The sequence below is a fragment of the Chenopodium album genome, chromosome 16 (assembly GCF_948465745.1).
Source record: "Chenopodium album chromosome 16, dcCheAlbu1.1, whole genome shotgun sequence".
In the NCBI taxonomy this organism is placed as follows: domain Eukaryota; kingdom Viridiplantae; phylum Streptophyta; class Magnoliopsida; order Caryophyllales; family Amaranthaceae; genus Chenopodium; species Chenopodium album.
In genome coordinates, this window is record NC_137849.1 from 2,832,714 (window position 1) to 2,904,090 (window position 71,377).

The following is a 71,377-nucleotide window of genomic DNA, read 5'->3' on the forward strand; positions in this document are numbered from 1 at the left end:
TAATTTTTTTTGTTTTATGTCTTTTTATTTTCTTTGTAATTGGCTTTGCCTCTTTCGAAAAATAAAAATAAAAAATAAAAACATATACTCCCTTCGTGTTTTTTTAAGTGACGCACTTTGACCGACACGTACTTTTAGGAGATTTTATTGACTTTAATAAAATAAGATGTTAGTGGGGTAGGTTGGAGGAGTGAGAAATGATAAAGTAAAAGAATGTGAGAGGAAGTGGGGACCATGAAAGGAGTAAGAAATGGTAAAGTAAGAGATAGTGGGGTGAAGATATATTATTAAAATGTAAGGAATTTCTAAAAGAGGAAGTGTGTCACTTAAAAAAAAAACGGTCGTTTAAGGAAAGTGCGTCACTTAAAAAAAAAACACGGAGGGGGTAATAATTTGTGTAAAATGTTTTATTATGCATTTGTACAAATCATAAAATTTAAATTCTAATCTAATTGCTACGTTTACATGTAGACAAATTTAACAACATTTTATACGACTATAATTTGCGAAGTGGATACTCCTTTTTTTTTTTTAACGTCAGTTTGACTGGCATATTTGTTAAGATGTAACTTTGATCATTAATATCTTTAATTGTTTATTAATAAAAATTGTAACAAATTTATATTATGAAAGTAGACATTATGATGATTCTAATGATAAATTATATAGTAACATTTATTCATTTTATAATAGCAAAAAAATAAAAATAAAAAGGTCAAACATGATAGATGAATAGTGCAAAAGTCAAATTGATACATTTAAAAAGAAAATTAATGGAGGGAGTATGTGAATAATATGGAGGAGGTAGTTTTGATTGTTATCAGTCGTTTAAGACTAGAGTAAACGAGTCTTTGGCTGTTTTTTTTCCCTGCACTTTATTTCTCTCGATCTAATTTGTTTGTAATTTTTTTTTTTTCCTGAACTTATATACCTCTTCCACTCTATTTTACCTACAAACACAAATGGTTTTTGCATCAAAAAACAAACACAAAGGGTTTTAACACTTGTCAATGCGCAATTTGAACTATTAACAATTGGTTATGTTTAAATAAAAATTACTCCCTTCGTTTTGTAATTACTGCAATGCTTTTATTTTACGTCCGTTTTATAATACTTGCAACTAAGCTAGTGTGTGGCTCGGGCGATGTCTGAAATTGCTAATTTGTTCTTGTTTAATTTGATAGTAATGTATGGTTGTTTTTTCTTAATATATTGATATTCATCTTGAAAATTTAATTTTTGGAATAGAAATATTAATAGAGGGTATCATATTTTTAATAGAAGTTTCAATAGAGAAGGTATCATATTGACTATTTTGAATAGAAATTTCAATAGAGGGGGTACCTTACTCAAAATATATTCAATAGAGGGTATCATAGTTTCAATAGAAATTTCTTAATCTTCTGATAAACAAGTTGAAAATGATTTTTCTCTAAAAAAAAAAAAAAAAAAAAAAAAAAGGACAAAATTAATAAGATATCATATGTAAACATATCTCAAACTACATACTCGTATTAGAAAATTAAAAATTTAGACAAAATTAATAAGATATCATATGACTATATTTGAAGAATAAGAATGTAAAATGTTAATTAGATTCCATTTAATAGGAGATTAGGAGCCTATCTAGGGATACTTGTGAGACGAGATAACTCGCAGGCTACTCGAGCTCGAGACAGTCAAAACTCGACTTGTGTAAGTTTGACTCGAATTGTTGACGAGTCAAGCCGAGTAGTTCATTACTCGACTCAAAAGTTCATGAGAAACTCAAATTAAAAATTAAAATTTTTTATTTAAAAACTTTTTTTTACAATAATATTTAATAAATACTTCGTATACATTATTTATGCACTCATATCACCATATGTATATTTCTCAAAATACATAATTAAAAGAGAAAGAAGAGATGTCACTTTAAATTAGAGTTCTAAAAATGCGAATCAAATTACAAGCTACTCAAGATCGACTTGATTAAATTTGGTCAAACCCCAACTCAGTCAAAGCTCAATTAAACTCGATTCGATCATGTTAACGAGTGGAGTTGAGCTACCCAAACTTGATTTGCATCATACTCCTAAGCCTATCCATATTTCAAATAGAACTAAGAGTACGTTTTGATTTTGTTTTTGTATGGGAGTATTAATGATAGTTTTAGTAATATGATAATTGTAGTTTCTGTAATTTAATATAATCATTCTTACAGCTTAATTGTAGTAATTGTACACGTAAGCTTTATGATGTTATTACATTGTTCTTTATTTGATGTAATTTGATCTTGTAGTCTGTTTTGTTTTTTAAGTGTCCCATTAGGAGTTTTGGAACATTTTATTAGACTTACTTTGACCAATGTTTACGATTATAATAATAAAAAAAAATATAGTCTTGTGGATATTTATTAGAAATTATCTTAATGAATACGTAAATTATTAATATTCAATTGTTATAATTTATACAGTTATTGATAATAGAAGATATTATTGGTCAAAGTTTTACACCAGATGTACGCTATGTCACTTTGAGGCACTTAAAAAAAATTAGTGGAGTACAATTTTATGTTCGATGTGATATAAACTTATTTGATGTATCTAATTTGTTACTCAATTTGTTTTTTTTTAAGTGTTCCATTATGGTTTTTACACTATTCATTATACTTACTTTGTGCCAATGTTTTCTAAATTACTTCCTCCGTATTTTATTATTTGTTCCATTTTTTTTTTTTTTTTTTTTGAAATTCTTAACATACTATTATCCTTCCACTAGCTTAGTGATCTACTCACATCTTATTTTAATATTTTTCTCATTTCTCCTCCTCACTTTTAATAATTATTGTTTTTTTAATTTTTTTTATTCTTCAACCAATGTCATTTCCGTTATAAAAATAATATTTGTACTGTTTCTCTTAAAATTATATATCCAAAGAAATAAATTAAGTAATAAAATATGGAGGGAGTAAGATGTAAAGTGAATTAAACATGAATCTTGCTAACGAACGCGCTGGAGGCGTTGAATAACCCTTTAAGATACTCCCTTCATCCCCCTAATACAAAGGTTGTTTTGGTTTTTACGCGAAAATTAAGAAAGTTGTAAATTCTTTAAAATCAATGATTAAAAATACATATGTATATGTGGGGTTAGAGAGAGATAAAGAGAAAGAAAAAGTAATTGAGAATAATTGAAGAGATTTAGAGAGAAAGTGTTGGAATTTTTTTTTTTTTTTTTTTTTTTTTTTTTTTTTTTTGAGGGGGAAATTGATATTAAAAGTACAAAAAAGTAAAGGAAAAAAGATGGCAACTCATTAAAAAAAAAGGTAATAATGTAAAAAAAATACAACCTTTAAATAGAAATAGGGATTGTATTTTGGTTTACTCAAACAGAAAATGAGGTTTTGTGGACGAAAAGAATAGTATTTCCTAAAATAATACTCCGTATTAATTTGAAAATGCATGCCAAAATTACGTATCGTTTAGTATGGAGTATAATTAATATTTATTTAAAGTTAATAATTCTATTTTTAATTATTTTATCCTACGTCACGGTTAGCTTTTGCCATTAAACAGCCAATTTCTAAGAAAGTTCAAGGAATTAAAAACTAAAAAATCACGCACTTGAGATTGAACGCCACATCATCGCATAGGTCAGCAAAATAGAAAAATCCTCGGACTTCTCTGACCATTAGATTGACCTTTAAGCGACTGGCTACAAAACGAATCTCAATCATATTTGGTTGCCACATCTATTTATTTAATTCATTTTCCTAACCTTATATAAAGCCATATGACATATCATGAATCTACACAATAAGATCTAAACTTTTAAAAAAACATTTAAAAAAAAAAAAAAAAACAGTAAAGAGAAAATGGGAAGTGAAATGGAAGAGAAAGCAGTGATAAAGGTCGTTGCTCTTTGTGGCTCTCTTCGTAAAGCTTCTACCAATCGAGGCATCATCCGTGCAGGTATGTTTTTAATCGCGCTAATATATTACTTGTTCGTTTCTTTTTATTCTTTCTATTTAAAATCTTGGACTAAAATTGAATATGATCGATATTATTGATTGTGTGATTGTTTTACAGCAATGAAGATGTGCTCAGAGTCAGTAATACAAGGAATGGAAATGGAAGAAATAGACATATCAAAATTGCCAATGTTGAATGTTGACCTTGAGGTGAATGGCACTTACCCACCATTGGTTGAAGAGTTTAGACGCAAGATTCGTGAAGCTGATGCTGTCTTTTTTGCTACTCCTGATTATAATTACTCTGTCACACGTAAGTATTATCTCAGAGATAAACTTGAATTTTCCCTTATTTTTTTCACTTTTTTATTTAAATTGATGTTTAAAGTGTTTTTAGCTTAGTTTATGCTTTGCAAATGTTAAACTAGATTAATTACATGGTGGATAGTAAATCGATCCTAAATCATCACTTTGTATTAACTAATTAACTATACCGATAAATTGAACTTAGATTGTGTATTAATATCAATTAACTAGACTGCAAGTGATTTGTTGACGGTTAGAATAGTCAATAACTAACCCAATATGAGATCACCTAAATTGACTAACCAAATAGAAAATTTTCAAGATTCGAGCCACTCAACTTAGACATGACCCAACACTCCCAACCCAGCCCAATCATCTCACCTAATTTGAACTTGTAGTACTCCGTACTACATAGTAAATTGTTTTGTTAAGAACCAAGTATGACCTGACTTATCTTTGATCCAAACAAAATTACTCAACAATCAAATATGAAGTCGTATTAACCAAACCAAACCAAACTCGATCCAAATAACTCATTTAATGCATTAACATGACCAAGTTTATTTTGCCTTTTTTCATATTTATGTCCATTGATGAATGTATTTATGCATTATACCCTCACTAAACTAATACGAGTACAAATTTATATGTTCAACTTTTTTTTTTTTTTTTTCCCTACCAGCAATCATAAAAAATGCACTAGATTGGGCATCAAGACCACCAAATGCATGGGCAGACAAGCCAGCAGCAGTAGCCAGTGTGCAAGCCAGCAGCAGAAGTGGGCAATACCATCTTCGCCAAATCGGGGTTTTCCTTGACATTCATTTCATCAACAAGCCTGAATTCTTTGTGAATTCTGTTTTACCTCCTAAAAAATTTGATGTTAATGGTGACTTGATTGATGAAGATCTCAGGCAAAGGTTGCTGGAAATGCTCCTTGCATTGAAGGCATTTACACTCCGCCTTATCAAAGGCAAATCTCAATAGCGTTTTACAAGGTTTTAAATGGGTCGTTCTGATCAAGTTTAGTTCAATCCGGCTTGGGTTAGACTTTAGAGATTGTTCAAGGATAAACAAGTCTACTTTCAATTACCTTATTTTGGTTAATGTATTACTCCCTCCGTTCCTAAATGTTTTTTACGTTTCCATTTAGGGTGTTCCTTTTTATTCTTTACATTTAGTATCTTTCCTATTTTGGTCATAAATTTTGGACAAAATTACCCTTGTTTTACAATTTTTTTACTCAAAAGTCCTTACTTTTCCATATGCTATTGTACTTTTTGTACTATTTTAATAGTTTTTCAACACTTATTATTACTTTCTCTCTCCTCTCTCCTCTAATTTCTTCACCCCACATGCTCAGCATTGTATTTTTCAATAAAATTGTACTTTCAATCATTGAAATATTTCAATATACCTCAACTTTACACAATTTCTTAATAACCGTGCATAATTCCAAACGTAAAAAAATTAGGGAATGGAGGGAGTAGTATCTATCACACTAGTTTGCTTTAAACTCGAGATTTATATAATGTTGAATACAATGTAATAACGTGACAATTGCATCATCTAGTAAGAGTCAATTTTGACGATCAAGTAATTTCATGTTAAATTTAGTGGACTGCTAAACAACGCCCACATTTTTATGTAAACTTCCAACATTACCCTTTTCTTCCTCTCTCTCCTAACACAACCACCACCGCCTGTCACCACCATTGCACCGTCGCCACCACCGCCAACATGACGGACAGTGATAGCGGCAGGCCGTGTACTCCGCCGGATCCACTTCGCGAGGTAATTTATTTTCGCCGGAACTCAAACCGCCCAAAAAAAACGGTCCACCGTGGTCAAACCGGGCGGTTAAACCGTGGTAAAACCGTGCAATCCGGGCGGTCCAACCACGGTCAAACCGTGTAGTCCAGGCGGTTTGACCGGTTTGGTTTTTTTTATTGATATTGTTTTTATTATTATTATTTAATTGTTATTATTATTATTATTATTATTATTTCATTGTTATTATTATTATTATTATTATTATTATTATTATTATTATTATTATTATTGTTCTTGTTGTTATTATTATTACTATAACTATGATTATGATTATTATTGTTGTTATGATTATGATTATCATTATTTTGATTATTATTTTAAAAATATTTTGTTGGGATGTTTAATAGGCATCACTGCCGGATTATGGTGGCGATGGCATCGATTACAGTTCATATTTTATAACGTCAATGATCTTCCCGACTTTTGAAGAAGCATTTGAATGGGCACAAAACATTCCCATACGTTATGGCTTTTTCCTTACAAAGTCTTTGTATAAGAAACAACGAGATGGTCGACCGGTCAAGTATCTTAAGTGCGATCGTGGCCATAGAAACACAGCCGAAGATAGAGATATGGAGAATGTTGTACGAAAAAACACGAAAAGAAAGGGTGTTAAGTGTCCATTTCGTATCAAGGTCACATGTATGGTGGACGATCAAGGGTGGAAAATCATTCCTTCATCAGGTTTGCATGGCTTGCATAACCACCCAATGATGGTATATCGAGAGGGTCATCGGCAAGTGACTGGTCTAAGTCCGACTGCGAAGCAATTGGTTAATCAAATGAGTTGAGCATGTGCTAAACCTAGTCACATAATGACGGCAGTGAAAGATGCGTTTCCCACTGAGAACCCTAACATGAGACACATCTACAATTTCAGAATTCGTGTTAGGGTTGATGCTAGTGAAGGGAGAGATGTCGTCAACCAGTTCCTTCACTTGGCCAATGAGCGCAAATACGTTAGTTGGGTAGCTGCTGACCCCGATACACGTGTTGTCACCCACGCCTTTATGGCACATCCAGAGATGGTGAATATGTTACGAACATATCCACATGTCATAGGGATGGATTCCACTTACAATAAGACAAACAGATACAACATGCTGTTTTTCGAGATTATTGGGATCACACCGACAAATCAAGACTTTTTGATCGCGTATGCTTTAATGAAGACAGAGTCCTATGAGAGTTACAAGTGGGTCTTGGAGAAATTGAAGTTGTATATAGGTTTTGAAGTGACTCCTATGGTGATACTAACTGATCGAGAGTTGGGACTTATGAAGGCGGTGAAAGAGATATTCACAAACACAGCTCACTTGCCATGTAGGTGGCACATCAACAAAGATGTGTTGGCCAAGGTATACCATTTGTGTAAGAAAGACATGGTGACTGCCGAGAAATTTAGGAATGGGAGGTGGTCAAAAATCATGAATGCGACAACTGAGGATGAATATGAATTTGAGTTGCAACAAATGAAGGATACTTGGGGAAGGTCAAGGCATACCATTGTGGATTATGTGAAAAAAACTTGGCTTGTGCACAAGAACAAGTTTATTCCGGCTTGGACTAATAAGGTGCTGCACTTTGGCTACGTGAACACGTGTAGAGTGGAGAGTCAACATTATGTGCTTAAACAGTGGCTCGGAAGCTCCAAAGGGTCAATGGATTCTATCTTCAACCGTGTACACCGCGCCACTGAGGGTTTGCTTATTCAAATTCGTCATCATTTGGAGGACTCCAAACGACGAATTGGAGTGGAGTACAAGGGAATGCCCTTGCACAATCTTAGTGGCTATGTTTCCTTCCATGCTCTCAAAATTCTTAGTCAGGAGGTGAACAGGATGAGAGAGTTATCTGATGATGTGTACGAGCATTGTGGTTGTGAGATGTTGATAACACACGAACTCCCATGCGCTTGTACTATACACACCTCGATTCAGGGTGGTACGGGGTTGTATTTGGATCAGGTCCATCCTTTTTGGAAAACCCTAGTCATTGGAGACGGTGTTGACATTCCTATCTTTGAGGATGAGTTGGAACAGGACACAACGCAGTTTAGATCCCTGGTTGATGAGGTACTACTTCGTGATGCCAGTTTTGTGCGAAGTGTGAACCGAGTGTTGTTTGCGGAGCTTTACCCTAAAGATGTAGATTATGAAGAGCCCGAGATAAATGAGACAACCAGGGGTCGACCACAAGGCCAACAGTGGTCCTCAGCTACCAGGCGTGATCCAAGTGGCTTCGAGCATATTCCGGGCGGTCGTAGTCGTGGTCGTGGGCGAGGTCGCAGCCGAAGTAGGGGTCGTGCTACTTCTACATCTAGCTCCGGACGTGGTCGATCACAATCATCAGTAAACATGGAAACGCCTTCTGGTATATGCTTTATTATTATTATTATTATTGTTGTTGTTGTTATTGTTGTTGTTACTTGCTATTGTTATTATTATTATTATTATTATTATTATTATTATTATTATTATTATTATTATTATTATTATTATTGTTGTTGTTGTTGTTGTTGTTGTTGTTAATATGTTTACATTTAATTAATTCTTTTGGGATTTAATTAGTGCGGACGTTGTCGGGTTTTTATAATGCTAAAATACTTTCCTGGTGATTATTGCAGGTAGTCAGATGAACATCGATGATTTTTTATACGTCGATCATTTTCCAAAATTCATGTTGCCGTTTTTGGAAGGTTGGCTTGACCCGATAGGTGACGGAAATTGCGGATTTCGATGTGTTGCAGATTTCTTTTTGGGTGACCAGGAGCAGTGGATGTTGGCCAGGACTATGGTTGCAAACGAGGTTGCTGCGCATTCTAACCTTTACTCTCAAATTTATGCTGATCAACTGGAGAACGAGGTTCGTCGTATCAGATGGACTGGTGGGAGATGCACAAGTGAACATTGGATGGTAGTGTTTCAGGACTTGTTTCCGATCGCTAACCTATTCAACACTGCCATTATGCTTTTCGGTGCTGGCGTAGATGGAATAGGTGTGTATCCATGCATCACTGTGCTACCATGGAGTGCCCCGTCCACTGCCACGGGCCCATATAGGGAGTTTGTACTCCTCACAGTGGCAAACTATCACTATGTTCGATTGGACATGTCACCTAATTTTCCAGTCCCTCCTGTAGCAGGTTTTTGGTACGACGTGCACGATTTTAGTGTGCAAGACTGGGATCAACGATATGTAGGTCGGATAGCAACATGGCATACTTTAGCTACAAATTAGTGATAGAACTTTGCAATGTTTAGTTGTAGAACTTTGCATAGTTGTAGAATTAAGCAATGTATTATGCAAATTTAAATTCAAATAATAAATTTAAAAATTTTTACAACATAACCTAAAACAATGAAGTTAGTTTCTAAATAAGAAAATGAAATCAACTACATCCTCATCATTGCGTCCCACGCCGCAATAAGCTCCTGGGCCTCAACCACTATCTGGGTAATCTCACCGCCGCTATCAGCAATGAATCGTCGTATAACATGCATGGAGTGACCCATCCACTGTAAAAAATACAAAAAATAATCAGTACCAATATTAAGTTGCACAGTAATCTATGGAAAACAAGTAACAACTACTTACGTAATCAGTGTTCGTCCTCCCTGGAATTGGTGGGGGGGGGGGGCAAGTACCGCGGTATCACTGATAAGCCGAGGATGGGAGTACGTGTAAAACCAGGCCAAGTAGTCAGGTGTGCATGTGGGTTGTCCATCCAATAGAGGTGGATGGAACGACAGGCCGAAACAGCAGCTCCCAGGACCAAACTTATCCCATAACCCCTGACCTCGAAAAGTAACGCCATACGACCGGACATTAGCAGGTCTGTACGCGTTGTCAGGCCTAAAACCGGGCCGCGGTATCCCCTGCACATGACCAAGTTGCCGTAAAACCCTGTCTGGGTTATACGGCTTGACGATGTCCCGAAACTGTATACATCCCATGTACGTGGTTCTCGGGACGTCCTGTGCGGGGGTAAGTGTATAGGGCCGCCAGTTAACCTGCACACGCAATCATAAGAAGAATGTTACATTAGTTGTGAAGACGTTAAATAATAATATAATATACGCAAGCTAAGTTCACATACTACCTCAGCATCAGTCATCTGATCAAGTCGGATACGGAAAGATATAAGTCGCTGGTGATCCCTCGACTCTGAGCGTGGATCCCACATCGAGGCCCGTGCCTCACCTGGCTGTACCACTAAAGCTCCCTGACAAGGCCGAAAACATGGGAAGTACTCGTATATCCACTCCTGCAGAAGCGTGAGACGACCTCCGATAGCCTTACACTCAATACAGGAGGCGATACCCAACTGCCGATACAGGAAAGCAAGTGTAGCTGACCCCCAAGAATATCGGTGAAGATCGTCATAAGACTTCTTCACCTCTAAAATGCAGGAGGGAAGAAGGCGGTGACCACTCTTGTCAACGAACAAGGTGCTACCAAGTAGTGTGACAAAGAAACCCATGAACTCAACGTCTGGGACCCGATCCAACAACTTGCACCGTTCATAGATGCTAGTCACCGCTACAGCATCGTTCTCCCAAATAGCTTTCGGCTTCACCAAAAACTCATCCCTACTCAGCCCCAACAACTCCTGAAAGTCAACCTGGAGAGATGCACTGTCGCTAACCATGTCAACCAAGTCACCCTCAACGGGGATCCCCAGAATATAAGCGACGTCGTGTAGCATGATCGTCATCTCACCAAAGGGGAGATGAAAAGTGTTCATATCCGGCTGCCACCGTTCAACGAAAGCAAAGATCAGAGGCCAATCAATGTGGAAATGCATGATAGACAGCAAGTGTTGTAGTCCAGTGACACTAAGGCGTGCACGTAAATCCGCACTCAGCTCTGTCTCCCATTCCTGCAACGACCTACACCACTGAATCCTACTATGGCACCTCAACGGATCACGATCATCCCCGACCCAAACACGAGAAGCAACGTGAGCTGCATAGCTAGGGATAAGACTGCCATCAGCTGGACCACCTGGCATCGCCTCGTGAACAAGCCAAGACGTATCTGAGTCTCGAGAACCACGAGACCTACGAGTACGGCCGGTGCTCGAAGTCGTAGTCGTAGAACCCACAAACCTCCCTCCTCTACCTTTCCTCACGAAAATCCCAGACGACGACTCCCCGTGCTCGAATCCTCCTCGCCCACTCTTGGAAGTCGTGGCATCCTCCGTGTCATGATGATCAGAATCATAATCATCCATGACCTGATCTAGCTCGTGCTGAGCATCCGAAGGCCAACCCAGGACATCATCCGCCGTGCGAGAAGCCGCCCTCTCCCTCCTAACAGAAGCATCAACACCACGAGATCGAGTATGTCGAGGACCCGATCCTTCGACACGTGTGAACTCGATATTTAGCCTTCTAACGGTTTGTGGCTATTATTTAATAAAAAAATGTAATACAAATAATTAATACTCAATTCTATAAATCTAATTAATATTCACTAATAATAAAAAATTACATTATTTTATTTTCCTAAACATAAATCTAATTTATAATCACTTAAAATAAACAATTACATTATTTTATTTTCCTAAACATAAATCTAATTAATATTCACTACCAATAAACAATTACATTATTTTATTTTCCTAAACATAAATCTAATTAATATTCACTAATAATAAACAATTACGTAATTTTATTTCCTACACATAAATCTAATTAATATTCACTTAAAATAAACAATTATATTAATTAATTTCTTAAACATATTTCTAATTAACATTCACTTAAAATAAACAATTACATAATTTTATTTCCTAAACATATTTCTAATTAATATGCACTTAAAATAAACAAATATATAATTTTATTAATATGCAAAATAAATATATAATTAAATTAATTTTTTTTAATTACGTAAACCGCCCAAGTAAGACGGTTTAACCACGGTCAAACCGCCCAGGCAATACGGTTTTACCGTAGACAAACCGCCCAGAAAATACGGTTTGACCGTGGTCAAACCGCCCAAACTATACGATTGAACCATGGTCAAACCGTATATCCTGGGCGTTTTGACCATGGTCAAATCGTCTAACTTGGGCGGTTGTACCACGGTTGAATCGCACAGACAGGGCGATTTGAGTACTTTTCCGGCGAAAAAAAATATACCCGCTCCGCCTGGGCTGCGTCCTCCTCCCTCGCACGTGCTGCGTTCCTCGACCGTGGCATTTTCGGCAGTTATGGGCGGTGGTGGTGGTGATATTGAAGTGGTGGACCTTGTGGTGGTGGTTGCAATGTGCGGTGGTGGTGGTGATTTAAAGTGGTGAATGTTGTTTTGCGGCGGTAGCGGCGGCAATGGTGGTGTTGGTTGGTGGTGGTGGTGATTTTAAGTTTTCTTGAGAGGTTTTAAGTGAGGAGAGAGAAAGAGGTGATGTTAGAGAGTGAAAGAGAGAAAGAGTTTAGGATTTTGAGTATGGGTAAGAACGTAATTTCATTCCTAATTTGTGGGCGATTTTGATAAGAATGTGGGCGTTATTTAACAACTCCCTAAATTTATTGTTGTAATTGTTGAATTTGTAAGAATAATTATCTTACTTATTTTACATGTTTTAATCAAATGTCACTTTTATTTTTAAACAATCTATTTATCTTAAATAACGAGTACTAATAAAGTTATAGTCGGGTTTCAAAAAAAAATAAAAATAAATAAAGAAAATAAAGTTATAGTCCAAGGATTAAAAAGAAAAAGTGAAAATAAAGTATATCCATGTACTTTATGAACTAAGGTAAAATACAGTCCTTAAACTTTGGTATTTGTAGCATTTTAGTCTCTCGACTTTTAAATGAGGCAAAATGGTCTCTCAACCACCCAAACCTCACCATTTCTGGCAGAGGAAAAGCTTAGTCAGCAAAGTTTAGGGACTTCCAAGCCAACTAAGCGAAGTTTAGGGACCATTTAATATGACGTGTCATTTATTTTTATTTTTTTTTTCAAGCAAAAGTTTAAGGACTTGTTAGATCACAAGTCAATCAAATATATATATATATATATATATATATATATATATATATATATATATATATATATATATATATATATATATATATATATATATATATATATATATATATATATATATATATATATATATATATATATATATATATATATATATATATATATATATATATATAGGGAGTTTTTTCCTGAGTTTTTAGAGAGCCACGTAGGATTTAATTTTTTCAGCGCGCCATGTAGGATAATAAATTACTTTCTCTCTATTTTAACGGAATAGTATATATATCATATATAAAAAAAAGACTTTTTTCAGTGAGCCAATCAAATACGAGATTATTAATTTCTTTTAGAATTAAATAATTTAAATGACACGTAAGCAAAATTGCCAAATGAGATTTCCAGTTTAAATTAATTATATATAAAATATTATCTTTTGATATCAGGAATTTTATCTAAATATATAACAAATTTTAGCACATAAATATATATATAAAAAAATTATTTTAAAAAATTTAAACAAACCGTGCAACGTAAGGGCTTCATCTAGTTAATTAAATTAAATATAAACTAAATTAAAGTTTACGGATTTATAAAGTGAGTTTTTTTTTTTACCTATTAAATATTTATAAAGTAAATTTGATAATCATGATATATTTGTTATTTTTTATCATTTCTTTTCTTCTTACCCTTTTTTCATAATCAAATTTTTTACAATATATTTCAATTCAACTAAACTCATTAACCACACATCCTCAAATCCTAAGTCCTTGCCCCTTATATATTTCACACACTAAAAAAAAATTAAATAAAAAAAATATGACGTGTTTTCAAAGTGAGTGAGTAAGACAAAACCCAAACTTTGTAATATAAAACTAAATAAAAATATGAAAAAGATTGAAACTAGAATAAAAAATAATACCACCCCACTTTATTTCTTTCAAATTGACAAATTATTTTCATTTGTTTATTTTCTAAAAGGATTTCAATTTTTTTGGGTTTTTGTATGTCAATTTTGAAGGTTTTTTTTTCCCTATGTGTTTATGTTCTAAATGATTTTCAATTCTTTTGGGTATTTTGTGAGACAATTTTTAGGGTTTTTTTTTTTTTTTTTTTTAATTTTTATCTTGTGTTAATTTCTAGGAGAAAATAATAATTGCCTTAGATTATTAACCAAGTGTATCGTGTTTAGCTGAATGAGTAAGAATTAAAAATCAACAAACAAATTTCGTATTATTACTAGATTTTAGCGAGATTTCTTAACATATTTTAGTAAGAGAAAGTAAATTGTGACCAAGAATTTCACACTTAAAAAAGATTTCACATATATATTTTTATAAAGTTAATAATTTTTACTAAAATTAATTTGGTCTTGTTGAAATCAAATTAGATTAATTGAACTAAATTACATTTATTGGTTAAAACTTATGATCACTGTTATATGGGAGTGTCATGTGTCCCTATAGATCCCTAAACTTTGGTCTAATAATTACATTAGCCACCTCACTTTATAGATCCCTAAACTTTTATTTCTAACTTAATTAATTCCAACTCATCAACTGAAAGTCCCTAAACTTTGCTTTTAAAATCATTAAGTTTATTGCCACGTGTACACTATTGTCCCTAAACTATGCTTAGTTAGCTAATTTGTACCTGAAAAGTGAGTCATTGGTGGATGAGGGACCATTTTGCCTCATTTAAAAGTTGAGGGACTAAAATGATACAAATACCAAAGTTCAGGGATTGTATTTAAACTTAACTCTGTACTTTATGGCTTGGTTTAGCAGGAAAAGTTGAATTCATACCTCTGCATTCGACATCGAATTATTGTTTTGTAACACTACTCGTGTCAATAACTACGTATTACCCCCATTTCAAAACAATTAATACGGTCAAACTTGACACATTTGTCAATACATTAATTTGAATCTTATAAAACTTATAATCATATATCAACAAAAGAAAAGTTGTGGTTTGTCAAAGTAAAAATTCAAAATAAAAGTATAAGTGCTTTAATTCTTTAAGGTGGAGGAGGTACTTTTCAGTTCTCACACTATTATGGGTCTGTTCTTTTCAGCTTATTTTCAGTTCAATTCATTTCAGTTCAGCTCCAATCAGTTCAGTTCATTTCAGTTTAGTTCAGTTTAGTTCCTAATTTCCTTCTCTCATAAAATATTCAGTTCAGCTCAGCTCCAATCAGTTCAGTTCAATAAATAAAAACAGGGCCTATATCTCTATGGTGAAGTGTCAATTTGGATCACTAGAATGGGCTAGTTAGGTTTAGTCAGGTTCAGACTAAAATCGAGTTTGATACATGCTAAATCACTAATCTGTACAACAATATAACTTATATAAGTATGAATTGGTTCACTTTCGAATAAGGACGATTGGATCAATTATTGGTAATTGGTATGGAGTACCAACTCGTTTTATACTTCCTCCGTTTCTTTTTAGTTGACACGTTTCTTTAATCACGTTTGCCAATGCACAAATTCAACCATTTATATCTTTAATTTCCCATAAGCAAAAATTATAAAAAGTTGATATTTAGAAAGTATATATCGTGACGATTCTAATAATATCCCACATCACTACATTTTTTATTATAAAATGACAAAATACGGTCAAAGGGAAGTGTGTGAATAGTGCTAAAGTCAAAACATATCAACTAATAAAAAACAGAGATAATATATATTATGGAATACTTCCGTTACTGTTTAGTTGTAACAAAGAAATATGAGTTTTTCTATATTATAACCCTCTAACTTTACGTTTTCTTAGATGTGCCCCCTTTTTGAGAAATTCACACTATAATCCCAAAATACATTTAGTTTCTATATGGTAACCTTGTCGTTATCCTGCCGTTAACAAATTCCGCTATTGGGGCCCACTTTCCACTTAATAATACGGAGTATTTTTTATCGATTTGCGTGTTGAAAATTGTTCTGTTAAAGATGTCGGGGGCTATTTTGTCCCTTAAGGATCCAAATTGGGCTCAAATTTTGGGGAAAAAAAACACGTAAACTCTTTTAGCGTATTAAAAAATGTCTTGATTTACATGCTTAAGTATTTAATACGCAAAATGGGACATTTACGTTATATATCTGCCAAATCTTTACTAAATTTGGACCCTAAAAGCCTAAAATAACCCCCAAAACCTTAAACGGAACAATTTCCAGGACACAAATCGATAAAAAAAATATTATTAAGTGGAGAGTAGGCCCCACTAATAGAATTTGTTAACGTCGGGATACCAGCAAACTTATAAACTAAATGTATTTTGGGGTTATAATGTGGATTTATCAAAAGGGGCACATGGTAGAATACGAAAATGTATAGGGTTACAATGTAGAGAAACCCAAGAAATATTTTAAACAAATTGTCTTACAAATAATACCCCTTGTTATTACCCCCTCCGTTCCATAATATAGTTCTTGTTTGTGTTTTTTCACGATATTTAAGAAATAGGAGGAAAAAGTGAATGAATTACATTAATTAAAGTAAAAAGTACAATTCTTGACAAAAGTTAAAAGAGAGAAAGTGAAAAAAGTACAAAGCATGTGCAAAATTCAAGGATAATTTAGGAAGTATATTGAATAAAGTTAAAAAAGTAAGGGTATAAAAGTCTTTATATGCTATCCAAAAATAAAAACACAAACAAACAATTTTTTGAATATCTAAAATAGAAAAACAGAAAATATATTATGGGACGGAGAGAGTACTGAGAAGTAACGGATGTAGTATATATATAGTATAGTGTATATCAGATGTCCAGATTACGTAGGGTGTCGGTCCGAGTGCGGAGTGCGGAGTGCGGAGTGCGGAGTGCCTCGCTATTCTCTCCATTCTACAGAGAAAACCAACCCCACCTTCAAAATTTTGATAATCTCATAAAAATGGAGGCGGCGGCAGCAGCAGTGAAACCAGTAATAAATGTCGCCGCCATTTGTGGGTCCCTTCGCAAAGCTTCCTACAACAGAGGTCTCCTCCAAGCAGGTACTTTTTCTTTTTCTTTCCTCAATCAATTTCTTAAACCCAGAAGTTCTAATGCTGTTAAATTATTTTCAATTTTGAATGAATTCAGCAATGAAGATAATAAGTTCAGAATCAATACAAAAAATGAAAATTAATCACATCGATATTTCGCCATTGCCGATGATTAACACTGATCTCGAGGTTGACGGTACTTATCCACCCGTTGTTGAAGCATTTCGCCAGAAAATTCTGGAAGCTGATTGTGTTCTCTTCGCTTCTCCTGAGTATAATTACTCTGTCGCTCGTATGATATCTTTTCTCTTACTCTCTCTTTTATTTTTATTTTTATTTTTATTTTTGCTATTTTTGCAATTTTACCATTTTTTTTTTGCTTTGTGTTATAGTATTAATTGGTACTTGATTATCCTATTGTATATATATATATTAAGTAATTGAGTGTTTGGCAAATTTTCAGTTTTTTTTTTTTTTTTTTGAACGAAAGCAGGGAATTATGATCAATTAATTTCGGTTTATTAATTTGTAAGAATATGTGCTAAAATGGTTGAGTTGGGCAATATTTTGTTTTTAATTTTTTTCCTAAATTGCAAGTGTGAGACATTTTTACTTTAATTGCATTGTTTTCAAAATAAAAGAAAAAATTATGCTACTGTTAGAGAAATTTGTGTTGCAGCAAATTTTTTAGATGGTAATGTCAACGACCATGGTTAAAAGTCTTAAAAGGTTGTACTGGAATGCAAGATCTAGGATCGAATCGTGTCTATGCTACTGCCTGAAGCAAAAATGATTGCTATTTAATTTGATTTTTTTTTTTTTTTTTTTTTTTTGTATATTTTATGGTCTCATGTAGTGTTGCTTTGGAATTTCTTTAGTTGATTGATAATCAATTAATGTAATTTATTATGCTTTCTTATTAGTTATTAATAATACTCGTAGTATACTACCCATACAAGTGCATAATGTTGCCTGGTCTTTTAAGGATATTTTTTTCCCCAATTGGTTTAGGAATATCAGCATAATTTTAATCAGCTGGTGGCAAGGTCTATTGTGATTCATACTTTCTCCCAATGATTTTGGATTATATATGTCACTTTCACTTTGCTGTTTTAATTTCCCAAATCCTTTATTTAGTCCAGTTTACCAATTCAAGCGACAACAACTAATGGGTTAAGATAATAGACCAATGATTACAAATCTACATTTTGATTATTCTTGATAGTGGTCAAGTTTGTTAGGTTGTCCATTCAATAGTGCAAGAAGTTTGGGGATTATTGGTGATGACATAAGGTTTTGAATATATTATTAAGTGAAGTACAGAGTTAAAGTTTGGATGGAGATATTTGAGTTAGAATTCAACATTCCACTACTGATTTTTTTTAGCAAAATGCATTGCATGTTAACTTGTTGGCGGCTTATGCTTTGACAACACAGTAATCTTAAATTTAGGGTTTTTAAATGTTTGTTCTACAATAAACTATATTCCTTTATTTCCTTATGAACTCTAGTTCTCTTGCTTTTCTTGGTCAGCAAGTACTTTATTTTAAGATTTCATCTTCCTAGTCGTACTACACTAGAATACTTAATGTGACTTGGGAAAGAAAAAAATGAGAAGTTGGAGGCATCAATTAATTATGCTTCGTCATTTGGTGTTCCCTAAAAAAGATACTGTATATAATAGAGGATGGAAGAAGTACCTGAACTTATGTAGGTGTCACCATGATAAAGAGCTTATTTGCGTCCTGTATATGATCCAATTGTCTGCTATGCTCCGCTCTGCAAAGTGCAAATATAAACACCTTTATATCTGCAGCTGGGAAATGGCTTAAGATCCAGTTAGAGGTCTTATACAACCTAGAAGGCTAGAATACATTTTGAATAATCTTTAAGACTAAGCATTAGTGTCTCTCATCCTTCTCTATATGAGTAACTGCTGGACTTGTATAAAAATGTAAATTCACGGAGAACTCTTTAATCTTCACATCTTGGTCAAGTACCATCATGAGGTTAAGTACTACATTTTTTATACTTCTGTTGCTAGAGCTTATGGCCTGTTGCCTTTAGTCTCTAGTGCTCTATGCCTCTATCGACTTGTTAGGGGTGTAAAATTACCTTCATTGTACGAACAATAATTCTTCTTAGCTCCCAATTGCAATACAAATTCTAACTTTAAGTAATGCATGGAGTTGATTCACCTATGCTCTCTATTGTATCAGTGTTTGCTCATTTCATATATTGCATATTGGTTTTATCCACTTGCATATATAGTGTTCGAACCTATATTATGCCAAATAACTTTCCATCAAGGCTGATCCTTTTCCGTATTGTCTATTTAACCGGTACAGAAGCAAGTCCAAATGTGACCTTGTTTATTTCTTCAAAATTCAAATGGTATTGGTATCTCACCAGTCAATCTGTACTATTCAAATTTCTAGTGTTTTTGCCCTTTTGACAGAGTTTTGTTGTTGAAACTTTGCTAGTGTAATTTGGCATATAATTAACTTTCATGCCAGTTCATTCATGGTTGAAAAAATTTATATGTTTGGAGCTTTTAAGGAATAAATTGATACTTCTTTTGTCCCATAATAGATGCCCAACTGATGCCTTAAAACTTCCCAAAACAAAGTCTTAACTTTTTGTTTATAGTGGCATCTTGCTCTAAGTTCCATCCTTGACTAAAATATTCCTTCCAGGTGAGATTCTAGTTTTGTCATTATGTAGTGGTTTACACTTTCCAATCTGCGTAATTATGTCAACGACCTGCATCTTTTATCCATCCCGGAATCCCATCCATGAATATTTTTCGAAGTTCAAACTTTCAAGGGACGAAGGGAAGGGATTAAATCATCTAATCCCTCCATCTTGCTGAATTTCTCCTTGCTCTACTATGAATTACTTGGAATTGGTCATAAATCTTTGAAACCTTGTTTTGGCAGGCTCTGTCCTAATGTTGCTGCAATTTTCTCTTGGTTGATGCTTTATTTTTTTCCTTACCTTTTTTTGTTGTCAGCTCCATTGAAGAATGCAATAGATTGGGCATCTAGGCCACCAAATGTTTGGGCGGATAAGGCTGCTGCAATCATAAGTACCGGAGGAGGCTTTGGTGGGGGCCGAGCCCAGTATCATCTACGGCAAATTGGAGTTTATCTTGATCTTCATTTCATCAACAAGCCAGAATTTTTCTTGAATGCATTCCAACCTCCTGCTAAGTTTGACAGTGAGGGTAACTTAATTGATGCAGATGCCGAAAAAAGGATAAAGGAAGTTCTTTTAGCATTGCAAGCATTCACATTACGGCTCAAAGGCAAATGCTGAACATCAATTGTACTATATCTATTCATGTAACGTACTTGTATTGAACAAGTGTGAGTTAATCATTGCCCTCCGGAGATCTCTCCCTATGTAAGCTAGTGCCATTCGGGATTGAACAAGTGTGAGTTAATCATTGCCCTCCGGATATCTCTCCCTATGTACTCTCGGACTTATTGTCCTTAATTTAATTCATTAGCTTGGTTTCCTTCAAAAAATGTACTTGTATAGTTGTATACGACTGAATTCATTTGAAAGGTATTGTGATGAGCTGATGATAATTTGAGAATGATGCTAATTATTTGATGCACTTTGAGTGCCTACGCCTATCTAGTTTGTTGTTTTTTTTTTTAAGATTAGATAATAATCATAATACTTTGTATTAATAATTGTTTAATAATTGTTTTCTACTCCCAGAAGCATAATTAGTTTTTACTCCCAAAAGCATGTATAGTTTTTGAATGTATAGGTTAATCTTTGTAAACATACAAACAATTTTAGAATATGTAGAGGTAAGCTAGCTTAGATTACAAAAGTATCTTACATTTTTTTTTTGGGGTTCATAATGATAATAAGATTAACACAAACCCTGTTTTTTTTTTTTTTGTAAAAGTGTTACACTTTTCTTTTGTGGTTACTTAGGGCTAGTTCTGTTCAGCTTAATTTCAGTTTAGTTCAATTCAGTTCCCAATTTTCTTCTCTCATAAATAATTCATTTTAGTTCAATTCAGTTCCTATTAGTTCAGTTCAATTGTTTTAAGTAAATTGGACAGGCCTTTAGTGTAACAATTAAAAATAAAAATGACCATATTTGATTTTTTTTTTCTATGCGTAAATGATCGCATTTGATAAGTGTAACATTTTTTTTTTTTTGACATTAGACTATATAAATACTTCGTACCTAGGGGTGTCAATCGGTTTTGCGGTTTGGTTTATCGGTTTTCGGTTTACAACGGATCGGTTTTTAACGGGTTGGAATTATTATCGGGTTAGTTCGGATCGGTTTTAAATAATTTCGGGTCGGTTCGGTTAGGTTTGTTTTTATTACAATTTCTTTTCGGGTCGGATTCTAATCGGGTTGGGTTATAACTGGTTCGGGTCATAATCGGTTCGGGTTAAAGTCGGTCGGTTTAAAAACGGTGTTTGTCTGTTTAAAGCGGGTTATGGGTCAAAACATATCGGGTCCTAATCGGGTCGGGTTGCAATCGGTTCAGGTCATAATTGGCTCGAGTTGAACTTAGTCGGTTTGACAACTGGTTTTGCCAGTTTTGAACGGGTTACGTTAACGTATATATCCTAGTATATCCTCAACATTCTATAATTAGTTATTCCAATAGCTTTAATTAAGTCCCTTTTCTGTATAAAGATTTTCAGGATCAAATAATAATAACAAATCTAGAGTTAGCTTTTAGATTTTTTTAATACAATATAGTGTTCGGCTTTAAGTTACAGGTTGTAAACGATTTGGGTTTGTCGGGTTTTAGTCGGGTTTAATCGGTTTCGGTTTACAATGGGTCGGGTTGCTATCGGGTTCGGAAGTACTCGGTTCGGATTGTTCTCGGTTTCGGGTTGTATCAGTTCGGCTTGATAATGGGTACGGTTCATTAACGGTTCTCAAACATTCGGATCGGTTCAGTTTCAGGTTTTAAAAAAACGGGTCGGGTCGGTTTATGGTTTTAAAATAACAGGTTCATAGCGGTTCGGTTCCTTTTCGGAACAGTTCGAAACGGTTTGGATTCACCAATTCGGGTTGGTTTTTGACAGCTCTATTCGTACCCCATTGGATTTGTAAAACGGATAAGTTATTAATGATCAGAATACTTCCAAAACAGGAAGGTAAAGAGTTGACTTGATTAATTGCCCCTCTACCGAACCCCCTCAATTGATCAAAGAAAAATACACTTCTTCCAACACAATCTTCCAAAATTAAATTTGAAAAAAAAAATATAGAAGTAATAAATACTGTATAAAATAATAGACTTGTTCGTTGTCTGAAAAAGAGAGAAACTTGCAAAAAAAAAAAAAAAAAAAAAAAGCGAAACTTGCACTCTTTAAACTAGAATCATCATAATCATAAATCATAGAACTGCAACTTCTTTATAAAAATCAAAACTTTTCCACAATTTTCTCCATCTTTCTCATAATACCCGGATCCGAATAACCCACATTCGGATCTCTTTCTCTCTCTCATTTGCCGTTGTACATCCAGGTCAGTGATTACATGTAACGCACTTTCTTCCATTTTTTTAATTACTTCACTTGTACGTTTTCATGCACTTAATTAGATCATTTGATCTTATCTTTTTATTGTTTCATAGTACAGTTACTACTGCTTATTCTTGTTTATCTGTCATTAATTTTGTTTTTATTTCTTACATAACATTTTTCAACTCCAATCCCTTCCATTGATTATTTCTTTAATTTAATTTCATCCAATTTGTTGTTTTTTTAGACTTTTAATTCTTATATGGGGTTCAGTCAAATTTTGAATTTTTGATTGAATTGGTCTATTTATTTTGTTTGGTTTTGAATTGTAATATACCCATAATTTGAATTTTGTTTCATAATGCGTTTTGGTGATGTATTTTCGATGCAGATGGATTATTGTAGCTTGAATTGAAGTGGGTATAGTTTAAAAATTATTTTAGTGTTGTGTAATATCAAGTTTATTGTTAATTTCGCGGTCGAATTGTTTTAGTGTTGTGTAATAGCCTGGAGTGGGATCATTGAGGAATGTGCTGGATGTTTTTGTTCAATTTGGGTTAAATTGGTTGAATAAGGTGAATGATGAAGTGTTTTGTTTGAATTTTGAGTGTTTGAGGTTGTTGGAATTAGGACTTTGTGTGTTAACTGATTATGATTGAGAGGAAGAACATGGGACGAGCTTCGCCGTTATTGTTGATTCTTTTGGCTCTTGGATTTTTCTTTGCAACATATAATTTAATTACTATGGTGATCCATAATAGAAGATTAAGTTCGTGGGTTCGGAATGAACTAGGAAATGATATGTTAATTGACCCTATAACTGGAATTCCTGAGCATTTGAAGAGACCTAAAGGAGGTAGAGAACCCTTTCATGTAGCTTTGACTGCAACGGATGCGCCTTATAGTAAATGGCAATGTCGAATTATGTACTACTGGTATAAGAAGCAGAAGGAGTTGCCTGGATCTGATTTCGGAGGATTTACTAGAATTCTGCATTCTGGAAGATCTGATGACTTGATGGATGAGATCCCAACTTTCGTCGTTGATCCTCTTCCTGCTGGTTTGGATCGGGTTAGTGTTTGTTTTGTACTTTCTTTTTGCTTTTGTTCTCTTGTTACTAACTTTTGTAGTATACTCTGTATCATTTATGTCTTGGTTAGTTGGTTCTGTAATTCTTTTCTTCCTTTCTTCAAGCAAATTTGCTTCTTTTGCACATCTTTTGGTTACTTGTAAGCTTTTTTCCAAAATGATGCTGTTAATATTTTGGTAAAGATTATACAGTTTCACTGTCAGAGAACATGATAGGATATTTTTAAATTTTGGAGGAGAGAATGTCACAGCATTAAATGAAGACCACAAATGAATTAACTGTAAGTGTTAGAATTTTTGAACTAAAATTTTTTCCCTCCCTTTTTGTGAAAGGATTCAGAGATTTCCAACTTTTGTTTTCAGGAACTTTGTACACTAGGAGAGTCTTATTCTGCTGATGAGGCTTTTGTAATCAATTTGTAATAGGTTGCTATTATGTATTGTATGTTGATTCATTTTTTGTCTGCTTTGGTGTGAATTTAGTGCAGGACTTGAGGTGTTTAATTTTTTTTCTGTATTGTGAATGTTCTCTATACTTTTTTTTTTTTTTGGCCATGATATAGTGTGGGAAATTAAATGTTCCTAGAGTAATCTCATCAATTAGTCATATATACTCCTATGTCTGCATTATCTTGTCACTGGCCAACAGATGTATTTATTTTAATTAATCAAGCCGTTATTAAGATTTTTTTTTACCTAATACAGAACCTTGAATCGCATATAGTATGAGCTTGATTGCTTGAAGGGAAGCAGAAGAGGATATGTGACCGGCAATTATCTACAATTGTGTTTTGATGCATAATCAAGTTTATCATTTAAAGGTTCCTTCACTATAGATATTTACACTTATGATGATTGTTTCTCTGATTACCTTAAGGAAATCCCTATAATAGTTGTGTTGTGTTGGAGGATGAGAATCAGGCTGAATTCAAAGATTGTACTTTGTGGGTTTTATAGGCTATTGTTTGGGTTTTGAAAGCTATACAAATGAGATCTAGGTTTATAGATGATTAAATGATAAGAAAAGGTTAACTTGGATGAGAAAATATTGAGATTAATTGATATAAAATTATTTAATTTGGACGAGCTTGAGCAAGTGAAAACTCAGAGGAAATTCAGAAGGTTCAGAATTATGGGAGAAACTTCTGGCCTTTTCATTTTACAATCCACTCATAAATTTCATAAAAACAATTCTCGATATCACCCTTTTATACTCCTAACTCCTAAATGAAGTAATAAATTATTTTGGTTCACACTATTCTTGAATAACATCTTTGATCACACCAAGTTGAATGAGGAAGCTTACTTCTGCTCTAAGAGCTTAAAAGCCTTGAATCTTTCAGTGCTATGTCAATTCACACTTCAGCTTTTTACAACTAGCAATGATTCTAGTTCAACGCTGTGACTTCTACCTGTAGCTAAATGTATACAAGAGTTCATTTTCCAGTTTATTGTTAGTTACATGGTCCGATTTCACAGTATGGTACATTTTTTTCTTAAGAAATTGCTTAATGTGCTCTTTTGGAAAGTGGACAAAACCTTTTGGTTTCTCGTGTATGGATTCAAGGAACTGTTTGGAGCCAAGGAAGTACTCTGTCTCAATCTTCAGTCTAAATATAGCCAATTTTCAGAGTCTGAATTCTGAAATAGCTGTTTTGGAAGTTGTATTTTATTAGTGAAATTTACAATACTTTTCCACTTCAAAAGCTGCATAAACATCTTGAACTTTTAAGGCCACTTTTTGTCGAATTTGATGTGTTAATTGTTAGCTTTCTTTCATTCTTTTTCCTGCTCATAAATTGAGTCAATCTAATACATCTCTGCACATTCTTTTCAGGGCTATATTGTGCTGAATAGACCGTGGGCTTTTGTTCAATGGCTAGTAAAGGCTCCGATTAAAGAGGAGTAAGTTCTGATCCTGCAGTTATTTGAATTTATAATTCATGAATTCAATGATATTGAGCACAAAGTATTCTACCTTGCAGGTATGTATTGATGGCTGAGCCTGATCATATATTTTTGAGGCCTTTGCCTAATTTAGCACTCAGAGGACTTCCAGCTGCCTTCCCCTTTTTCTACATTAAGCCTGCTGACCATGAAAAGATTGTAAGGAAGTTTTATCCATTGGAAAATGGCCCTGTCACAAATGTTGATCCTATCGGAAATTCTCCAGTAATAATTAAAAAGGTAGGGTTTGCTTTAAAAGTATTTTGTAATAGACCTAACCATGTGTTTATCCATTACTTATGAAAATAGCCATTATTAAGAATCTAGGATATTCTCGTATCCTTTCTTGTGCTCTTCTTAAGTTTAAAGTTTTGTGTTTTTAATTTTTTATTTTTGGAGAAAATTAAACATGTATCTGGAATGGTTTATCCAGGAGATACTGGCAAAGATTGCACCTACTTGGATGAATGTTTCTTTGAAGATGAAAGAAGATCCGGAGACTGATAAAACTTTTGGATGGGTGCTAGAAATGTAAGATGCATCTCTCTACAACTGAGTTGTTTTTTGTTCCTGACTTTATTTGTTTTAATCAGTTCTGACTGAAAGTTGTTATTTTGTAACAGGTATGCATACGCTATTGCATCTGCACTACATGGGGTGAAGCATATCCTCCAAAAAGACTTTATGCTCCAGGTATGTCATTTTGTTGGAAAATATATCATCATTACTTCCCCACCTTGGCCCCCTTCCTTTTTCTTTCTTTCTTTCAACGTTATTTGCGGAGAAATTTGTTTCTACTAAAACTCTCTAATATGCATATATTCTTTCAGCCTCCATGGGATCTATCGACTAAAGACAAGTATATTCTTCACTATACTTATGGATGTGACTACAACATGAAGGTAGTTTACTCTTTTTAGTACCCCAAATTGTTTGTATTGATTTTTGTGTCCTTAAAGTAGCTGAAGGTGTGAGTATTATATCATATGAAATGGTCTCTAGCTATAAACCCTGTTTTCCGGCTGTTCATACATTCTTGAATGATATATTTTTGTACTTTATTGACTTCAAATTTAGCATTCTGCTGGCTGCATTATGATCGCCAAACTTTAAACAATAATTGCTTCATGTTCTCCATGTCAGGGCGAGCTTACATATGGAAAAATTGGCGAGTGGAGATTTGATAAAAGGTCATACTTGCGTGGACCACCACCTAAAAACCTACCCATGCCCCCTCCAGGAGTTCCTGAAAGTGTGGTAAGTTAACTTTTTCTTTTTCTGGAGAATGTCTTGTGATTTCAGTTTGGGTTAAATTGTGCTTCTTGGTTATAGACCTATAGACTATAGTATTGTAAATGTCTTGTACTTGATCATCATATGCCGTATGGCTATATAACTTAACATAACCATAAAGGCTTAGCTGCTGGTAAAAGATTTGAAGTGGTCAGAAAGCTTCATTTTCATACAGAGTCAAATGTTTCAGTCCATATGGAGTTATTCATAAGTAAAAATTTAATCAAATTTGGTTTATGTAGCTGACCCTGCTTATGGGATTAAGGCTTTGATTGATTGATTGATAAGGACTTGAACTGAAATTACTGATTCAAAGGAGTAGCAATTGAGGCATTGTGCTTAGATGCTAGAGGTGAACTATAATTTGTGGAAATGTGTCATTCTCATTGAGACATTTTTTAACGATGTCTGAGTAACTGAGTTCATCCTTTCCATCAAATGCTGTGTAAGTGCTACAATGGTCTGATTTACTAGTTTTTTTTTTTTTTTTTTTTTTTTTTTGTGTGTGTGTGTGTGTGTGTGTGTGTGTGTGTGTGTTGGGGGGGGGGGGGGGGGGAGGGGGTGGTGTCAAAGAAGTGGTCAAAATACGGGTAAATGAAAACTATGGTTTGCACTTTAAAAGCATACATCTCTTGGGCTGATGCAATCTAGTCGCATTGGATTTTCTGTACTATGTAGTTTTGTCAGCATTTGTATCTTATTTCTTTTGTGTTTTCTTCTCCAATCCAACATGTAGTTTGGTAGTATAGTATCGGTGTGGAATCTGAGCCTTATAGTTAGATCAGTTGAGTTTGGAAAAGGAACACTTAGGGTTTGCACTTAAAAAGCATAAATCTCTTGTAACTAGTTCAAACGTCAAAGTGTAATACTGGTTTCTATGATAATGAGTTTCTCTGATTTTAAGCACTTAATATATGTAATTGACAGGTCACCCTTGTTTCTATGGTGAATGAAGCTACTGCCAACATTCCGAACTGGGATAAAAAGTAGACACTTGTTATTTGAGTGTCGAAATGACTTCCTAGAGTTCTATTGCACCCATGGAACAACAATTTTATTGATGAACAGATTGAACACAGACCATAGATTCCCAGATATATAATTATCATTGACCTCGACAGCTTGTAATCTCAAGCACAACAATGCTGCGCACGCCCTCAGGACCTAAAAAAGGATTTTGCTTGTAGGCAGTGTAAGAATGTGCCGGGATTACCAGTTGATGAGTTCAAATATGGAGCCGAATCTCTAACCTGACCATATTCTGCTGCTGCAAGCCTGTAGCAATATCAAATATTCAAATTGTACTTTTCTTTTATTTATTATTATTCGAGTGAACGGGTCGGGGGGAGGGGGGGAGTCGCTTGTGTGGGGAGCTAACTGTAGTTTAGTTATTTGATTTTTTTCCCCGAGTTAGCTGGGCAATTTTGCTTGTAACACAAAAAAGCCTAGAGGTAGGAGGCTTAAAGAGTGATATTTTGTAGTTTTCCACTACTATTGCTGTAATAGAAAATTGTGAACTACAGAACTATTGATGGTACTGAATACAAACATTCATGAAATATTCTAACAAGTTTCAAATTTAAGCGATGAAGGTTGTGCAGTAGTTAGTCTTCGTTTTCATTTTTATAGAGTAGCTGTGCCCTCGAATGGTTAGATTAGCGATTGGGCATATGAATCCCATGAAACATACACTACTGATGATGCCATGGTGCGAAAGAGTTGATGATGATGTAAATTTGATGAATTTGGTGATAAGCAGCAAATACAAGAAGGTGGTGATCCAAGACTAAAGGAGTGGCACTTGATCCAAGAAGGTGGTGATCCCAAAGATGATTTGCCATAAATTCATGATGTACTAACATATGGATTGTGGTCTAGGGAGTAAGTAAAGCCTAAATACAAACTTGTAGAAGCCCAAAATAAATTATCATTTGAGTTTACAGACCAATGACCCGATACAAATTTTACCCTACACCAGGGTGTAGGGTCTTCTACCTACACCCCTCGAAGCTACGTCGTTTTATCGCTGTTCCAGTATTGTTTCGATGGTAAGCTTATTTGTTCCATTATCTTCTTTTTTTTTTTTCCTTTTTTTTCTATATTTTTACAGAGTATTACTTTTTTTCTTTTTTTAATTACTTTCTCTTCATATCATTAAAGCTATGTATATGATTTTACTACCTATATTCTCTCTCCTACATTTTTCTCTCTCTTCAATTATCTTTATCTGATTTTACTAACTATATTCTCTCTCTTGTGGTTGTCTTTCACTATTATTCATTTGACTTCATCTAATTTTTTAACCAAAATTTTCTTCTGATTTTGATACTTTGCGTTGTTCATTAATGGATAATTTTTCGATTGCGGATTTTGATCGCGATTGTGAAGTTGTATTTTCATATGATATTGGATTTGTAGACTCATTTGTTCATAAATGTGAGTTATTAGAATCTTAATTTGATTATTTTTGTTTATCAATTCTCTGTTTTTGTTTTTGTGTTACGCTTTGTTTATATTTCAATTTTTTATCTCCATTTTGTTATTCGATTTATATTTGCAGTTTTAATTTCGTGATTATAATATGTTAACTAGTTTATGTGTTCGCTAATGGATAATTAAAATTACCTTTTGAGAGATCATAAATTTTATTGTTGTTATGGCTTATTATGATGAACATTCTTTGGCTGTTGTTTTTTTCAACTTGTGTTAGAGAAATGCGTAGATTTTTTTCTCGTTGATACTTTTAATTTATTTTATTATTTGTTGTTTTTGTGATCAATTCTACAATGCTACATAATCATTTATGTTTTATCATATGCACATCTATTAGTGATATATTAATTGATTTTGTTCATTTTTAAAGTGATAAATGATCATTTGTGCATACAGTTTTGTTTTTGATAATATTATATGTTAAAATTTTAAATTTTGATTATGTGCAGTTTTGTTATTGAACATTCGTTCTAGGTATTCATGATTGATCATTTTAAAACTTGTTTATGATCAAATGTATTATTGTAATTGAACATTTTTGTTACTGTTTTTGTTCATTTATAAGTTTATAACATTGTTTCATTTGTATTTTATTTAGTGGGAAAAATGAATGATATTACTTTTGAAGAAAGAAGTCAGTCTGAGTTAGTGGAAAAATAGTTTAAATTTGATGCAAAAGCTTATGAAATGTATAATTAATATGTATTTAATTATAAAATGATTTGGAATTAGAGTTGGGAAGAGTAAGAGGCGAATATATTATTCAATATAGATGAAAAGATTTGTTTGTTCTAATGAGGGTTAACAAAATGGTTCATTAATGCTTGAAAAGTATTTTTTTTAGGAATTATTAATCCTTGAACATATGTGTTACTATTTATGAACAAACATTTATCTATACGAAAAATGAACAAGTATCAAAATAAAAATGAACAAATTGCTGTTTATTAATGAACACAATATCACATAAAATTTGTTTAAGGATGATGGGAGCTTAATTGTGATTTCTTTTCCAATTAGCTGAAGATTTATAATTGACAATTGTTTTAAAATGGCAATGCTCAATCACAACTTTAAGTTATTTTGAACATTTAGTTTTTTGTTAATGAACAAATTTCTTCTTTGGTATGACCATTGTATATATATATAATAGGCACTAGCTAGATCACTAGATATTTATTTTTGAAGGATTTGGTTGTAATATGTAGGGCTCAAGAAAAAAAAGAAAAGGATTGTTTCTTCTTAATAAAATCTAAGCTAAGTGAATTTGTATATCATCAAAAATTAAAATATATATTGAATATCAAAATATACAATACAACTCCACACATAATATCAAACACGACAAGCTTCTTGATCCAAATTCGAAAAATTCAAGCTCATGGATGATACTGATTCATGTTGTTTGGCAACACCATGCCTTCTTGATTTTCCTCTTTTTGTCATCTTCAATTTTTTTTCTTGTTATTGTGTAGTCTAACTCATTATATCCACGATTTATTTCTTACCTAATAGATAAAATATATAAACTATTGGATTTAAACAAGAATTAGTGTTGAAATGAACCAATTTTCATGTGTAACATGAACACGAATGAGTATGACGCGACAATCGACATGATACTGATTAAAGTAATTCAATATAGAAATAATCATCTATTATTATATAAATGAACATATATTATATTGCAAATGACCATGAAATTAATGATATTAATTAGCTAACATGAAATATATATACGTGAATAAACTTTTAAAACTATCAATATGCATGTGATTGATCATATATCCATATGAGAAAAGACAAATATTGAAATTCAAAACTGAAATGAATATCTATTATTTACAATTTACATTTCAAAATCTAGAACATTTTAATAATTTAAGAGCACACCACAAACTCGATCATATAACTCAATTGTAATTGTAAGAATTGCTTCCATGAGAAGTACAAGAAATCACACACTCCAATTGAAATTCCTTATTAAATCTGTAGCAAATATTTGAAAAAGATACAAAAATATGTTTATCATATATCAAAATTCTAATAAATGTATCTTAATATGTATTTAGTCATATAATATTATGTGATTGAACATTTACCGATTAAAAATGAACATTTATCAAAGAATTTTCCACTTCAAAATATAAAAAGAACGAACATTAATATGTGAATGATCATGTGCTAATATATAAATGAACATTAATTATATTAATAATCTATTAACATGTGAATAACATCGTACTAATATATAAATGAACATTCACAAAAAATAGAACTTTCCACTACGAACTAAATTTACAAATCTATACTCATACGAAATAGATTAAATCATCTAGAAATTTGCGACAATTAAACTCTTTTTTTTTTAATTTTTTGAGTCCAATAATTTTATAAACTAATAACACACCACAAATTTACTTTTTTTCCCATTTTTTTTTTTACAAAAATAAGTAAAATTATATCATCATACTTACGTTGATACATTTTCAAGTTGGATGTTTCTTTTATATTCATGAAAACACAATTGCAACAAAAACCAGTAAAAAAAAACTAGGACATTATACTTGTGTTTTCATTTCAAAAATCAACAAAAACACTTACAATTTTGATTTTCGACTTTGCTTTGGTATTTTTTCCAGCGATTGTGTAAATTCGTCTCATATACGCAGTATTAGACATTGTGCTTGACTATTATAGAGAATTATAACTTTTTACTGAAATTTATTTGCAAATATTGAAGATTTTGATGAGAGAGAAAATGGGGAAATAAAATGAAAAGAATGAAGAGAGAGAATTTGAATGGTGGTTCAATTTTTTTTTTTTTTTTTTTAAATAATGTAGTGTGTGGGGTATAGATGGTTACTGTAGCAACTTGCAAGTGGATAGTATATGAGAAGTGAGGAGTTAGTGGGAGGAAGGGTAAAACGGTACCGTTTTGCATGGGGGTGTAGGTAGTAGACCCTACACTAGGGTCTAGTGTTCACTAATTAATGACCAGACTCACCCTGACCCATCCCAAGCCCACCTAACTTGCCCTACTGGCCATCTATACCTTTATCTACATGGCCCTAGTCTCTCTCTCTCTTTTGTTGTTGTTGTTGTTGTTGTTGTTGTTGTTGTTGTTGTTGTTGTTGTTGTTGTTGTGCGGAGTATCACCCGTCAAGACTTTATTCGATATAAAGAGGGTGTTTGTTTAGGAGTTTTTCTGAATAAAATGAGTTGAACGATCATTCTAAAAACTCTTAGATTGCTTGGTGATGCGCTTTTTGAAAATGATGTACTCCCTCCGTTTTAAAATACTTGCTCCATTTCTCCATACGCGGAGTTTTAGGAGAAACTGGAGAAAGTAATAAAATATGGAGGTAGTGGGGTAGGTAGAAGAATAAAAAATTGTAATAAGTAAAAGTAGTGGAGAGAATTGCAGGAGAGAGAATATGAAATTAATTAAATATGATTCATGGTGGGTCCACTAGGTAAGAGAAATGAATTAAACTAGATTAGGTCACGTGCCATGCACGGTAATTTAACTACTTTTATTCAATAAAAGAAAAATAATTATAATGAAAATAACATAGGTAAACAACAACTATAATATATTTATTATATTCTTATTTTGCATGTATAATGATATGAAACATGAAATATAAAGAAAGAGTCAATTAGACAAATAAGTATATTAAAACTACATGTTAGACCATATGTATGTTTTAAAAATTCAATGATAAATTAGTATCAATTTTCTTTTTATTTACTAAATAAGTATTTAAAACTATCCTATTCACTTCAGCTTAATTTCAATTCAGTTCATATCTAATTAGTTTATTCAGTTCAGTTCAGTTTAGTTCATAATTTCCTTCTCTCATAAAATATTCATTTCAGCTCTATTCAATTTAGTTCAGTTCCAATCAGTTCAGTTCAGTTTAGTTCGGCTCAGTTCGGCTCAATTCAGTAAATGTGAATAGGCCCTTAATGGGCAAGAATAATAACCTCGATTTGATATTTGGTCAAATTTTTACCTAAAATATGATAAGATATGAAAGTACTGGAGATACAAATAAAAAGAATGAAATTTTAATTAATCAATCAAATTTTTTTATTTGATTACATGCATAGATAAAGTATTTATAATGTTACGTTATGTCGTTAAACTCCTTTCATTTTGTTAGGCTATTTGTATTAAAATTAGGCGAGAAATCAATTAAAGAATTATAAAAAATCAAAATTCCCGTTTAATTTTAGTAATAACAATAACAATAACAATAATTTATGTAATACGAATCTATTATTTTTAATAGATTTATCATTTTAATATTGTTATAAAATTACCTTATTTGAAATATATTAATCAATAGAAGGAATGAAATATGATGTATTAAAGATTTGTCATACAGAGTAGAAATAGTAGAATAATAATTTTAAAGGAATATATTTACCATCAAAACATACATATAAAAGATTTGGAATAATATATTATGATAATTATATTACACTAAGATTCTCAAAGAAGATTTTATCAAAAAAGAAATTCAAGGAGCGTTTTTGGAGGGAAAAAACTACACCAGGAATAGACACGTGTCATTCCTGGTGTCTATTTTAGTATTACGTTATTGATTGATATTGTAAAAGCTTTCCAAATAAGGAAATGAAGCAAAACGACCGAAAAAGGAAAATGGAGCAAGTATTTAAAAACGGAGGGAGTAGTTTTTATTTTTATTTTTTTCATGCATTAAAGCAACTAGTAATTAACATCTATTTACCAAACAATTTTACCCAAAAAGTTAATTACAATCAGTTAGTTAAAATAGTTACTGCAAACACTTAATAGCTAGTTAAAGTAGCTAACAACTAAAAGCCCAAAGGTAATTGTTAAATATACAGAGCGAAAAACATTTACTAACTATGAAATTGATCCCGTGATCTCCTGAAACTGGGAAGAAAGCTCTAACCTTGATATATCCCTCACTCTCACTGTTCGATATATGTTAATGTTATTATATATCATACGTACACACAAACATTTTTGAGCCAACTAACGTATGTAGTTGACATCCACTAGTATGTGTATAGGCCATAGGGTTAGGGTTGATATGGTTAGTTCATAATTTGATAATAGTAACTCAAGAGTTGACTTATATTATAAAGATATTTCGTAGAGCTGGCTTATATGATAAAGATATTTCGTATATAATAGGACGGCTATAATTATAGGTATTACTGAAATTAAAAAATTTAAAAGAATGGTACTTCACTACTACTCCGTATATGAAGTTTGCCATTGCCGACGAATTCACGTGGTGGCATGCTTTCGTTACTTTAAGGCCAATGGCTATGTAGAAACAAAACAATAAAGATATTTTTGGTTGCTAATTAATTAAAGTGTTCTTCATTTTTGTTTCTTTTCGCTAATAAGTATGAATTCCAGCTATATTAATGTATTAATTAGAATTTATAAAAGAAAAAAATATATATACTTGTATAAAATTAGACAAACGTACCATACCCTTAACTTTTTAATTAAAGTAAATAAATTTATTTTGATGGTCACCAAAAGTAGATCTGTTTACTTTTTATACCACTTTTTAATCCTTAGCTTTTTTAATCATGTTTTTGCTTTCTTTTGAAAAGTGATTATTGAAAAACGTATCTACTACTAATATTTAACTCACGGAGAAATCACTATATTTCATAATGAGAGTTGACGTGAGGACACTTTTGATTAATTAAAAATTTTCATATCTTGATCGCATTATTATGTTCTGATCAGTGACCAATGAATATACAAATGTATATACTAATTTTACTTTTAAATTGTAATCCTTATACAACTTGATTTCTACGGCATATGGCGGCTGATTTAGGTACGTTAAATAAATAAAAAAAAAAAACCATCTTACAATATTATCAATATTACCCATAAGTATAAAGTGTTAAAAGTGGATATTATAAATCATATATTGAGGTGGAACATAATATTAACGTTCTTCCTTACGTATAAATAATGCTAAAATACAAATAAAATATAATAGAACTTAACTGAATAGATCGAGTATACTCAAAATACGAAGTAAAATGTTTTTCAAAAAAAAAAAAAAAAAAAAAAAAAGTAAAGTGATTAGGAAGTATGGTTCAATATAATCATGCTTTTCCAAGAGTTGAAACCCTACCTAAATCCATCGTGTGTTTCAAGACCCAGCACCATATATGCTGGACTAATTGGCTTGAATTCTTATTTTATTTAATTTTTTTTTTTCCGAATTGAAGGGTTGTAAATTGTATCAAATCCACACTTTAATGGACCTAATCCCAATTAAAAACATTTAACACAGTTCAAAATGATATAATCTTAATACTTATTTGCCAATATAAAGCAACCCGATAGGTAAATGCATTTTTATTGTTTAGCTCATAAAAGCCACGTACATGTGAGTTATTTTCTTAATGAGATATACATCGACAGGAAAACGTTGGAAAATAAGGTCTCTTACTAATGATGAGAGTGAACCCCGATCTTGAAACAACTCAAAAATAGAAGTGCAGAGCACACGTACACTGCTCCCCACCTTCTTCTTCATGTTGAGTCAATTTACATTTTACAAGGCTTAGAATTAAAAAACTGAAAACGTTACTTTTAATCCAATTAAAATTAGAGAACCAAAAACAAGTGGAGAAATAACAAATATATGACCTACCAATATAAAATATAGTCAAAGTGGAAGCAAAAAGCATATATTCAGCGATAGAAATGCGGTTTCCATATGAAGCACAATACAAGTATAATAATGTAACATGAATACATGATCATTATCATTCTTATGATGGCCAAATTTTAAAGGCCCTATCAAGCAAGCTAAGGTTTAACTAAAATTTTAAGAGTTGAGGTACAATCAGAGTGCTCTAATTATCTTTGAAAAATAGAAAAATGAAATTTGAAGGGCCTAGCTAGCTAAGGGTTCCTTTAATTTGCAAGGCATGCTCCTGCCGACAACAATTGTCGTAAAACTTCTTCTCATTTCATTCACCTTATAATCATAACGTTTACTATACATTATATATCTTGTGACTTCTGACCCATATCGATCATTTGTGGGTATACCCCTCTTGGTAGGGCAGTCTTCTTTTACAAATAAATGTATCTTCTAACATATTAGTGCTAGATTATGCACAATTATTATTATTATTATTATGTTGTGATAATACTATCTCCGTCCGAGCTTTGTTGTCACAATGTAACTTTAAGTAGTTACGTTATTAAAAATCAATAATCACATCATTCAATAATCACATTATTGATATAAGATACTCACTTTGCATGGCTGATACAGTTTGATTATTAATGACGTGATTATTGATTTCAGACGAATAGAATAGAGATAAAGAAAAATGGTACATAAAAACTGAATCTTGATCTTATAATTGTATTCAAAATATGTCACCAATGCAAATCTTAGGCATGATCTTATTAGTGATTGTATGATCTTATGATCCCACTTAGCAAAAAAATCAACTAATTTTAAGTTGTACAACTATGGTAGGATCTTTATATCACAAATTATTATGAAAAAATATCGTTTCAAGTGGGAAAAAAAAGGCCAGGTAGAGATTCTATTGTCCAGAAGAACTAGCAACAAACAAAGTGCCTGTGTATTTATGGGCCAAAAGCTAGCACCAAATGCAAAGTGATAAGAAGGATATTTTATTAACATAAATATTTGAAGAAAAATTCACACTTTCATAAAAGTTAATAAATGATTATGATGTCTAATTATTAGGGAATATCTTGGACCATTTGTCTGCATTATAGAGCACCACTGGTTTCCACAACCAAGATTATTTACCTTTACTATGTAAGAGTTATATCATCATCAAATCATTAATTAACTTGATATGATTTCACTAATATAAAACATTAAGTAATTAAGTAATAGAGGAATATAAAGTTTTACACAAATAGATTTACTATACAATTTAAGTAATTAAGTGACATAACAAATGGAGAAATGAGAAAGTGAAGGCCTAGTAACGAAGTATAATAAGGTTATACACTTATACCTTATCAATCATTGACATGAAAGTATGGCTCGGCTCACTAGTAGACGTAGTACGTAGTATGTAGTAGCTAGAGTTCAAATCAAGTCCACTCCGTAATTCTAATTCAATTATGAATACAAATTATCCCACGTACTTTTCTCCAACGTACGTGAAAATAAGCTTTATCGACACAAATTCAATATCAAACATCTTGGCTAAAATTATCTCAAATTGAATTAGAGGAGATGAAGATGACCCACACACTAACAAAATCATATGAAGTTTCATCTTAAAATCAATTAGTAATTAGCGGAGCAACTAACCTACTTCGTTTATAAAATTGAAGCTCTTTGCTTCAATACTTCATCTTTAATGTGAATATTCAGTACATAATACTCAAATGTGCACTTTACATTAACAATTTTTAAAAACTAGCAATCCAACTGTGTAATTTTTTTTTTTTTTTTTTAAATGAAATTAAACACGTATAAGACAGTAATTAATAAGACTTAAGTTGCCAATCACGTTGTAAACCATATAATTAGTACTTAATTAGTATTTAGTGAAACAATATTCTGTCCAAATCAGAACAATGCACTATCAATTTCACGAGATGCGTTAGAAGGGCAGAAAAAGAGTCATTTTCTATTGTTTTAGTAAATTACGTAGATCACATGACACATTTGTCTGCTTATGAAAATTGATAGAATGTTGCATTTTTGGATCATATAGTTATATTATTAGATTATAGGAATGTTAACGTACTTAAGTACGATTTTGCTAATTAAAACAGTATATTATGAGAGATGTTTTGTGTTCATAAGTCTTAATCCTTAATTAATTTTAAATTAGTTACCAAAACATTAATACATAACATTAAATCATACTAGCCAACCTGAATTTTTCTAGATTTTATCAATTCCTGGCATCTAATCGCATTTCGATGATAACATCTCTCATATAATTTAGGAAATATTATACCTAAATTTTATTTTATTAATCACGGATAGAAGTACAACCAAATACAACACTAACTTAGAGATCAATATTCTTAATCTGACATAAGAGTATCGTTTTTATTATTATTATTATTATTATTATTATTATTATTATTATTATTATTATTATTATATATATATATATATATATATATATATATATATATATATATATATATATATATATATATATATATATATATATATATATATATATATATATATATATATAAATAAAACTATAAAACTTAAATTAATACTTTCTACGTTTCTAAATAATTAACACGATCAAAGTTGACACACATGCCAAAGAATTCTACGTTTCTAAATAATTAACACAGTTAAACTTGACACACATACCAAAGAATCAGTTTGACCTTAGGTCTTTTTTGTTTTAAGAAAGTTTGAACTTAGATATATATGGTATATTATTAATAAAAAATATTAAAAAGTTGATAATACGATACTTTATATTATGAGTAATACTTATTTAACAACATATTTTAGGATAAAATTTGGTTTATACATTACCTTAAAACAAGGTCAAAGTTAGTGTATGAATAGTGATAAAAATTCAACCATATCAATTATTTAGGAAAAAATGGAGTATTACACTTTGTAATATAATGTTTTTATTACAAATCTCTCAAATCTACCAATTTTTTTCTTCCAAACTCCACCAAATTTGTGTTTCAATAATAAATAACAAAATCATGTTCTATATATTCAATGTCATAAAGAAATCACAACAAATTGTCTTTCATACTTGACAGAACACAACCTTTACTTTATACATACGAAGTATATTAGTAGATTGTACTCATATTAATACACGAAATATGGGAGGGAGCTCATCATCACTAAATGAACCCGTGAGATTTAATCCTTAGGGCCCGTTCTCATACGTTTATTTTCAGTTCAGTTCCGTTTATGTCTAATGATATTGCTAATGATATAAAGCCAAATTTCATTCTTTTAAGCTCTTATTACAACAACGACAATAATAATAATAATAATAATAATAATAATAATAATTAATAATAACATTTAATAATAATAATAATAATAACAACAACAACAACAACAACAACAACAACAACAACAACAACAACAACAACAACAACAACAACAACAACAACAACAACAACAACAACAACAACAATAATAATAATAATAATATTGATACAATTCATTGTTCAAATGGTTATATTTTTTTGATACACATTTTAATTATATAGTATATTTTTCTTAAATATTTTAATATGTATATTTGTATATACACATATGGTATGGAAAATATTTCAATAATTCGTCCTCTTCGAAAAGAAAATATTTTAATTATATAGTATATTTTTCTTAAATATTTTAATATGTATATTTGTATATACACATATGTATAATAATAAATAATCAAAGATCACTAATCTGTAGTTAAAAATCACTAATTAATAAGTTCAGTTCAGTTCAACTGAGTACAGTCAATTAAGTGAAGTCAATGAAAACAGACCCTTAGTCTACAATGATCTGAGGTGGAACGTGAAATCATTATTCTATCCCCTCAATTTCACATTTTTGTGACATATGTTAAAGAGATTGCAAAATTATTGAAATATTTTCCATACCATTTCTTAAGTTTGCATAATATTTTGTATTTTTGTGTATTCGGTGGCCAAGCAATATATGTCGTGCTTAACCGCATAGTTTTGCGCCCATGCTACAAATTTGTTGGAGCTATTGTAATAGATCAGAGTATAACCAGAAATTACAATTAGACAGTCACATCTAAATAAATCAGGGACAAATTTTGGTAAAAAAAACAGGGGAAGGTGATAAGAAAATTCTTTCAGACTGAAGGTGGTAATGCCATGTCAGCTGTATGTAGTTGCACAAGATTACAAGACACTAAAGATTATTGTGCTACTAACATGGACACATGGTGCAAATGTGCAACCGATGAAATTAGCAAAAACTTCGTTCTATTAAAACCAAAAGGCAATCGAAATACTTCCTCCATTGCACAAATAATATTGCAGCATACTCGTATTGTATAAAATTTTCATTTTTATTGTAACGGTTTTTTTTTAATCTTTTTTTTATTTTTTTATTTTTATTTTTTTTTTATCTACATATGTTAATCTACCAGTCTGCCTGCTCATTGCGGGTATTACTTCTTTATATTTCTCCTTTTTTTTAAATTAAGACATTCCTTAATGTTTGTGAAATGGAGGAATTAAGGTTATAATTTAATTATTATTTTCACTTCTCATGCGTTTTTAGTGTCCGACAAATCATAATTATGTACATTACACGAAATCTTAACATCATCCTCAATTGTACGTAGTTAATAGCTAAGTTTACAAGGTGGTTATTATTAGAGCTGTCAAAAGCTCATCCGATCCGAAATATCGACTCGAACCCGATTATTAACCGATCCATCCGAATCCGATAAAATGGCGACTCAAACCCGACTTGAAACCAACCCTATACCCGAGTTGACCCGAGTATGTGAGACCCAAACTCGAACATGAACCGACCTGGAGATGACCCGACCCGAATGTAACTCGTAAATTATTGACCTGAACTGAACCCGACTTGAACCGAAATTGACCCAAACCCGTTTTAACCCGTCAAAACCCGAATTTAACTCGACTTGTTACTAACCCGACCTGAGTTCAACCCGACCTGTTCCTAACCTAAATTTAAGCCGAACTGTTACAAACTCGACCCGAAATCAACCCGACTTGTTATTGACCTGACTCGAATTTTACCCGACCTGTTACTAACCCGACCCAAAAATTCAACCCGATCTGTTACTAACCCGACTCAAAATCAACACAACTTGTTATTTGACCCGACCTAAATTCAACTCAAATTGTTCCTGACCCGATTTCAAATCACCTTAAATTCAATTTAGACCACCTTATTATTATTGATCAAAGCATTTTGTCTAGGGAGACCAAGTAGGTACAGACCATCAAAAGAAAGGAGCATCATCCCCAAATTTAAGAGTTGAATATAGTATATAATTGTTATATGGTCAAATTAAAGAAAATAATTATCTTCCTAAATTATAGACTATAGTTTCCTAGTATGTTGCCATATATATTATAGTCAAAGGAAATAATTAGCTTGATAAAAATGATAATTATCTATTTATACTTAGTTGAACCCGAATATGACCCGACCTGATTGTAACCCGCAAATTTTTGACTTGAACATAACCCGACTTGAACCCAAGAATGACCCGACTTGGAAATGACCCAATCTGATTATAACCCGCAAATTATTGACTTGAACCGAACTCGACTTGAACCTGAGAATGACTCGACTTGAATATGACCCGACCTGATTATAACCCGCAAATGATTGACTTGAATCGAACCCAACTCAAACCCGAGAATGACCCGACCTGATTCTAACCCGCAAATTATTGACTTGAACCGAACCCGACTCAAACCCGAGAATTACCCTAACCCGTTTTAACCCGTGAAAACCCGAATTAAACCCGACCTATTGTTCACCCGACCCAAATGTAACCCGACCTAAACCCGATAAGATGTATTACCCGACGTGACCCGACTCAAGCATAACCAAACCCGAACCCGACCCGCATAGGTTACGGCATTAACCCGAATTAACCCGACCCGAGTTGAACCGACCCACTCTTACCCGACCTAAACCCGACCCGTTTACTCGAATTGACAGCTCTAGTTATTATTTCTTCTCATGCATTTTTAATGTCCGACAATTCATAACATACATTTTCATTCACAAAACCTTAACATTGTCTTGCACGTAGTTTACTCTTGATTTGATATGTTAAATTTAAATTACGAAGAAAAAGAGTCAAAACATTCATAGAAGAGGGATGAGATGTTTGACCATCTACAATCCTAAATAAGATTTCATCTCAATACTAAATTACTAACATTTTCTAAAATGTTTATTTCAAGTGGAGATGGTACGATATATAGTCAGATCACAATAAAGAAAGGTCACCCGTGATAAAGTAAAGTCGTCTTAGACAACACCTTTAATTCTTTAATTTAATACATGTAGCACATAGTACAGATTACAATTTGGACATTTAGCATGTTACAACTCTTGCAACTATCACTAAAAGTATGAGCATAGAAAATGGAATACAGACTGTTATCACACACTACAACACCCACTTCATACTCACACACTCACTTAAGTCACTCACTTCCATCCCACATTACATCACTATATATACTCTTAACTCCCAACCCCTCTTTTATCATCTTACACCAAACAAAGCTAGCAAAAACACATAGCTAGCTAGCCACCATGAAATACCTCCACTTCACACCCCTCTTCTTCCTCCTCCTCCAACTCTTCTCCCTCACTCGACTCGGCCTCGGCCGACTCGATCACACATGTAACCTCCCAGAAGACGAGGAGTCAACCCTAAAGGTCTTCCATGTATCAAGCCCATGCTCACCCTTCAAACCCAAGAAAATGTCATGGGAAGAAAGTGTGATCCAAACTTTTATTGAGGACAAGGCTCGGTTACAATACTTGTCGAGCCTCGTGGCACGGAAGTCGATCGCTCCCGTGGCGTGGGCTCGACAGCTGATCCAGAGCCCAACCTACATTGTAAGGGTGAAGGTTGGGACTCCTGCTCAGACATTTCTTATGGCATTTGATACTAGTAATGATGGTTCTTGGTTGCCTTGTAGTGGTTGCACTAATTGTGGTTCTTCCCTTTTTTCTACCGAAAAATCCACTTCTTTTAAAGGCGTTGCTTGTGGCACATCTCAGTGTCAACAGGTACTTTCTCTTCTTCAATTCTTTTGTGTCATATACTAGATTTAAATGCTTACGACATCTGCGTTAGCCAGGTGGACACTAAACTTTTCAAGAGTTGACTTATAAATTAAATACAATTATACAAAGTATATATTAAGAAAATGACATAAAGTGAAATTATGAATAACTGGTTTAAACTAAACATTAATTACACCGACTAGATTAATAAATAATTTTATCATGTATTTCTAAAGATAGAAAATATATTAGATGGATAGTTATTGCAATAATGCATACATTTTTGTCATCCTTTATATATTTTCTTGTTAGTTGTATACTTGTATGACGAACTTATCTTAATTTGAGGCCACGATTAGTTGTTGAAATAATGGCACAATTCAGGCAAATTGTAACAAACATATTTTGTGTTAAATAATGTTTGGCAACATTTTATTATCAATCATTATCAAGGAATTATGTTAGAATATAAAACTATAAGTATCATTCATTGAACAACTTTTCAATATTTTTTTTAATTTTGGTATATCGTTAAAGGTAATATGATTTCGATATTAATTTTCCTTACCACACTTACAAATTAGGCTGGATTATTATTTTAGGAAGGCATGTATAAATGTACCATTTGTGGTGTACTCCAAATAGTTTAGAAAGTAGGTGTTGATCAGTTATTACAAAATTAGTTTTATTTTATGAAATGAATCTACCATCATGATTAGAATTTTTGATTAAAAAAGTTGTAAAGCTAGTTGGTCTTTTTATGTTGGATAAAAGTATCACTTTGTGCATAATAAGATAGTGAAAGGCAAAGTAACTTTCATAATTATTAGGTATGGATAAACAAGCCACACCCCTAAAAAACAAGATCTGTTATTTGGGTTTAGCTTTTGACCTTTAGTACACTAATGATATCCTGATCGAGTAATTTATTGGAATTTCAAATAAATATTCTTTTAATTAGCGGGAAGTTAAAATTAAATAAAACTAGTTTCGTAAAATATTCTTGAATTGTAAGAAATTAAGTTAGAGCTCAATGTTAGATCTCCCGCCTTCCTACTATGAGGTTTGGATCTAGCCTCATTGTCCACCTATTGAGGTTCGAATATATATTATGTGGATGTTTTCTTTTATGAGTCTGAATGACCGAAATTTCTACTATGTATAATGAGACCATTATGTATTCCAAATTTCCAACATAAAAGTAAAAGTAAAAGTAAAATAAATTTATTTTAGTACTATAGTTATGCATTTCTTACAAGGCAAATAGACAATATGTTACATCACATTTTGTACTTGACTAATACTTGTAATACACTATACGAAAGTATTAAGAAAAATAATATGAAGTACATCAATACTTTTGTGGTATCTATTCTTTGTGCAAGATTTGAAGTGTCAATGTTCCATGTCAATTGCACTACTTGTACAAAATTTTAACCATGTTTCATTTGTTTTTCCTTTTAAGGTAACAAACCCCGTCTGTGTCCAAAACTCGTGCACCTACAATCAGACCTATGGCGGTTCCACCCTAGCGGCCACCCTTGCACAAGACACCATCGCCCTAGCCCGGGACCCTATCCCAGGCTATGTCTTTGGATGCATCCAAAAGACAACCGGGGCGTCGGTCCCACCACAAGGACTATTGGGCCTTGGACGAGGCCCATTGTCACTCCTTTCTCAAACCCAAAGCCTATACCGATCCACATTTTCCTACTGCTTGCCTAGCTTTAGGTCATCCAATTTCTCTGGATCCATGAAACTCGGCCCGGTAGCCCAGCCTAAAAGAATCCATTACACACCATTGCTTAAGAACCCAAAGAGGCCTTCCCTTTACTATGTTAACTTGAAAGCAGTTAAAGTGGGGAGTAAAACCGTTGCCATTCCACCCGAAGCTTTGGCTTTCAACCCCAACAACGGTGCTGGCACTGTTATTGATTCTGGTAAGTAAACATTGACTGTTTAACACTAAGCATAACAAATACATGTTATCCCTGTTTCTCAACAGATGCATTATTTTGACTTTTTATATTATTCATATATTAACTTTAGTCACGTTCAACAACTAAAATATAAAAATAAATTCCTAGGAACAGAGGTCGTAAATTTAAGTAAAACATAGGAAGAATGGTTCATAACGAATACAGAATACTTATTTTCAATACTCCCTCCGTATTTTAATAAGTGTTACATTTACCAAATCCGGCCGTGTTTTAATAAGTGTTACACTTCCTTTTTTGGCAAAAAGCTACAATAAAATATTATATCTTTCTCCTTTTATGATCCCCACCCAAACCCACTATTACTTTTTTTTTATTATATCTTTCCTCTCACATTCATTACTTTTCAATAAACTATTAATCCCACTATTTTTCTTTTACAACTTTTTAATACCTCAACTACCCCACTTACCTTTTATTTTATCTAAATCAATTAAATGACCTAAAACTAGAACTACATGCCGATCAAACTGTAACACTTAAATAAACACAGAGGGAGTATCATATTATTATTATTATTATTATTATTATTATTTTGTTACATTGTAAAGTCCGAGGTCTTAATCAATAGACTAAATACTGGGTGTAGGCACCACATAATAGTGCTTGCATCACACTTTGGAAAAAAAAACAGTTAGTTCCATGTCCTACAAATTAGAATTATGGTGCAGCTGCTGCCACTATCAGTAAAGCGGAAAACAGAAGCACACCCGTGAAAGGCATCATCCTTAGATGCTTGTATTGTAACGTTAATATCTACGTCTCTCACTTCAATTCTTCTCAATTTTAGTGCATAGTCATCCCCAAACTTACTTGAGGCCAAAATTTTTTGCAGGACCACCACCATTTTATTCACAAAAGTTACTTGTCTTTGTGATCACACCAAATGTTTATTTTGTCAACTACACTTATCAATTTACCATGCCCATGTTGACATGTTCTATGCACATAAATGATGAAATTATGGGTCCAATTTTTATTTTTTAACGTGTTACGACAATTTAGGCTATATTTAGTTCACTTGATATAGGAAAATTCTTAGACTTGAGTCATTAAGTACTTGTAAACCTTGTTGAGTTGTTGGTATTTGTGTTTTGTTGTTGGTGATCTTAGTACCTAAATACTCCGTATTTCATTTTGGTACCGATAAGGATTTAGACTTTGAGTCATTAGGTACTAAGTCACAATTTAGTACCAACATAATTTATTACGAAGCAAGGTTTGATCTTCTAAGATTTGCTAAGAACTTCCCCTAACATAATCTAATTTTTCAAATTTGATTTAGTTTGATGTGCCTTTTCTACTATGAACTAATTTGTACAATAATCCTTACAAAATTTATCACATGAAAATATTGGTAAATTTATATTAATGCGTACTTTTGATCTGGTTTGATCTGTTCATTTATGAAATAAGCAAATATATATAGATCAAATAAACTGAACTGAAAATAATTATCTAACTAAAGTTGTGTCAAACACCAAACCACTAATAACGTTAATTATTCTATACTTTATGTCAAAAGACCAATCCATTATCAAAATTATTATTCCATGCTTAATTATATTCTTCCAAAATATTTTTCAGGCACGGTGTACACCCGGCTAGCCCTACCAGCCTACACCGCGGTGAGGGATGAGTTCAGGCGTCGAATGGGGAAGGCAGAGGTAACATCCCTAGGCGGGTTCGACACGTGCTACAGCGTACCAATAACCATACCATCCATAACCTTTGTTTTTGATGGCATGGACTTGACATTGGACCAAGACAACTTCCTACTCCGTAGTACCTCCACCAGCATCGCATGCCTCGCAATGGCGGCTGCCCCGGAGAACCCCAACTCCGCCCTCAATATCATAGCCAACATGCAGCAACAGAACCACAGGGTCGTCTATGATGTCCCTAACAATAGAATTGGCATTTCTCGTGAAATTTGTACTTAGAATTTTTAAATTTTTTGTTAAGGAAGTTGGGGGTGTTAAATCTTGTTCATTCCCTGAGAAAAAACATAATGTATTAGTATAAGTGATGTTATAAATTATGTCTTGGAGTAATCCTTTTTTACTAAGGTAGTCCATGATTTGAAAAGTGACAATTTCGTCAGTTAAAAAAAGGGGACAGTTTACAAAATAGTACTGAAACAAACAGAGGAATGCAAAAGAAAATGAAGGGGATTTGTTTTATCACTACTTTTGTGTTTTGATCTTGTCACGGGTTCTTGATTGTCTGAAGATAATAGTTTGTCATTGTTAAAACGCGTTAGCAAGCTTAATCGTCTCATTACCAAGCTAGTCTGAAAAATTATTGGGTGGTTCTGAACCATCATGTGCCTGCGGGTATATAATTTATCTCCACTTGGTCAGTGTTCACATCATCTCAAATTCCTAATCGCTTGTAAATACATATTAAGGATGTATAACAAGCAATTCATTATACAAAAGAGAGCTTAAAGCAACAAGCATAATTATTTTACAAATGCTAAGCATTAAATTAAAACATACATGACAGTTTAGTAGCTAGACAAATGTGAAAGTCTTGCTTATAAGTTATAACTAGTCTTTATTTCTTAGTATATCATACTCCGTATGATTTTATATTGTCCAAGCTGATTTCTCTACTTGGAACCCTGCAATTGTCATTTCGTAAACAAATTAACCACTGAACGTTTATAAATCAATATCAAAATAATTCCACATAAAAGATCAACATGACTAGTATTACACTCGGGTGATCTATCTTACACTCAAGTGTACGTGCACTAAGGCAGTGTGTCCATTGCACTAGTGTCACATATCACATGTGACACGTAAAGACCAATTATACTCCTATACGAGTAATAAATTTAAGATCATCAACATTTCAAGATTTTAATTAGAAGAGATTTTTTTTTACCTTTGATAATGTCCTTGGTAATCTGAACCCCGCTTTCTTGATCACCTTAGCTATCATATTCGGCTATTTGCTACCCTTTTCTACCAAACATGATCTTGGCCGCGAACTTCTTAGCACTGGAATTACTTGAATATTCTTCCTTGTTGCAATTGGCAGAGAATCCTAAACTTAACTCTTTTTTTACCGCGTATTTAGAGCTAGAACTAGACATGGATTGGGCCGCGCTCCCATATTGGCCCGAGCCACCAAATGCTTGAGCAGCATAGCCCATAGCCTGGTTTTGGCTTGCATAGGAGTTGGGCTTTCCAGCCCAACCACCTCCATGTCCACCACTGACATTATGGGATGGATACTTGGTTAGTATCTCATCCATAATGTCATTAACACCCTCATCCACGTTGTGATCATAGTCGCCATATGGGGTGTGGGCCGAATGGTTCAGTTGGTTTGACCCAAATCCGTTGATGGACTTATCACCCCATCCGTGTTGCTCGCGCTCTCCATACATGGTGTTGTTGGAGCTACTAAAATGATTTGGCCCACTGTATTTGGTGGGTGAGTTAGCATAACCATGGTCCAATTTCCCCATCGCGTAGCCTGAGTGATGAGGTTGTGTTGGACTAGAGAATTTGTCTGGTGAGTTAGTCCAACCGCGATGATTTGTGTTCCCACTCATGTAATCTTGGTTATGTGTTGCAAGGCCAGAGTGGTGAGCTTGTGTTGGGCTAGAGAACTTCCTTGGTGAGTTGGACCAACCTTGATCCATATTACCCATCATATTCCCCTCGTTGTACGTTGCCATGTTGCCTTGATGATTTTGGGTTGGACTAGAGAACTTATTTGGTGAGTTGGCCCAACCACGACCCATTTCTCCAGCTATATGGTTCTCGTTATGGAGCGAACTATCATCATGATGCATTTGGTTTGAGTTTGAGAATTTATTAGGCGGATAAGCCCAAACTTCATCATCATTCTCTATTATATGCTCATTTTTATGCATTCCAAGACCTGATTGATTACTTCGAGTGGAGCTAGTGAATTTCGTGGGCGAGTTTTCCCAACCAATACCCGTTTTCCCCATTGTACGATCCTCGTTATGCATTGCTAGGCCCGAGTGTTGATCATGGGTTGGGCCAGAGAATTTAGGGGTCGAGTTACCCCAACCCTGATCCATATTCCCCATCATATGCTCTTCTTTATGTGCCATACGGCCCGATTGATTTGTTTTGATTGGGCTCAAGTATTTTGGACCGGAAAGTGCGGTGGCCTTACTAGCGTAACCACCTTCGAATCCGCCGTCACCATAATTGTAAGCCTTTTGCCCTCCTCCCTGGTACATGGATTGCCCTTGGTGGTATTGGGCTTGGCTAGAGTATTGATTGGGCTTTTTGGACCAACCATGCTCCATTTCTCCCATGCCCACTTGACCCTCATGCATCTTCATATTCCCCATTACATTATGGTCTTCTTGGACATGAATTGATGGGCTTGGGAGAACGGTTCGGGCATGGGCATAGTAGTTGGTGGGCTTCTCGATGGACTGGCCCAAGAAATTATCTTGGGTCTGGCTTTCATAGCTGGATTGGCTCATATGCTCTTGGTACTCATATTTAGAGAAGTTTGTTTGGTTGGAATAGCTAGGTTTGTATAATTTCATTGATGACATAAACAAATGATTAAAAACAACTTATTTGAAAGGTTGGAAATTTGGGTTAGAAATGAAGTGGGTGAGTTATAGCATACAAAGTTCTAGTCCCTTTATATAAGGTGAACCAAGAGATAATCTAATAATTCTTTTGGTGGAAAAAAAAAGTAGATTCTTGCTCCACTTGTATCATAATTCATTTTTTCAATTTTTCTATGGTTTTGGAAAAAATTGTTTGAAAATTCCTTTAATGTCCAATTCATAGGCATTTATTCCATATGTTTAGTCTATTTATTTTTTGGATTTTGAAATATGCTCCCTTATTCTTAGATTACTGTCCTCTTACACAAATTTGATGAACAAAGAGGTAATGAAAGACACCACATCACATGAGATAAGAAGAAAGAGAGCGAGTTTTATTTTATTTTGCTCTCGACACATCTAGTTAATACAATCTAACAGATAAAAAAAAAATAATTAAGGCAATATTAATTGAGTTGTTTTTTTTTTATTTTTTATTGTGTAGCATATAGTAGTGAATTTTATTTTATTTTGCTCTTGACACATCTAGTTGATAATTAAGGCAATATTAATTGAGTTTTTTTTTTTTTTTTTTTTTTTTTTTTTTTTTTTGGTGTAGCATATAGTAGTGAATTATTATTACAAAGTACTATTTTTTTTATTTGTTATTATTATTATTATTATTATTATTTTAATCATAGGTAGTGTGGGTGGTACAATTTTTTCTATCGTATTTAACGTTTAGTGGGTAAAATGTGATGTAAAAAAAATTACAAACTCAAATTTAACATCACTTTTTAATCAAGGGCCCAATTTACAAATTCGCTCATAGGCCACTAAAATCTCATAAACGGGGCTGAGTCCATGCCATATTGAAAATAAAGAAAAATATGACAATTAAATAAGGACGTGTTTATTAAAAAAAAAAAAAAAAAGTGTGTCAAATAAAGAGGAATGAAAATAATTTTATTCTATTTTCTATGTAGAGAGAGCCTCAAAGTGTAGATCATATTTGATCCCAATTTCGAATATGACACCAAAGACTTTAACCAAGTATGATATATAGTAGTGATGCTCGCGTCTAATCGGTTTAGTAAGTTCGAAGGGAATATGGGATGTATCATGCATTCATATGAAAATGCTAATCTTAACCATTATACTAAATCAAAGGATTCAAAGGTAAGTACGTAATGGCCACATTTGACTACTTTTAGTCTTTTAAAAATAAAAATGATAGATGGTCAGGAATTTATTTTTTCCACATTTAGTGGTACTAGAATCTTACCCATATTATCAACATAGAATCATACTTTAGTGTTTATTCGATTATCGTACTACATATTCACATTTTTATAGGCATCTTGATATTCGAGATTCGAAGTGGAATGGTGTTAAGTGGTAGTTGGCTCCAATTCTTTTATTTGGCAAATATTATAACCGAAAGTTTAGATTCCACCACCTAATTTATGCTAGTTTATGTTTCTAAGCAACTTTAAACTTGAAGAATAGTATATATACTGCATAAAAAAGTACTGCAGATGCCAAAATGACCATTTCTGAAGGAATCATATAGTATCAATTGAGATATCACACTAGATATCATACTCTTCTAGCATTTCTTCCTCTATAGCTTTATTTTAGGAAATCCGTCACTCGGTATATAATCAATTAAGCCCAAAATATAGTAGAGATTAATTAACTACACAAGTAAGCATTTTTACCTCACAGATGCTTTCACTGCAGGAAAACTGAAGAAAGACTGGAGTCCGGAGGCCGGACGTCATATATTTTTTCAAAATCAGTTTATCTGATCTGTAATGCTAGTTGCTGGAATTTACATTTTGTTCATTCTAGAAATGCAGTACTCTGAAATCAAGAAAATAAAGAGAAATAAAAAGACTTGAACAATAGACAAAGTAGGAAAGACATTGAACAACATATTAAAAAATAGTGCATAGTTGGGATGTATGATATAGTCACGTATTCACATGGTATCACCTTATCATTACAACGACATCAAAAGACTAGCAAAAACGGAGATGAGTAATGCACGATAGAGTGTGATGAAGAGGATCCCTTTCCATTCGACGTTTCAGCACAGGACACTGAACAACCCATAATTCTTTAAGTTCAGGAGGAAGAAAATTGTCAACAAAACATTCAAGATTTGGACACCCCCTAACATAGAGGGATGTGAGATTTAGAGTACCCAAGCAAGATACTGATTTCATATTTATGAAACCACTGATAGCTAATCCGATTAATGATGAGGGTAGACGGATATCCTCATTTGGGAAGGAGTATATTGAATTTGAAGAGCACCCAATTTCGGATATTGAGAGCTTTTCAAGAGAATGGAGGTTGTTCAATTTCCACTCTTGCATTGGTTGTTCAATGTTGAGTCCATCCATGTAGAGTGAAATCAACTTCATGGGTAGACCGCCTTTTGGGAAGTAGTGGATTTTTGGACAATTTGTAAGAATAAGGTCTTGGAGGGAAGTGAAGTTATGCATTTGATTCGGAAGGGACTCTAGGTTACGACAAACTGATATCAGAAGATTTCGTAGGCCAGGGAGAACAAGATCTTCCGGAAATGAGATGAGATAGGGACATTCACTTATTGTTAACTTGGTGAGGTTAGCAAGTTTTGATGGACTCAAACCTTCCTCAAACAGTGAAAGATCAGAAGAAGAAATGTTTCCTCTTTCTGTTAATCCTAAAGTGGGAGAAGAATTATGAGCTTCAAGGGCTTTGAGGCGATCTTTACTCAACAATGTTAACAGAGATTGACAATTGACAACCTCCACAACCTCCAGAGAAAGTTTTTCATCATAAAATGAATATGATTCCCTGAATTCTATAAACTGTAGTTTCTGGCAACTAGAGATAACTAATTGTCGAAGGGTCAGAGGTAGCTGATCAACCATGACAAGGGATGAACAATCATCTATTATCAACTTCTGGAGTCGAGGGAGGCTTGGAAGAGAGGCATACAGTTGCTTGCAACGTTGTATCTCTAGTGTGTGTAGTGAAGGGAGACATGAAGGTAAAGATTGCTGTAGAGATGAACAATCCTTGATTGAAAGCTCTTGAAGGCAAGAGAATCCCCTGTTATCAGCTGATGACTGTAACCAACTCTCCCAAGAAGTCATAGACTTAAATCTCATAGTTCTTAATGCCGGAAAAGGATTTGAACAATCAACACCATGAAAATCATAACCTATGACTTTAAGACCACGCATTTCTTGAACCTCAAGCTCCTTCAATGATGGCAGCTTCCCTAGTGGTGGTAAAAATTCACATCTCTCACAACCTACTAGCTTTATAATAACCATCTTAGTAAAAGAAGGGTCTCCCAACCATCTTGGGAATGCCACACCCTTATAGTTCCTCAAAGTTAACACTTTGATAGATTTGTGAGGCTCCAACTGATCAAGCACATCTATTCTAGTGTTGTCATCAACCCCGTTAATAAAGTTTCCCCAATCCCATACCATCTCTAGCTCATGAAGACCTGATTTCTGATGCAGCCTTGCTTCTCTTGCGTCATTGGAGCTTAACACATTTTCTAAGCCAGTTATAGTTAGCTTTCCCCTAAGATGATTCAAATTCTTCAAATCTCTTATAACGGGTGCATTTGCTCCTATGATAAAGTTGTTCAATGTTTGCAGGTTTGTCAGATTCCCAATCCCCAACGGCATCTCATGCACAGAGGTGCCATCAATATCCACATGGCGAAGGTTGATTAAGCATCTCATATTTTCCAACAGCTTTTGAAGTTTGTCACAACCCTTCAACAACAGAGTTTGGAGATTAACAAGGTTGCTTAAGGATCCAGGCAATTCTTCAATATTATTGTATGAGAGATTGAGAAGCCGTAAGAGCTTAAGATCGCCTATGGATTCTGGAAACATTGTAAGTCCCATGTGAGGTAGCAGTAGCACCCTCATGCATTGAAACATTCCTATTAGATCAAGTACTCGATTTGAAGAACCAGAAAATATATGCTTGTCAAAATGAGCAAAAGTACGAAAGTGGCTGACCTTTAAGGAAACGGTATCATTGTATCTTTCAGGTTCATCTAGTTTAGAGAAGGATATATATCGAGCTCTACAAGAAGCCTTCTGCCAATCTTTATTTACTGAACAATCCTTTATTGCTAAGCATAATTTACCTGCAACCTCCCTGGCCAAATCAGTTTGTAGGCTATGCATCTTGAAGTATTCTGATCCCTTTATGCTCGGTTCAAAAAATGATCTTGATACTAGATCATGAAAATAATCATGGCCTGTGTCTTCCATTTGCTTGCTTCCTACATTTTCAGGTAAAAAGCCTTCAGCCATCCACAATAAGATGACATCCTTCTCTTTAAATACGTGATCATATGGAAAAAAGGAGCAATAAGAAAAACACCGTTTCAGATGTGATGGGAGGTCATGAAAACTCAACTCCAATACCTCTAATACCCTGCACTCACTCAGCCTCAAAGTATCACTGTCAAGGATCTCTTGCCACTCATCCTCCTTCACTTTAGTCCTCAAAAGACCTCCAAGAGCTTTCGCTACCATGGGTAGGCCTCTGCACTTATTTGTCATATCATCTCTCATTAAGCTAAAATTTGGGCTTAAAGAAACACCAGCATCATCAAATGCATTTTGTACAATTATACGCCAACAATCATCATTTGAGAGACCCTCCAACAAATTAAATCCTACTATTCAGCTTTGGATTCATGATCCTGGCAACTTTCTGGCTTCTTGTAGTAGCCACAACTCTACTTCCCTTCGCTCCTGCTCTTAATGGGGTTCGTAACCCATCCCAATCACTATATGTATCACTCCATGTTGTGTAGACCAATTGATAATTGCCGCGTCGTGGTAAACCACTGACCTAAAAGACGATTCCGCGCTACCCGGGTGCAGTAGACATCAAGCGGTCGCCCTCCAGGATAAGCACAGCGCCGGAATTTGTGTGCACTCACAAACCCGACTGGAACCAGAATACTTGCCCAAAAACCGAAGGGATAAATTTAGAGAGGGTAAAAGATAGCTGATTTTTGTGTGTCTTATGGAAGCAAAGAAACATGAATATATGTATGTATGTTTTAAGAGGTTGGAGCATAGCTTATAAAGCATAGGAAGGTGTGAAAAGGAAGCCAGCAACAATGGGTAAAACCATCAGCCATTAAAGGCATAAATGCCATACTTAATCAACATTAACTAGCCATTAAAAGAGCTAATAAAAGGGTAATTCAAGGGAGCATAATTACCGGCTATTAAGAGCAATCTCAACAGCCACACACAATTAATCATTAATGTGACTTTCTTTGTTTAACATCAAGAACTTCCAACAACAACTACGAATACCATGTACTCTTGTCAATCCAATTGCGACATTTCATCGAACAGGTGGTATGCAAGACAAAGAAACTATTCAATAAGAAAGTCATTAGGCGAAAAAAATATAACCAAAGATTGGTTTAATCAAAGAACATAACGTGAGAATACTTCAGAATTTCCGACAAAAGCAAGCAGTGGCAAAATTTAGACAAGTAGTCAAGTACAAAACACAGGGGATGAAATTGATGCTTTGCTCTGTTTTAATAACTATTTATTATTTTAGGGTTCGTTTTTGGTTTCGGTTTCCTTTTTTTTTTTTATTTTTTTTTTATTTTTTTTTTATTTTTTTTTATTTTGTGGAAAGGACTTAAGTTTTAGCTTAATAAAATTAGAGATGACAAATGGGGTGTGCGTCTATGTGAGCACAAATACCCTTCCATACTCTCTACTTCTCAAGTCACGCACCATATATCCACTATCAGTGGCAGCTTAATGAGTATGTAACCAATATCTATACTCGTTTAAGTAAATATAAAATTATAAATATATTGTTCCCTTATATTTTAATTCACTTAAAATTTCTATACCCCCAATGGCAACCCAACCTACCTACTCCTGTTCAATACCCACTAGGCAACTACCTATAATGGGTAAGTATCTAACACTTTGAAATTTGATACAAATTAGACAAATTATGCTTAGACAAAACCAAACTGGTAAAATCGGTCCAAATTCCAAACCAAACCAATTGGGAATAATATAAGTACCTTTTTACATCAAAACCATCATAATTTTCGTGTTGTAGTATACTCATTTACTTAATATATTCACAAATAATCTTTTTATTAGATTTGGACACGCATATTAAGAAATTAGTTACAATGTAACAAAATGTGTATTGGAAAAAAAAATATATAAATCTGTGGAAGGCTAATTAAAACAAGAAATACAGGAAGATTATTGCCAATGAAAAGATTATAGTTGTAATATACTACCAAAGTAAGCAGTATTGTACAAAGTGGAGGACTTAACAAACCATATTATTGCTAGGTGAACTTGCAAAGTTGGGGTCGTTATTCTTTAAAACACGGCCGTGCACATCTTCCTTGATCATCAATTCATAAATTTGAGCTTGTGTAGCAAATGTATCCAACACATCCTCTAAATCATAAGCCAAGTCTTGAAGATCCTGCATCCATGACTTTACACCATTATTACTACTAATATCAAGTTGCTTCTGCCCGGCATCGCTTAGTACGGCCTCTATCATTCTAAGTTGCTTCTCCCATTGCTTTATGGTTTTTCGATGTATTTCGCCTCCCTTTATTAACTTCATAAAGATGTTAACTCCGGGTGACAACATCTTCTCAAACAATACTTGCAAAAATGCTGAAAGAAAAGTTTCTCCTATAGCCATTTTATATTTTTATGGATGTTTACTTTGATATATTAGAAATTTAATTGAGGCTATATTATTGTGAATTAGAAGTAAACGATTATCTATGAGTCTACCTTTGATGGTTGATAGTGGGGTGTAACACTATTATTTGAGTAGAATTGTCAAGACCCCGTGGTTTGGGTAAGTCAATAGTCAAGCTTTTAATGTTATCCACCCACCCAATAATCCGTCCTCATCTTTCTTGGCTAAATTAAAAATTATACTTTCATCATCTCTTAAAGATTGTCATATTTTAGGTCAATATCAAATGAATTGTCATATTTTCATTTTAGTTATGATCCCCACAGTTCCTCTCTTTAACTCACAAAAATAAATAAATAAATAAATAAATAAATAAAAAATAAATCGACCCACTTGGCATAATAATTTTTATCTTAACATGGAGAGAGTGTTTCAAAAGTAAATATTTTTTTTTTAAGTTGAGGAAAGTGAAACTAGATGTAGTGATCATTTGGTTGAGCGTAGAAAAGTTTACTTCTTTTAATTTTCAGTTCTTATGGAGTTTCACTCTTTAGAAAATGTGTAAAACTTATTTCCTGGGTTTTTTAATAGTTGCAACGCACACTTTTTCACGGTATTTAAGAATTGTGCGGTTCACATGATATAATACACTTTAAAATGGGATGAGTGATTGTTAGGAGTGTACTTTAGTGAGTCATGTGCTTTAAACTAAACTAGACATCAAAGGAAACTGAACTGCCTCTCTTGTACGGAATAATGCCTTGCCTTGGGGTCGAATTGAGATAGGCCTTATATCTTCTCGTAAAATAAAAATGTTTAACTCTTTGCTGATATGTAACTTAATATCGTTATTTACCCTAGTTACTTAATAGTGCCAAACCTCCCAATAAGGCCCCGTTCTTTAGAGCTGCTCTGCTCTGCTTTGCTCTGCTGAAATCTGCTCTGCTTTGCTCTGCTCTGCTGAAATCTGCTCTGCTCTGCTTCAATCTGCTCTGCTCTGCTTAAAATTAATACTTAATATTGAATTATTATAATAATAATGTATATTTAATAATAATAATAATAATAAATAATTAATACTTAATGATAATAATAATTAATATTTAATAATAATAATAAATAAATAATATTTAATAATAATAATATATAATTAATATTTAATAATAATAATATATAAATAATATTTAATAATAATAATAAATATTTAATAATAATAATATATAATTAATATTTAATAATAATAATATATAAATAATATTTAATAATAATAATAAATATTTAATAATAATAATATATAATTAATATTTAATAATAATAATAATATATAATTAATATTTAATAATAATAATATTATTAAATATTAATATTTAATAATAATAATAATTAATATTTAATAATAATAATATTAATAATAACAGAATTAATATTTGATAATAATAATATTAATAATAATAATATAATTAATATTTAATAATATAAATATTATTAATTATAATTAATATTTAATAATAAAATTTAATGATTATAATAATAGTAGTAGTAGTAGTAGTAGCAGCAGCAGCAGTAGTAGTAATAATAATACTTGTAGTAATAATAATAATAATAATAATAATAATAGTAATAATAATAATAATAGTAAAAATAATAATAATAATAATAGTAATAATAATAATAATAGTAATAATAATATTAGTAATTATAATAATATTAGTAATAATAATAATATTAATATTAATGAAATCTGCTCTGCTCTGCTCTGCTCGGCTCTGCTCTGCTCTGCTTCAATCTGCTCTGCTCTGCTGAAATCTGCTCTGCTCTGCTCTGCTTTGCTCTGCTCTGCTGAAATCTGCTCTGCTCTGCCCAGAAGCTCAAAAGAACAGGGCCTAAGACACTTAAAAAAACTAAAGGGAGTATTTTTTAATAGACGAAGTAAATATTTAGGGCCTGTTCACTTCAGCTTAATTTCAGTTCAATTCAGCTCCAATCGGTTCGGTTCAATTCAGTTCAGCTCAGCTTTTAATTTTCTTCTCTCATAAAATATTCATTTCACTTCAGTTCAGTTCAGTTCAATTCAGCTCCAATCGGTTCGGTTCAATTCAGTTCAGCTCAGCTTTTAATTTTCTTCTCTCATAAAATATTCATTTCACTTCATTTCAGTTCAGTTCAGCTTATTCAGTTCAGCTCAGTTTAATAAAAGTAAACAGGCCCTTAGTAGGGAGTAACAAATTAACTTTGTTCAATATACATAATTTTAATTTAATAAAATATGTCCAATCAGCAAAATGTTATTAGTCCGGTTAAAAGTAGTACTCCCTCCGTCTATAAAGAACGACCCTTAACAATATTGTGAAATTGTTAATCAATAATGTTATGTTATGTCGTAAGATAACAGAGCCTTAACAATTGAAATATTGTGAATTTGTGATCGAAAATAATCAATAATACTCCCTCCGTTTTTAAATACTTGCTCCACTTTTCATTTATGGCCGTTTTTAAATACTTGCTCCATTTCCTTTTTTGAAAAGCTTTTATAATATTTAATTCATTTCTTCCAACATAATACTCTATCTCCTCCAATTCTTCCACTACTTTTGTTTTTTACAATTTTTGCTCCAATTTTTTGAATTAGTTTTCAAATACTCAAATGACTACAATAAAATTGTAGTCATTATATTAGATTGTAAAAAACAATTTTTCAATTTTTCAAATACTTAAATTAGTTTTTTACAATTTAAAATTGTAGTCATTTGAGTATTTTTTACAATTAATTCTAAAACTCCGCATATGAAGAAATGGAGCAAGTATTTGAAAACGAAGGGAGTATTATGTTATGTCGTAAGATATACACGAAGTTTAGGAGTTGGCTAACTAATAGAAACCCTTAAACTTTGGTATTAAATTGTCAGTAATAATGGGTACAAATATTTTACGTCAATAATTCATTTCTCCCCTTCTTTCACCCTTAAAACCCCAAAGTAGGAGAACCATTCATGTCATTTACAAATCACAATCACTTGTTATCTGAATTTCCACTCTCATCTATAATATTTCTCCACTTGTTTACACATTATAAACCCCCAAAACTAAGAGAACCAATCATTTCATTCACAGTCACTTGTTATCTTAATTTAATTTCCATCTCTCACCTATGACACTTCTCCACTTATAAACCCCCAAAACTAATTAAGTGAGCCATTCATTTCATTCATAATCACTCGTTCTCTGTTATCCAAATCCAACTCTCATCTATAATTTTTCTGCAGTACGTTTTCAACTTCGATCATTTCAAATTGTAAAAAAACCCTACTACAATTTTTTATTTTAGAACAATGTAATATTCAGTAAAATTAATTTCAATTCAGTAAAAATAATTTCACTTCAACAAAAATAATTTCAGTTCAGTAAAAATAATTTCAGTTAAGTAAAAATCAGTAGCTTTAAAGAAGAAATATAACAAATTATCAGTAAAAATAATTTCAGTTCAGTAAAAATAATTTAAGTTCAACAAAATTAATTTCAATTCAGTAAAATTAATTTCAATTCAGCAAAAATAAGGTGAAGTAAACAAGGCCTTAGACTTGGTTATTGGGCGGGTCGGGTCAGGGTCGGTGTGAGACAATTGTGGGTCGGGTGAAAGAGGGTCATATTTTATAGGGTCAATAACGGGTTAGGCCGATACGAGTCACGGGTCGATAATGGGTGGGTCAACAAAATATTAATTAAATTACATATTGAACAAAACCATTATTAAGTGTATATGAATATAAATTTATCTAAGTAATTATTTTTACATTATCAATTTTATTTGTCTATTAAATTTAAAAAACATTTTGGTCATATATTGACCCTATCCAATAAGGGCCCAAACCATAATTTTGGGGTATTGTTCATGCAAAACACTTACAATTATGTGAATAGATACAGTATATGTACTGTAGTAATTGTTAAGAAAGAAATGAAAGGAAAATACTACTTATACATTAATATTGAAAAAAATTAATGAAAGGAAATACTGCTTATATATTATAATCTCAACTTTGACCGATTTTTAAAATAATCTCAACTTTTGATTATTCTTGAATAATCCCAACTTATATATGTATCTTCCTAAAATAATCTCTCATGTCCATAGCATTTAGGATTGAAGAGATATTTTTCTTTTACTATTAGAAACCCTTACTGTATACTAAGTTAATTTTAATTTTTTTTAATTATTTTTTGGCATTATCTTACAAATCAAATCAATCAGGTTAGCAATATTTTGGCGTGTGGTTGTGGAGCTACCCGGCAAATTGGATACTCTGGTCAAGACTTTTCATCAAGGATTGATGAGTTAAGTAACGCCTTGAAGAAGATTCAAACTCGGGTTTCGACTTTGGGTCTTTTATCCAACAACAAGCCACAAGTAGAGGATCAGCAAAGAAAGACGCCGACGATTTGATGAACAACCTACGCATTTGTCTCCTGGAAGTGACGACGAGAATGGCCTAAATAGTGAAGAAAGCATAAGAGTCTCTCCAAAGGCTTCATTGGAACTTCCTCTTCTCACCGAATTGAAAATAGAAAGTTGCCCAAGTCTAATATCGTTACAGCAAATCCTGCTTTTCCCTGCTTTACAAAATCTTTGGTTAAAGAATTGTAAAAATATGGAAAGGCTTCCTGGTAAATTGCACAATATTACCACCCTCTAAAAGTTAAAAATTGAAAAATGCCCTAAATTACATAGCTTAGCAAAAGGTGGTCTACCCAGAAACCTAACATACCTTGCAATTGAAGAAGTGAACTTAAGTCAGGCGATACAAGAGTGGGGATGTCCAATAATAGAGTGTATTCCGTGCCCACACCTTTTTCTCCCTTCTTCCTTGTCTACATTAGAAATCAAGGGTTTCCAAAAAAAGGGTTTCTGAAATTTGAAAACCATATCATTCAATAGCAGCACCCTTCCCAACCTCACTTCTCTTTATGTTAGGGATTGCCTAAGTGTCACGGTCCGAATAATCTGACACCGGATCGTGCGGCGCGCTATTGACTATTGATGGCAAGGACGCAAGCCTAAAGCGGGAAAGGTTCGTGAGCACACAGCAACATGGACCAAGGGTATCTCAAGGATGCACTCTTCAACCACGGGTGCGGAGTCGGGGCTTGTGACGGCCGATGCTTCAAAGCGGGCACAAGCGGAACCGACGTAAAGGGGGCGTCTTTTGAAGGTTTCTTGGTTTGGAGGGGGATTCTTTAAAACAAGGTAAACACAATATCTATAGGCTTAAAACAACACACAAGTCTTAAAGCAATGGCAATGGGGTAAGGAGCTATGATTCAATAACCAATCACTCCTTAAAGAGCTTTATATTGATTGCATAGAGAAATACAAGTGAACACTGGAACTACAGTAACACAATAATACTCTCTAGAGTCTAGAAAATAAAAGGAAAGGACTTAGAAGGTAAAACCTAAGGGAAATACAAGAAAAAGGAAGGGGGTACATAGAAAAATAGGCTGATTCTAACATCCTCCCCCACTTAAGCTGTCGACGACCTCGTCGACTTACAAAGCAAAACATAAAAGACTAATCTTCTGTTGTAGGTGTTGTTCTCGTCCTCGTTCTGATGTTGGCGCGGTTGCTGGTGTTGCGGTTGTTGTCCTCTTGATCTGGATGATAGGGCTTGAGAAGACTGACGTGGAACACAGGGTGTATCTTCATCCACCCTGGGGGTTCAACCTTGTATGCGTTCTTCCCAATCCGTTTAGTAATGCGGATGGGGCCTTTATATTTCCTGATTAAACGGCGATCTTTCCCTCTGAGGAACTTCAGCTGTTCCGGTAGGACCTTCACCATTACCATGTCCCCAACATCAAACTCTTGTGGCCTTCTGTTCTGATCGGCCCATTTCTTCGTTCTTCTTGCTGCCCGCTCTAGGTAAGCGCGAGCGACTTCCATGTTCTGTTGCCACTCTTCCTTGAATTCCCGGGCTTCGCGGCTTCTCCCTTCTTCTGACGTTGTTATGGTGTGAGGTAAAAGAGGTTGTTGGCCCATCACCAACTCAAACGGACTTCTGTTGGAAGCGGAGCTCTTTTGCGTGTTTAAGCAAAGTTGAGCGACGTCAAGGAGTTTCACCCAGTCTTTCTGATTGGCGCTGACGAAATGCCTCAAGTATTGCTCTAAGAGCCCATTGAATCTCTCTGTTTGCCCGTCGGATTGGGGGTGGTGACTTGAAGACATGTTTAAGTTCGTCCCCATTAGCTTGAACAACTCTGTCCAAAATATGCTCGTAAATCTGGTATCTCTGTCGCTGACGATGCTTTGAGGCAACCCCCAATACTTCACAATGTGTTTGAAAAACAGCGTCGCTGTCTCTTCAGCACCGCAAGCCTTCTGCACGGGGACGAAGGTAGCATACTTCGAGAACCTGTCGATCACCACCATCACCACTGAATATTGATCCACCTTAGGTAGACCACTAATAAAATCCATAGACACACTCTCCCACGGATGTGCTGGAATGGGCAGAGGGTCTAACAGACCTCCAGGTTTCTGACGATCAACTTTGTCTTGTTGGCAAACTAAGCAAGTTCGGGTGTAGTTGATGACGTCCTCCTTCATTGCTGGCCAATAATAACCCATGGACAACAAGCTTAAGGTCCTCTGCCAGCCGGGGTGTCCAGCCCATAGGGTATCATGGCATTCTTTCAGGAGCATCCTCCGCAGGCCTCCCGCTTTTGGTATGAACAGCTTGTTGCCTTTGGTGTAGATGAGATCCCCGTCCATCCAAAACCGTCTTGTCTTCCCGTTTTCAATCAATCCCTTGATGGTGCTCGTCATGGGGTCTTCGGATAGGTGTTGTTTGACCTGATCTTTTACCGAGGTAGAAACATTGCTGGCGGCTAGAGGAGACAACATTCGTACTACAGCCAAGTCAGCTCGTCGACTCAAAGCATCCGCTACCCGATTACTGGCTCCTGTTCTATAGGTGAACTCCACATCGAAATCAGCGAGCACTTCCTGCCATCATGCTTGCTATCCTGTTAGCTTCGGTTGGGTAAGGAAGTGGCTTGCTGCAGTATTGTCGGTGCGAACAAGGAACTTGGATCCCAGCAGATAGTGCCTCCACCCTCTCAAGCAGTGGACGATAGCCAGTAACTCCTTTTCTTGAGCAGCATATCTTTTCTCGGCTCCACTAAGCTTCCGGCTCTCATAAGCTACTGGGTGGCCTTCCTGCAGAAGGACCCCACCTAACGCAAAGTCTGATGCATCGGTCTCAACTTCGAATGGTTTGTTGGTGTTTGGAAGGGTAAGGACAGGCTCTCTCGTCACCGCCTCCTTAAGCTTGAGAAAAGCTCCTTGCTGCTCGTCTGCCCAACTCCATTTCCGATCCTTCTTCAACAAGTTTGTGAGGGGGCTCGCAATTGCCGAATATCCTTGAATGAAACGGCGGTAGTAATTAGCGAGCCCCAAGAACGACCTTAATTCTGAAACATTCTTCGGAGCCTGCCAGTCGTTGATGGCTTTGATTTTCTTTGAATCCATTCTAATGCGACCTCCGCCTACCAGGTGTCCGAGGAAGCCCACTTCTTTTTGAGCGAAAGCGCATTTCTCCCGCTTTACGAACAAATGATGTTCCCTTAATTTCAAGAATACCTTCCTCAAGTGCTCCAGGTGGTCTTCAAGGGTGCGGCTAAAGATCACAATGTCATCTAAGTATACCACTACAAACTTATCAAGGTACTCGTGGAAGACTTGGTTCATCAACGTGCAGAATGTTGCTGGAGCGTTTGTCAGTCCAAACGGCATAACCAACCACTCGAACGCTCCATATCTGGTGACGCAAGCCGTCTTCTATTCGTCTCCTTGGGCAATCCGAACTTGATGATAGCCCGACCGTAGATCAAGTTTGGTGAAGTAGACAGCATCACCCAATTGGTCGAATAAGTCGGCCACCAACGGTATGGGGTAGTGATTCCTCACTGTCAGCTTGTTTAAGGCTCGATAATCAATGCATAATCTCAAACTCCCATCTTGTTTCTTCTGAAAGAGAACTGGTGCTCCATATGGTGCCTTAGAAGGTCGGATGAACCCAGATTGGAGTAACTCATCAAGCTGTCTGCGCAATTCCGCTAACTCGGGAGGTGCCATTCGGTAGGGGCTTCGCGCGGGAGGTCTAGCTCCTGGCACCAACTCTATGGTATGATCAATGGCTCTCCGAGGAGGGAGTGCTTTTGGCAGCTCCTTAGGAAGAAGGTCAGCAAATTCATCGAGCAATCCCTTCATGACAAGAGGGAGGTCAGTCTCTATCTCATCTTCCTTCAGTGAGAGGGTAGCAAGGAATGTTGGCTCGTTTCTCTTCATTCCCTTTTTGAGTTGCATTGCGGACAAGAGAGGGCCCTTCTTACATTCCCCCGTGTTGCCCGGCGAGCACGTTCGCAAGAGACAAGGATGGTTGCCGGCAACAAGTAGGGAGCCCAGGTGGGGCATTGGGACAGCTTTGCTGACACGGAGGAAATCCATTCCCAATACCATCTTGAAGTCATCCATCGGTGCCACTGTGAAATCAAGTGTGCCATTCCATTCCCTAATCTTGGCTTGAACATTCTTGGTGATACCGTGGATAGGTTGAGCTTCTGCGTTGACAGACTTAATGCGGCCTCCGCCTCGTATCATTTTCAACCCCAACTGGCTAGCAATCTCCCTGGTAACAAAGTTGTGGGTGGCTCCAGTGTCAACCATAGCTTTGACCCTTTTCCCATTGATCAATAATTCCACGTACATCAGTTCCGATGCGTCTGCTCCCATGGAGTACATGAACCGTATTGAGCTTAGTCTCGAGGTTTCTCCTTCGTCGTTCTCCGCTTCTTCCCTGCCCTCTACTTTCTCCTGTTCGAATGACAACGAGGAGAGTTTCTTCTGAAGGTTATCAATTTCTCCTTTGTGGCGACACTCAAACCATTTGTGAGGCCCGCGACAAAGGATACAAGTGAGGGGCTTATTCCATGAGGTGGAGCTTGAGGCCGCACCTCTGTTAGACGACGCGGACGCTCCACTCCTTCGAGGATCATCTCCCCCACTCTTGTACCTACTCCCCATGCTGTTCGAACTGACTTGGGAGTTCCCCGTGTTACTCCTTGGGGTACTGGATGTTGACCCACTAGCTCCTTTCTTCTGATTAAGTCCCTTGTCCGACGAGTAGTCCATCAACCTTTCAGCTGCGGCTATGGCCCCCGACAAGGTGTCTATCTTCTGGCGCCAAATCTCTCTCTGAGCCCAATCCTTCAAGCCTCGTACAAAATTAAACAGGCGATCCTTCTCGGACATGTCATGGATCTCCAGCATGCACACGGAATATTCCTTTACATACTCCCGAATAGAGGTCTTGTGTTGTAAGGTGGCCAACTTCGTACGAGCCACGAACTCCGTGTTCTCTGGATAAAATTGAGCTATCAGCTCCTTCTTTAAATCCTCCCAAGTATCTACCGACGTCCTATTTGCTTGTATGTCGGTGTACTTAGTTCGCCACCAGAGTTTCGCATCGTCCACCAAGTACATTGTGGCCGTGTCGACCTTAAGATCATCTTCCAATTGGCATATGCGGAAGTATTGTTCCATATCGAAGATGAAGTTATCGACTTCCTTTGAGTCTCTTGTGCCATTAAAGGTTCGTGGTTTGGGAGGTTTTATCTTACTCCCAATTCCCCCGAGTCCTCTTTGGGCACGCATAAGGGTAGCACATTTGTCTTGAGCCTCGTCCGCTACTCCTTGAACGAAATTGAGCTGCTCCGTCAACCCATCAACCGTTGACTCCAGCTTTTCTATTTGCTCCGCTTGTTTTATTACTATATCTTCGAGCTTAGGTACTCTTTCTTCGAGTATAGCCCAAAATTCCGATTTGCCTTCTAGCCAGGCAATTCTCTCTTCCCACGTATCAGCATGTTCAGGCATCGCCATGCTGGACGGCTTTAGAATGAGCCCGCTCTGATACCAACTGTCACGGTCCGAATAATCTGACACTGGATCGTGCGGCGCGCTCTTGACTATTGATGGCAAGGACGCAAGCCTAAAGCGGGAAAGGTTCGTGAGCACACAGCAACACGGACCAAGGGTATCTCAAGGATGCACTCTTCAACCACGGGTGCGGAGTCGGGGCTTGTGACAGCCGATGCTTCAAAGCGGGCACAAGCGGAACCGACGTAAAGGGGGCGTCTTTTGGAGGTTTCTTGGTTTGGAGGGGGATGCTTTAAAACAAGGTAAGCACAATATCTATAAAGGCTTAAAACAACACACAAGTCTTAAAGCAATGGCAATGGGGTAAGGAGCTATGATTCAATAACCAATCACTCCTTAAAGAGCTTTATATTGATTGCATAGAGAAATACAAGTGAACACTGGAACTACAGTAACACAATAATACTCCCTAGAGTCTAGAAAATAAAAGGAAAGGACTTAGAAGGTAAAACCTAATGGAAATACAAGAAAAAGGAAGGGGGTACACAGAAAAAGAGGCGGATTCTAACACTAAGGCTTGAATCATTGTTTAGCAATTTTACCTCACTTACACATTTATCAATTAAAAATTGCCCATACCTATGCAACTTTCTAGAAGGAGGTTTACCCTCAAACCTAAGGTGTCTTTCAATCATAGGAACCAAGATAGAAACCAATAAAAGAGTGGGGATTCCACCTTCTTACTTCTCTTGGTGATCTTAGACTTAGAAATGTAGGTAGTTGTGTTGATACAGTAGAGTGCATTAGCCATCCTGACTTTCCCTCTTCTTTGGGTTTTTTATCCATCAAGGGTTTCCAAAATTTGAAAACAATTTGTTGTTCCACTTTTCCCAACCTGCGTTGTATGGATATCAGAAGTTGCCCCAAATTGGAATCCTTTGGTGACAATGGCCTTCCAAACATTGGATTTTTTATAATTAAAGGGTGTGATATGATACAACAACATTTGACAAGTGATCCCAATGGCCGCATACAAACAGAGAATGGGAGATTCTCCTGTGTGGAAGTCAACTAAGCTCTGCCCATTCAAGTAAGTTTACTTTAATAATGGTCTCACATACATTGTTTGGGAATTCTAGTATAGAGCATTAGAGCTGCCATTCAACCAGAACTTTAGTACTTGTACATCATATTGCCTTTTTGCGTACTTATATTTTGCATTCTTAACAGATAATTAGTATAGAGCCCTACTTTAGCACTTGTTCATTATATTGATTAGTATTTTTGCCTACATTATAACGAATATGCAAATAATACTGCTGGGAGGGAGAACTTGATTAATCTTAATCAACTAGCTATACATATTCATGTATCTTTCACGACATACTATAGTTAAACTTCAGATCAAGTTTATATTTCATTTCATTGTGGAAAGTAATGGATATTGTTGTCACATACCTTCTCTATGTATTTAACCTGATTGATATAAATTACTTTTATTATATGTTTTCCAGATGGGTTGAAGATAATAATCTTATTATTATGTTGGAACATATTATAGAATTAATGTGCAATGTTCTGTTATATTGTAATATCAGGTACACGACCTTCAAATGCAGCTAAATGCTCATGTTGGTGCTAAGAACTCAAGAAACTGAGAAGCCTAGCAGCAGTAATAACAATTACGATTTTAAGATATTGGAAAAGCTTGCCTTGCTTGGTTTCAATTTTAATTTAAGATGTATTCTCAAGCTTGCCTTGCTTGGTTTCAATTTTAATTTAAGATGTATTCTCAAGCTTCCCTTGCTTGCATTGGTTTCAGACATTACAGTTTTGCAAGATGATCAGATCCCTGGCAGAGTGTTTTGGTTATGCTGCAGTCGTATCAAGTAGAAGCTTGTCAAAGCTAGAAAGTTTCGACGTTGTTTATTAAATTAAACAACATCGTAGCCAAGATACAGTGCTATAGTTCCAAGAAGCATCATATACGCAAGTATGTTTTTCCTTTCATAAATGATGGTAACATCTTACCAAGAAATAATTCATTACCCGACCCCAATAGACATGTCTTTTCACACTACTATTGCCCATTTGCTATTTCCTACTATCTTTGCATTATACAGTTTACAATTTACTCTTCTCAAATAAAAGGACTACTAAGAGTCTAAGAGTAAGATTCTTTTCTTTTTGGTGATTATATCATCATACATTTTCCCTCAGGAAACCAAAATAGGTCTGCAAGAAGTTCCTGTGTACAATAACATATAGAGAAGGCCAAACTTTTGCATAAAATTGGAGCATACAATTAACTAACATTAACTTTGTAAGTTTATTTGAGTTTCCAGTTTACTGTTTTAATTTATTTATTAATTTATCTTGTAATTGTTTCTATCATGATTCTAAAACCTATGCTATTATATCATGTCTCAGACTCTCAGTTCCATTGAAACATCTAAGGACACGTTATGTGAGAACCAACGTCCTAGATGAATTCGGGTTCATTAATAAAGATCTGACATCTGATGAGCTGATGTATGTAAAACTAGCTTTTGAGGGTTTTCCTGATGATGATGGCTTGCGTGATAGAACATCTGCATAAATGATCTTGAAAACATTGTTTTAAGATTCTGCCTTGCTTGGTTTGGGAAATGTTCAACTTCAAAAAAGTATATACTCGTATAATTTAAGGTTTGTGACTGCCTTGAATTCTTGTTTATTGATTCCTTCATCTGCATAAACCTTACTCATTTCCTGTTATTTTTCACCTGTTCCGGGACAAGTCAGTAGGGTGCGCCAAAAACTAATATAGACCGAAAATTTAATGATCTGCTCTTCATCTGTTTTCGGCTTATAGTGGTTCAATCACAGCCAGGTTTTCATCTTTAGAAGTGTAATATTGCTTATTTATTTTAATAATTTGCTGATCATTACAAACTGTTATGCTTGTTATATTTCATTGTCATGCATAGCTGATAAATAGCAATTACTTTCCTTTCTTTGCTCTGTTGATAAAATCCCCTGCTTTTGTTTCTCACCTTTAGTAATTTGTCCACTGATGATCAATGCCTTTAGGAAGAACCAATGATAAGAATAATTTTCTGGCATTTGGACTTTTTAGACTCTTGCAAGGTGCTTTGTGCCTATCGAAGTTGTAGTGTTCATTCATGTATCTAACTTAAAACTCCCTGGATGATGCTTGTTAGTTGTTATTTGTTACCCTTTTTTATCTGATCGTATGTCTTTTTTTCTTTTTTTTACACTAAGAAAAGGTCAAATTTCAACAGTAAATCGGTCTTGGTCTTTTTACTGTACCATTTTTATGTTATGGAGACCTAATTCTTTTAATCTTTGCTTAAAAACTGTGTATTGTTATCTCATAAATTGCAAGTTAGTAAGAAGTGTAAATAGTTTTTGTTAGCATGCTGGTTAGGTTGGCTTCTTTGCATTTTATTGTTATGTTGCCCAAGAATATTCAGTTGACTTATATGTTGCAGATCGATTGGTTTTCAGTCCTGATACTCCAGGACCAAAGGAGAGTATCTGGCCAGCAAGGCAAAATAATTCCAACTTTTGACGAACCTCTGATAGTCTGATGTCTCAGCTTGCTCACTATCAAGGCAAGCACCAGTTCCAAATGATGTTGGAATCAGGCAGTCAGTCCAGTGGCCATCCTCCTTTTGGATTGAGAAATTCAAATCCTTCCTTGACTCTCAGGAACGTGGTTCTTTCTCGTATACATGAAGTGGCCTCAGTTATCACGTAACTGCCTACATCTTCTCACGTAAGTGATTTGTATTTTCTAGATAAGAGTAGGCAATGTCTTATCTGCTGTCTAATTACATTATGGTGCTATGTTTAGGATGTGATTGGAAGGAAAGCTCGTTATCTTGCTGTTGCTAAACTTGCCCTCAGAAGTCTTGAGCTACAATTTAATTTGGAGTATATTTTCTGAGTAAGTTGAGATCTTTTCTGGCTATTCAACAATTCAACACAATGATAAATTCTTGTGAAGAAGTTTGCATACACGACTGATGTTACAGAAGTAGAAGCTGGTTCAAGCTCTCCTACTTCGCCCCCTCTTTTGCTTTCAAATTGATTATAGACATACTTGGCAGTTGGCATCAAGCTGAAACGAGATTAGAGAAATGTTAAGTCTGTCATGACTCATGAGCTTGTAGTATTAACATTCTACATAAGTAGATGAGGTTGTATTCTTTTCTTTTGGACCTTTGATGCTTGTTGTTGAGTTTTAACGCTGATTTTTTTGGAAATTGTTTGTTATAATTGCTAATGGAAGTCTGATGCTTATTATATCTGAACTTTAGTTGTGAATCAATTTCTAGCTTGCCAGCTTGGGATGTCTTTGCTTTAATTTTTTTTTTTTTTTTTTTAAAAAAAGGTGATGTTCGTTTACACTAGAATACTCTTTGGATGCTTTTACCTTTTGGTATCTCATTTTTCTGATTAGATTCCCCAGTCAAAAGTTGAGATGCATTATTATGATGTTGTTTTTGTTGTAGGAGTATATGCTCAACAAAGTAGCATAAAGATCTATACTAATTTCATGAGATATCAGAAATAGAAAAATCTTTATAGCATTCTAATAACTTACAGAAAATATTCAATACAATAATGTGCAATGTTCCGTTTATCAGGTACATACTCTTCAAGTGCAACTGTCTGCTCAGTCATAGCGTCAAGACTTAAGAAGCTAATGAGAAGCTTAACCATGGTAATAACATCTACCAAAGCTTCCCTTGCATTTAACAGGAATGTGTTGAGTAATGCCTGTTTAAACTTTGACTTCTGAAACCAATGCTTTTGTTCTTTCAATTGCATATCTCCTCAGTTGAAGGCATTTTATGCTTGTGATCGTCCTTCAATGAAGTTCAACTG

General features: G+C 34.2%; 8 protein-coding genes across 14 annotated transcripts; 5 read left to right on the forward strand and 3 right to left on the reverse strand.

Annotated features, from left to right (window-relative positions):
* The first annotated feature begins 3,794 nt into the window (after positions 1–3,794).
* LOC145584659 (NAD(P)H:quinone oxidoreductase-like) lies at positions 3,795–5,580 on the forward strand. Its single transcript, XM_081641472.1, has 3 exons — positions 3,795–3,953; positions 4,071–4,265; positions 4,941–5,580. Exons 1-3 carry the CDS (start codon positions 3,857–3,859, stop codon positions 5,243–5,245), a joined length of 597 nt encoding a protein of 198 aa, XP_081497598.1. The 5' UTR covers positions 3,795–3,856; the 3' UTR covers positions 5,246–5,580.
* Positions 5,581–6,906: 1,326 nt separating this feature from the next.
* Positions 6,907–9,331, forward strand: LOC145586089 (uncharacterized). The gene is made up of 2 exons (XM_081642823.1): positions 6,907–8,464; positions 8,718–9,331. The coding sequence occupies exons 1-2, from the start codon at positions 6,907–6,909 to the stop codon at positions 9,329–9,331; spliced, it is 2,172 nt and encodes a 723-aa protein (XP_081498949.1).
* Positions 9,332–16,889: 7,558 nt separating this feature from the next.
* LOC145584660 (NADPH:quinone oxidoreductase-like) lies at positions 16,890–20,738 on the forward strand. The gene is made up of 3 exons (XM_081641473.1): positions 16,890–17,083; positions 17,172–17,366; positions 20,088–20,738. The coding sequence occupies exons 1-3, from the start codon at positions 16,984–16,986 to the stop codon at positions 20,390–20,392; spliced, it is 600 nt and encodes a 199-aa protein (XP_081497599.1). The 5' UTR covers positions 16,890–16,983; the 3' UTR covers positions 20,393–20,738.
* Positions 20,739–22,393: 1,655 nt separating this feature from the next.
* On the forward strand, positions 22,394–28,253 carry LOC145584661 (hydroxyproline O-arabinosyltransferase RDN2-like). 2 transcript variants are annotated; one of them, XM_081641474.1, is made up of 9 exons: positions 22,394–22,595; positions 22,983–23,662; positions 25,518–25,585; positions 25,666–25,867; positions 26,061–26,158; positions 26,251–26,320; positions 26,458–26,529; positions 26,771–26,884; positions 27,848–28,253. In XM_081641474.1, the coding sequence occupies exons 2-9, from the start codon at positions 23,243–23,245 to the stop codon at positions 27,908–27,910; spliced, it is 1,107 nt and encodes a 368-aa protein (XP_081497600.1). In that variant the 5' UTR covers positions 22,394–22,595; positions 22,983–23,242; the 3' UTR covers positions 27,911–28,253. The 2 variants fall into 2 exon arrangements, with proteins under 2 accessions (XP_081497600.1, XP_081497601.1); XM_081641475.1 differs by lacking the exon at positions 22,394–22,595 and having other exon boundaries at positions 22,645–23,662.
* Positions 28,254–42,683: 14,430 nt separating this feature from the next.
* On the forward strand, positions 42,684–47,293 carry LOC145586069 (aspartyl protease AED3-like). Its single transcript, XM_081642793.1, has 3 exons — positions 42,684–43,236; positions 44,699–45,173; positions 46,818–47,293. Exons 1-3 carry the CDS (start codon positions 42,754–42,756, stop codon positions 47,171–47,173), a joined length of 1,314 nt encoding a protein of 437 aa, XP_081498919.1. The 5' UTR covers positions 42,684–42,753; the 3' UTR covers positions 47,174–47,293.
* LOC145586068 (uncharacterized) lies at positions 46,720–49,865 on the reverse strand. Of its 5 annotated transcripts, XM_081642788.1 has the most exons (4): positions 48,123–49,865; positions 47,732–47,856; positions 47,421–47,560; positions 46,720–47,226 (listed from the first exon to the last, which is right to left on the reverse strand). In XM_081642788.1, exon 1 carries the CDS (start codon positions 49,786–49,788, stop codon positions 48,193–48,195), a length of 1,596 nt encoding a protein of 531 aa, XP_081498914.1. In that variant the 5' UTR covers positions 49,789–49,865; the 3' UTR covers positions 46,720–47,226; positions 47,421–47,560; positions 47,732–47,856; positions 48,123–48,192. The 5 variants fall into 5 exon arrangements, with proteins under 5 accessions (XP_081498914.1, XP_081498916.1, XP_081498917.1 ...); XM_081642790.1 differs by lacking the exon at positions 47,421–47,560; XM_081642791.1 differs by lacking the exons at positions 47,421–47,560; positions 47,732–47,856.
* Positions 49,866–51,578: 1,713 nt separating this feature from the next.
* Positions 51,579–56,766, reverse strand: LOC145586070 (putative disease resistance RPP13-like protein 1). Of its 2 annotated transcripts, XM_081642795.1 has the most exons (3): positions 54,202–56,766; positions 51,787–54,100; positions 51,579–51,654 (listed from the first exon to the last, which is right to left on the reverse strand). In XM_081642795.1, exon 2 carries the CDS (start codon positions 54,087–54,089, stop codon positions 51,813–51,815), a length of 2,277 nt encoding a protein of 758 aa, XP_081498921.1. In that variant the 5' UTR covers positions 54,090–54,100; positions 54,202–56,766; the 3' UTR covers positions 51,579–51,654; positions 51,787–51,812. The 2 variants fall into 2 exon arrangements, with proteins under 2 accessions (XP_081498921.1, XP_081498920.1); XM_081642794.1 differs by having other exon boundaries at positions 51,787–56,766.
* LOC145586090 (putative disease resistance RPP13-like protein 1) lies at positions 56,155–56,544 on the reverse strand. Its single transcript, XM_081642824.1, has one exon. The coding sequence runs from the start codon at positions 56,542–56,544 to the stop codon at positions 56,155–56,157; it is 390 nt and encodes a 129-aa protein (XP_081498950.1).
* Positions 56,767–71,377: the final 14,611 nt, after the last annotated feature.

Bases quoted from the DNA above. Each gene is read 5' to 3' on its own strand.
- LOC145584659 (XM_081641472.1), top strand. From the start codon at position 3,857: ATGGGAAGTGAAATGGAAGAGAAAGCAGTGATAAAGGTCGTTGCTCTT. The intron at 3,954-4,070 runs GTATGTTTTTAA...ATTGTTTTACAG, and splicing joins TCGAGGCATCATCCGTGCAG to CAATGAAGATGTGCTCAGAG. The intron at 4,266-4,940 runs GTAAGTATTATC...TTTCCCTACCAG, and splicing joins TTATAATTACTCTGTCACAC to CAATCATAAAAAATGCACTA.
- LOC145586089 (XM_081642823.1), top strand. From the start codon at position 6,907: ATGACGGCAGTGAAAGATGCGTTTCCCACTGAGAACCCTAACATGAGA. The intron at 8,465-8,717 runs GTATATGCTTTA...TGATTATTGCAG, and splicing joins AAACATGGAAACGCCTTCTG to GTAGTCAGATGAACATCGAT.
- LOC145584660 (XM_081641473.1), top strand. From the start codon at position 16,984: ATGGAGGCGGCGGCAGCAGCAGTGAAACCAGTAATAAATGTCGCCGCC. The intron at 17,084-17,171 runs GTACTTTTTCTT...GAATGAATTCAG, and splicing joins CAGAGGTCTCCTCCAAGCAG to CAATGAAGATAATAAGTTCA. The intron at 17,367-20,087 runs GTATGATATCTT...TTTTGTTGTCAG, and splicing joins GTATAATTACTCTGTCGCTC to CTCCATTGAAGAATGCAATA.
- LOC145584661 (XM_081641474.1), top strand. From the start codon at position 23,243: ATGATTGAGAGGAAGAACATGGGACGAGCTTCGCCGTTATTGTTGATT. The intron at 23,663-25,517 runs GTTAGTGTTTGT...CATTCTTTTCAG, and splicing joins TTCCTGCTGGTTTGGATCGG to GGCTATATTGTGCTGAATAG. The intron at 25,868-26,060 runs GTAGGGTTTGCT...TGGTTTATCCAG, and splicing joins CTCCAGTAATAATTAAAAAG to GAGATACTGGCAAAGATTGC.
- LOC145586069 (XM_081642793.1), top strand. From the start codon at position 42,754: ATGAAATACCTCCACTTCACACCCCTCTTCTTCCTCCTCCTCCAACTC. The intron at 43,237-44,698 runs GTACTTTCTCTT...TTTCCTTTTAAG, and splicing joins GCACATCTCAGTGTCAACAG to GTAACAAACCCCGTCTGTGT. The intron at 45,174-46,817 runs GTAAGTAAACAT...AATATTTTTCAG, and splicing joins TGGCACTGTTATTGATTCTG to GCACGGTGTACACCCGGCTA.
- LOC145586068 (XM_081642791.1), bottom strand. From the start codon at position 49,788: ATGTCATCAATGAAATTATACAAACCTAGCTATTCCAACCAAACAAAC.
- LOC145586070 (XM_081642794.1), bottom strand. From the start codon at position 54,395: ATGAGAGATGATATGACAAATAAGTGCAGAGGCCTACCCATGGTAGCG.
- LOC145586090 (XM_081642824.1), bottom strand. From the start codon at position 56,544: ATGGCTATAGGAGAAACTTTTCTTTCAGCATTTTTGCAAGTATTGTTT.